This window comes from Aegilops tauschii, chromosome 7, assembly GCF_002575655.3.
Source record: "Aegilops tauschii subsp. strangulata cultivar AL8/78 chromosome 7, Aet v6.0, whole genome shotgun sequence".
Lineage (NCBI taxonomy): Eukaryota > Viridiplantae > Streptophyta > Magnoliopsida > Poales > Poaceae > Aegilops > Aegilops tauschii.
This window is the reverse complement of record NC_053041.3, coordinates 271,327,498-271,399,586: the sequence shown is the minus strand read 5'-3', so window position 1 is coordinate 271,399,586 and position 72,089 is coordinate 271,327,498. Positions and strand designations below refer to the sequence as shown.

At 45.6% G+C, this 72,089-nt stretch overlaps 1 protein-coding gene and 1 pseudogene across 2 annotated transcripts; one reads left to right on the top strand and one right to left on the bottom strand.

The window, feature by feature from the left end:
* Positions 1–29,833: 29,833 nt before the first annotated feature.
* LOC109784455 (5-epiaristolochene 1,3-dihydroxylase) lies at positions 29,834–35,119 on the bottom strand. 2 transcript variants are annotated; one of them, XM_045231762.2, is made up of 4 exons: positions 34,979–35,119; positions 34,618–34,746; positions 33,513–34,524; positions 29,834–30,714 (listed from the first exon to the last, which is right to left on the bottom strand). In XM_045231762.2, exons 3-4 carry the CDS (start codon positions 34,413–34,415, stop codon positions 30,082–30,084), a joined length of 1,536 nt encoding a protein of 511 aa, XP_045087697.1. In that variant the 5' UTR covers positions 34,416–34,524; positions 34,618–34,746; positions 34,979–35,119; the 3' UTR covers positions 29,834–30,081. The 2 variants fall into 2 exon arrangements, with proteins under 2 accessions (XP_045087697.1, XP_073359031.1); XM_073502930.1 differs by having other exon boundaries at positions 33,513–34,746.
* Positions 35,120–40,372: 5,253 nt separating this feature from the next.
* LOC109784457 (uncharacterized) lies at positions 40,373–42,683 on the top strand (annotated as a pseudogene).
* Positions 42,684–72,089: the final 29,406 nt, after the last annotated feature.

Below are 72,089 nucleotides of genomic sequence, written 5' to 3'. Positions count from 1 at the left end.
ACCGATCTTGACTAGTACGTCTCACGTGATGATCGGACACGGCCTAGTTAAACTCGGATCATGTTTCACTTAGATGACTAGAGGGATGTCTATCTGAGTGGGAGTTCATTAAATAATTTGATTATATGAACTTAATATCATGAACTTAGTCTAAAATCTTTACACTATGTCTTGTAGATCAAATGGCCAACGTAGTCCTCAATTTCAACGCGTTCCTAGAGAAAACCAAGCTGAAAGATGATGGCAGCAACTATACGGACTGGGTCCGGAACCTAAGGATCATCCTCATAGTAGCCAAGAAAGATTATGTCTTAGAAGCACCGCTAGGTGATGCACCAATCCCAGAGAACCAAGACGTTATGAACGCTTGGCAGCAGCGTGCTGATGATTACTCCCTCGTTCAGTGCGGCATGCTTTACAGCTTAGAACCGGGTCTCCAAAAGCGTTTTGAGAAACATGGAGCATATGAGATGTTCGAGGAGCTGAAATTAGTTTTCCAAGCTCATGCCCGGGTCGAGAGATATGATGTCTCCGACAAGTTCTTCAGCTGTAAAATGGAGGAGAACATTTCTGTTAGTGAGCAGATACTCAGAATGTCTGGGTTGCACAACCGCTTGTCTCAGCTGGGAGTTAATCTCCCGGATGACGCGGTCATTGACAGAATCCTCCAGTCGCTTCCACCAAGCTACAAGAGCTTTGTGATGAACTACAATATGCAGGGGATGGAAAAGACCATTCCTGAGGTATATTCAATGCTGAAATCAGCGGAAGGGGAGATCAGAAAAGAACATCAAGTGTTGATGGTGAATAAAACCACTAAGTTCAAGAAGGGCAAGGGTAAGAAGAACTTCAAGAAGGACGGCAAGGGAGTTGCCGCGCCCGGTAAACCAGTTACTGGGAAGAAGTCAAAGAATGGACCCAAGCCCGAGACTGAGTGCTTTTATTGCAAGGGAAGTGGTCACTGGAAGCGGAACTGCCCCAAATACTTAGCGGACAAGAAGAAGGCCGGCAACACCAAAGGTATATGTGATATACATGTAATTGATGTGTACCTTACCAGTACTCGTAGTAGCTCCTGGGTATTTGATACCGGTGCGGTTGCTCATATTTGTAACTCAAAACAGGAACTACGGAATAAACGGAGTCTGGCGAAGGACGAGGTGACGATGCGCGTCAGGAATGGTTCCAAGGTCGATGTGATCGCCGTCGGCATGCTACCTCTGCATCTACCCACGGGATTAGTTTTAAACCTCAATAATTGTTATTTAGTGCCAGCTTTGAGCATGAACATTGTATCTGGATCTCGTTTAATTCGAGATGGCTACTCATTTAAATCCGAGAATAATGGTTGTTCTATTTATTTGAGAGATATGTTTTATGGTCATGCCCCGCTGGTCAATGGTTTATTTTTGATGAATCTCGAACGTGATGTTACACATGTTCATAGTGTGAATACCAAAAGATGTAAAGTTGATAACGATAGTCCCACATACTTGTGGCACTGCCGCCTTGGTCACATTGGTGTCAAGCGCATGAAGAAGCTCCATGCAGATGGACTTTTGGAGTCTCTTGATTACGAATCATTTGACACGTGCGAACCATGCCTCATGGGTAAGATGACCAAGACTCCGTTCTCCGGAACAATGGAGCGAGCAACCAACTTATTGGAAATCATACATACTGATGTGTGCGGTCCAATGAGTGTTGAGGCTCGCGGAGGATATCGTTATGTTCTCACTCTCACTGATGATTTAAGTAGATATGGGTATGTCTACCTAATGAAACACAAGTCTGAAACCTTTGAAAAGTTCAAGGAATTTCAGAGTGAAGTTGAGAATCAACGTGACAGAAAAATAAAATTCTTACGATCAGATCGTGGTGGAGAATATTTAAGTCACGAGTTTGGTGCACACTTAAGGAAATGTGGAATAGTTTCACAACTCACGCCGCCTGGAACACCTCAGAGAAATGGTGTGTCCGAACGTCGTAATCGCACTCTATTGGATATGGTGCGATCTATGATGTCTCTTACCGATTTACCGCTCTCATTTTGGGGCTATGCTTTAGAGACTGCCGCATTCACTTTAAATAGGGCTCCGTCGAAATCCGTTGAGATGACACCGTATGAATTATGGTTTGGGAAGAAACCTAAGCTGTCGTTTCTAAAAGTTTGGGGATGCGATGCTTATGTCAAGAAACTTCAACCTGAAAAGCTCGAACCCAAGTCGGAAAAATGCATCTTCATAGGATACCCTAAGGAAACTATTGGGTATACCTTCTACCTCAGATCCGAAGGCAAGATCTTCGTTGCCAAGAACGGGTCCTTTCTGGAGAAGGAGTTTCTCTCGAAAGAATTGAGTGGGAGGAAAGTGGAACTTGATGAGGTGATAGTCACCCCTTCCGAACCGGAAAGTAGCGCAGCGCAGAAAGATGTTCATGTGGTGCCTACACCGACTGGGGAGGAAGTTAATGATGATGATCATGAAGCTTCAGATCAAGTTGCCACTGAACTTCGTAGGTCCACAAGGACACGTTCCGCACCAGAGTGGTACGGCAACCCTGTCCTGGAAATCATGTTGTTAGACAATGGTGAACCTTCGAACTATGAAGAAGCGATGGCGGGCCCGGATTCCGACAAATGGCTAGAAGCCATGAAATCCGAGATAGGATCCATGTATGAAAAGGAAGTATGGACTTTGACTGACTTGCCCGATGATCGGCGAGCCATAGAAAACAAATGGATCTTTAAGAAGAAGACGGACGCGGATGGTAATGTGACCATCTACAAAGCTCGACTTGTCGCTAAGGGTTATCGACAAGTTCAAGGGGTTGACTACGATGAGACTTTCTCACCCGTAGCGAAGCTGAAGTCCATCCGAATCATGTTAGCAATTGCCGCATACTATGATTATGAGATATGGCAGATGGACGTCAAAACGGCATTCCTTAATGGCTTCCTTAAGGAAGAGTTGTATATGATGCAGCCGGAAGGTTTTGTCGATCCTAAGAATGCTAACAAAGTATGCAAGCTCCAGCGCTCAATCTATGGGCTGGTGCAAGCATCTCGGAGTTGGAACATTCGCTTTGATGACATGATCAAAGCGTTTGGGTTTACACAGACTTATGGAGAAGCCTGTGTTTACAAGAAAGTGAGTGGGAGCTCTGTAGCATTTCTCATATTATATGTGGATGGCATATTATTGATGGGAAATGATATAGAATTCTTGGAAAGTATAAAGGCCTATTTGAATAAGTGTTTTTCAATGAAGGACCTTGGAGAAGCTGCTTATATATTAGGCATCAAGATCTATAGAGATAGATCAAGACGCCTCATTGGTCTTTCACAGAGTACATACCTTGACAAGATATTGAAGAAGTTCAATATGGATCAGTCCAAGAAGGGGTTCTTGCCTGTATTGCAAGGTGTGCAATTGAGCACGGCTCAATGCCCGACCACGGCAGAAGATATAGAAAAGATGAGTATCATCCCCTATGCCTCGGCCATAGGGTCTATTATGTATGCCATGCTGTGTACCAGACCTGATGTAAACCTTGTCGTAAGTGTGGTAGGAAGGTACCAAAGTAATCCCGGCATGGAACACTGGACAGCGGTCAAGAATATCCTGAAGTACCTGAAAAGGACTAAGGATATGTTTCTCGTTTATGGAGGTGACGAAGAGCTCGTCGTAAAGGGTTACGTCGACGCTAGCTTCGACACAGATCTGGATGACTCGAAGTCATAGACCGGATACGTGTATATTTTGAATGGAGGAGCAGTAAGCTGGTGCAGTTGCAAGCAAAGCGTCGTGGCGGGATCTACATGTGAAGCGGAGTACATGGCAGCCTCGGAGGTAGCACAGGAAGCAGTCTGGATGAAGGAGTTCATTACCGACCTAGGGGTGATTCCCAATGCGTCGGGCCCGATGACTCTCTTCTGTGACAACACTGGAGCTATTGCACTTGCGAAGGAGCCCAGGTTTCACAGGAAGACCAGGCATATCAAGCGTTGCTTCAACTCCATTCGTGAAAGTGTTCAAAATGGAGACATAGATATTTGTAAAGTACATACGGACCTGAATGTAGCAGATCCATTGACTAAACCTCTCCCTAGAGCAAAACATGATCAACACCAGGTCGCAATGGGTGTTCGATTCATCACAATGTAACTAGATTATTGACTCTAGTGCAAGTGGGAGACTGTTGGAAATATGCCCTAGAGGCAATAATAAATGGTTATTATTATATTTCTTTGTTCATGGTAATTGTCTATTGTTCATGCTATAATTGTATTGTCCGGAAATCGTAATACATGTGTGAATACATAGACCACAACGTGTCCCTAGTAAGCCTCTAGTTGACTAGCTCGTTGATCAACAGATAGTCATGGTTTCCTGACTATGGACATGGGATGTCGTTGATAATGGGATCACATCATTAGGAGAATGATGTGATGGACAAGACCCAATCCTAAGCATAGCATAAAAGATCGTGTAGTTTCGTTTGCTAGAGCTTTTCCAATGTCAAGATCTTTTCCTTAGACCATGAGATCGTGCAACTCCCGGATACCGTAGGAGTGCTTTGGGTGTGCCAAACGTCACAACGTAACTGGGTGACTATAAAGGTGCACTAAGGGTATCTCCGAAAGTGTCTGTTGGGTTGGCACGGATCGAGACTGGGATTTGTCAATCCGTATGACGGATAGGTATCTCTGGGCCCACTCAGTAATGCATCATCATATTGAGCTCTATGTGACTAAGGCGTTAGTCACGGGATCATGCATTGCGGTACGAGTAAAGAGACTTGCCGGTAACGAGATTGAACAAGGTATTGGGATACCGACGATCGAATCTCGGGCAAGTAACATACCGATTGACAAAGGGAATTGCATACGGGATTGATTGAATCCTCGACACCGTGGTTCATCCGATGAGATCATCGTGGAACATGTGGGAGCCAACATGGGTATCCAGATCCCGATGTTGGTCATTGACCGGAGAGGCGTCTCGGTCATGTCTGCATGTCTCCCGAACCCGTAGGGTCTACACACTTAAGGTTCGGTGACGCTAGGGTTGTAGAGATATGTGTATGCGGAAACCCGAAAGTTGTTCGGAGTCCCGGATGAGATCCCGGACGTCACGAGGAGTTCCGGAATGGTCCGGAGGTAAAGAATTATATATAGGAAGTCAAGTTTCGGCCACCGGGAAAGTTTCGGGGGTTACCGGTATTGTACCGGGACCACCGGAAGGGTCCCGGGGGTCCATCGGGTGGGGCCACCTATCCCGGAGGGCCCCGTGGGCTGAAGTGGGAAGGGAACCAGCCCCTAGTGGGCTGGGCGCCCCCCATGGGCCTCCCCCCATGCGCCTAGGGTTGGGAACCCTAGGGTGGGGGGGCTTCCCACTTGCCTTGGGGGGCAAGGCAACCCCTTCCCCCCTTTGGCCGCCGCCCCCCCTTGAGATCCCATCTCCAGGGCCGGCGCCCCCCCAGGGGGCCTATATAAAGGGGGAGGGGAGGGAGGGCAGCAACCTACAGCCTTGGGCGCCTCCCTCTCCCCCTGAAACACCTCTCTCTCTCGTATATGCTCGGCGAAGCCCTGCCGGCATCCCGCTACATCCACCACCACGCCGTCGTGCTGCTGGATCTCCATCAACCTCTCCTTCCCCCTTGCTGGATCAAGAAGGAGGAGACGTCGCTGCACCGTACGTGTGTTGAACGCGGAGGTGCCGTCCGTTCGGCACTCGGTCATCGGTGATTTGGATCACGGCGAGTACGACTCCGTCATCCATGTTCATTGGAACGCTTCCGCTCGCGATCTACAAGGGTATGTAGATGCACTCCTTTCCCCTCATTGCTAGTATACTCTATAGATGCATCTTGGTGAGCGTAGGAAAATTTTAAAATTATGCTACGATTCCCAACATGGACAGCGGTCAAGAACATCCTGAAATAACTGAAAAGGACTAAGGATATGTTTTTCGTTTATGGAGGTGACAAAGAGCTCATCGTAAATGGTTACGTCGATGCAAGCTTTGACACTGATCCGGACGATTCTAAATCGTAAACCGGATACGTGTTTACATTGAACGGTGGAGCTGTCAGTTGGTGCAGTTCTAAACAAAGCGTCGTGGCGAGATCTACGTGTGAAGCGGAGTACATAGCTGCTTCGGAAGCAGCAAATGAAGGAGTCTGGATGAAGGAGTTCATATCCGATCTAGGTGTCATACCTAGTCCATCGGGTCCAATGAAAATCTTTTGTGACAATACTGGTGCAATTGCCTTAGCAAAGGAATCCATATTTCACAAGAGAACCAAACACATCAAGAGACGCTTCAATTCCATCCGGGATTTAGTCCAGGTGGGAGACATAGAAATTTGCAAGATACATACGGATCTGAATATTGCAGACCCGTTGACTAAGCCTCTTCCACGAGCAAAACATGATCAGCACCAATGCTCCATGGGTGTAAGAATCATTACTGTGTAATCTAGATTATTGACTCTAGTGCAAGTGGGAGACTGAAGGAAATATGCCCTAGAGGCAATAATAAAGTTATTATTTATTTCCTTATATCATGATAAATGTTTATTATTCATGCTAGAATTGTATTAACCGGAAACATAATACTTGTGTGAATACATAGACAAACAAAGTGTCACTAGTATGCCTCTACTTGACTAGCTCGTTGATCAAAGATGGTTATGTTTCCTAGCCATTGACATGAGTTGTCATTTGATTAACGGGATCACATCATTAGGAGAATGATGTGATTGACTTGACCCATTTCGTTAGCTTAGCACTCGATCGTTTAGTATGTTGCTATTGCTTTCTTCATGACTTATACGTGTTCCTATGACTATGAGATTATGCAACTCCCGTTTACCGGAGGAACATTTTGTGTGCTACCAAGCGTCACAACGTAACTGGGTGATTATAAAGGTGCTCTACAGGTGTCTCCGAAGGTACTTGCTGGGTTGGCGTATTTCGAGATTAGGATTTGTCACTCCGATTGTCGAAGAGGTATCTCTGGGCCCTCTCGGTAATGCACATCACTTAAGCCTTGCAAGCATTGCAACTAATGAGTTTGTTGCGAGATGGTGTATTACGGAACGAGTAAAGAGACTTGCCGGAAACTAGATTGAACTAGGTATTGGGATACTGACGATTGAATCTCGGGCAAGTAACATACCGATGACAAAGGGAACAACGTATGTTGTTATGCGGTCTGACCGATAAAGATCTTCGTAGAATATGTGGGAGCCAATATGAGCATCCAGGTTCCGCTATTGGTTATTGACCGGAGACGTGTCTCGGTCATGTCTACATAGTTCTCGAACCCGTAGGGTCCGCACGCTTAACGTTTCGATGACAGTTATATTATGAGTTTATATGTTTTGATGTACCGAAGGTTGTTCGGAGTCCCGGATGTGATCACGGACATGACGAGGAGTCTCGAAATGGTCGAGACATAAAGATTGATATATTGGAAGCCTATGTTTGGATATCGGAAGTGTTCCTGGTGAAATCGGGATTTTACCGGAGTACCGGGAGGTTACCGGACCCCCCCCCCCGGCAACATAATGGGCCTTAGTGGGCCTAGGTGGAAGAGAGGAGAGGCGGCTAGGGCTGGGCCGCGCGCCCCTCCCCCTAGTCCGAATAGGACAAGGAGAAGGGGGCGGCGCCCCCCTTCCTTCTTCTCCCTCTCCTCTTTCCCCCCTCCCAAGTCCTAATCCAACTAGGAAAAGGGGGGGAGTCCTACTCTCATTGATCTCTTAGCCGTGTGCGGTGCCCCCCTCCACCATATTACACCTCGATAATATTGTAGCGGTGCTTAGGCAAAGCCCTGCGTCGGTAGAACATCATCATCGTCACCACGCCGTCGTGCTGACGAAACTCTCCCTCAACACTCGGCTGGATCGGAGTTCAAGGGACGTCATCGAGCTGAACGTGTGCTGAACTCGGAGGTGCCGTACGTTCGGTACTTGATCGGTCGGATCGTGAAGACGTACGACTACATCAACCGCATTGTGTTAACGCTTCCGCTTTCGGTCTATGAGGGTACGTGGACAACACTCTCCCCTCTCGTTGCTATGCATCACCATGATCTTGTGTGTGCGTAGGAATTTTTTTGAAATTACTACGTTCCCCAACAGCGTTCGTGCCACGGTTCAGCGGAGATGGCGGTGAGGGCATGGTGCGTCGACGGAGGAGAGACGGGGTAGAGGTCGCCGTCGTCATCACATCGGAGGATCACCCTCTTCGTTCTTCGATCCTTGACAGAGAAGCCAATGTCGTCAAATTCAACATTAACGGGATTATCACGGGCTAGTTTCTTGATGGAAAGAAGATTTTTGACTAGGATTGGAGAAATAAGAACGTTTGTGAGAGAGAGAGAGGAGAGCCAGAGGTAGGAAGAATGGTGTGTCCTTTGTGCGTGATCGCAAACGAGGTACCATTGCCAACTACTATACGGGTAGAAGTACAGGGTTGGGCGGAGGACAACATACCGGACGAGGACGCCATGTGTGATGAAGCACCCGTATCCAGGTACCAGGTCGGGTTGGGCGGTTGCTGCTGTTGCACCCCGAGGTTGTTCAAGGCCTGCACCAGACCGGCCTGATCCCAGGCAGGTTGTCCAGAGGGCGCCGCACCGGCGGGTGGCGCGCCGTAGAGAGGATGGGGTGGTACAGCTCCGGGCGTCCAGACGACGGGCGGGGCGTCGTAGGGGATCGGGTGTGGTGCAGCAGATGGCGTAGCAGTGTAGTGCGACGCGATCCCGACGAATGGCGCAGTACAGCCGGGCCGCGGACCGAGCACGCCGGCCCGGGCGCATGCGGGCGCCACGGCATGGGCCAGGCATGCACCATGCCAGTCCAGGGCGCGGGCGCAGGAGCAGTTGGTGCAGGGGGACAGGACGAGGACGCACCGCTGTGATCGACGGCCTTACCTTTCCCCTTGTTGCGGCCGCCACCAGAGCGACGGTTGCCGCCACCTTGGTGGCCACCACCCGAGGATGCCCCGCTGGAGTTGGAGCTGGGGGGCGCGGGCGGCGTACAGAGCCATCTCCGTGGAGGGCTCGGGCGCCAGCCGGCTCTCCTCAAGCAGCAGAAACGCGCGGCAACGGAGGAAGGTGGGAAACGGCGTCTGCATAGTGAGGATCGGGATGGCATAGCACTGGCAAGGGTGAAGGCCTCGGAACATGTTAAGAACTTGATCACGATCGGTCACGTGCTCACCGAGGTCTGCGAGGCGATCCGCGCACTCCTTGAGGCGCGAGAAGTAGGAGATGACCGATCCCGAGCCATGCTCGATGCGGCGGAACTCGGTGGCGAGGAAGACAGCCTGGTGCTCGCGGTTTTCAAGAAACAGCGAGGTGATCGACTCCCAGAGCTGCGCGACCGTGGCACCGCGCTAGTGGATCAGCCCGAAGATCTCAGGGCTCACACGGGTGTAGAGCCAGGAGACGACGTAGGCGTCATCTTGCGCCCAGACCGGATTGGTGGGGCGCGGCGGGCCGGTGAGGTGAGAAGTGACGCCGCTCTTCTGGAAGGTGACCTCAAACAGGGTCCTCCACTGCGAGAAGTTGGGTGGGTTCAGGGAGAGGATGATGGGTACGTGCTGGTTGATATAGATCGCAGCCAGGGGGGAAGTGGGCGGCGACAAGGCCGCAACCGGGGCCGCGGCAGGCGCGGCAAGAGCGCCGACGCGACTGGCAGCGGCAAGGGCAGCAGGAGTCAGGAGCGGAGACCGCCCGGACGAGGGAGTGGCCACGACGTCAAAGGTGCCGGAGAGGCCATGGCCAAAACGAGGAGGGGGTGGTGGTGGGGGAGGCGGCGGCGGAGTAGCCATCGCCGGAGAGGAGCTAAAGGGGCAGCGGAAGGCGGTTTACAGGCGCGGGACGGTGCCGGCGTCTGATACCATGTGGATTGAAGAGAAGTGAATGGAATGCATCTTGCGGTAATCTCTGTATTACACTCATGTATATAGTACAACGGGGGGCGCCGTAGCGCAGTTTACAGGAGTGACGTGCGCTGGGAGGTGGTGATCGTGCAGCTGTACGTGGGCACGACGAGGGCACACAGGAGACCAACTATTTCTGCTAACACCCGCGTCCTGCAGCCTAAGTGCAAGACGCACTAACCAACCGGGGCTGACAACACGTTGGGATAATCCATTTCCAATTCTTCTTTAATATTGGATTTTTTATTTTTTATTCGTTTGTGAGTTTTCCTGAACTGGTTTTTGTTCTTTTCTTTCTTCCTTTTTATGTTTCTTTTCTTTCATATTTTTTCCTTTTTTCTTTACTTTTTTTCAAAATGCAATTTTCCTAATTCGATGAACTTTTTTCAAATAGATGCAAATTGTCTAAAAATCAATGAATATTTTTTCAAAATTTGTGGAAAACTTTCAAATCGATAAACTTTTTTTCAAAATCATTGATTTTTTTTAAATGGTGATTTTTTTTCAAATCCAGTGTACTTTTTTTAAGAACCCATGAACCTTTTTCAGCTATGAATTTTTTCAAATTCGACGAACCTTTTCCAATTTTGATGATCTTTTTTCAAAAAGGATGAACCTTTTTAAAAATTTATGACTTTTTTTCATACTTGATGAACTTTTTCAAAATTGCTGATCATTTTTTTATAAATTCATGAACTTTTTTTAAAAATGTTTTCCCACTTGGTTTCAAATAACACAAAAATTTAAGCGATATAGTAAATGACTGAGTAATTCGCGTTAGTTCTAAAGCAATTCGCGTTGATATCAGTGACTAGCATTTAGAAGCTCTAGTGGTTAGCTAAGCAATTTCAGAGAAGAGATGTAGTCGTGCGAGTTCGATCCTACATATGGTCATATTTTTCGCGTGGTTTTATCGCGCTATAATTCAGTGGCACGTTGATGAGTCGGCCCACCAGGAGTTGCAGTGGGCGCCAGTTGGCTTTTGCGGCACTGAACGCGCCAAATAGCGAAATTATTAATTAAGGAGTACTCGTGGTAAAGAACACTCCACTTTCCCAGGTCGTGACAAGTGGCGCACATACAGCGCGCCAATTGTCGCAACCTGTGAGTTTTCTTTTTTTGTAGATCCGTTTATTTAAAACGTTTTATCTCTTAAATCGTGCGTCCACATTTCGAACCGTTTTCGTCATTGGATTCTTCGCGTTGAGATCTTCAAAACTAGATCCCATATTGATAGGTTTTGACGAACTTTTTTTTCACAAAAAAATCCGAACAAAAAAAACCGGGCGAAAAAACCGAACCGGGAGCACGGTATTTTCCCTTTTCAAAAGAGGCACGCCCGTGCCTCTCGCAAAATCACAACCGTGCCTCTCGTGGAAGCAAAACCGTGACTCTCGTGAAAGGGAAAAAAACAGAAAACGCGTTTTTTTTCCGTTTCCGAGAGGCACGGCCGTGACTCTCGCGAAAGCACAACCGTGCCTCTCGCGAAATCAAAACCGCGACTCTCGCGAAAGGAAAAAAAACAGAAAACGCATATTTTTTCCCTTTCCGAAAGGCACGGCCGTGACTCTCGCGAAAGCACAACCGTGCCTCTCGCGGAAGCAAAACCGTGACTCTCGCGAAAGCACAACCGTGCCTCTCACGGAAGCAAAACCATGACTCTCGCGAAAGAAAAAAAAATAGAAAACGCGTTTTATTTTTCCCTTTCCGAGAGGCACGGCCGTGACTCTCACGAAAGCACAACCATGCCTCTCGCGGAAATAAACCATGACTCTCGCGAAAGAAAAAAAAAACGTTTTTTTTCGTTTCCGAAAGGCACGGCTGTGAGTCTCGGTAAAGCACAACCGTGCCTCTCGCGGAAGAAACCGTGACTTTCGCGAAAGGGAAAAAAAGAAAACACGTTTTTTTGCGTAAATTTTTTTTGATTTTTTTATCAAAAAGCTAAAAAAGACCGGAGGAAAACCAAAACGTCAAAAAACCCCAAAAAACCGTTTAAAAAGCTGAAAACGCGCGCGGAAAAATAATAAAAAAATAAAATCTGGAGGAAGCGTCTAGAGCGCGACACATGGCGAATGGCTGAGAGCACGCCAAGTGGCGCTGATTGTTATGAGGCTTCCGAAGGAGCGCTCGTTAACTAGTTGCTCTCATCAAATAGGAGCACTGATCTCGCTTACTATATTACTCGGAGCTCTCACCTAAAGGATTTCCCTGCGTGCTATATTACTAGACCAGCCCATTCGTTCGCTCCCTTGTGGTCGCTTTGCTTCCGATTTCTTTCGCTTTTCTGTTTTCAATCATTTTTTCTTTGATTTTCTTTATTTATTCATCGGTTTCGTTTGAGTATTTCCTGCGGTATACTTCAGTCCTCTTTCATTTTTTCTTAGTTTTCTTTCTATCTTTTCAATGGTTATTTTATTTATTGTATTTTCTTTTTACATTTTTTGTTTTCTTTGGAGGTTTTAAACTCAAGTTTGCATTTTTGTATAGATTTCTATACAAGTTTAATATTTTAATATATAAGATTATACATGTTTAACATTTTCAAAATAAATATTAATATTTTAAAAAATACATGTTTTGATGTCTATCTTTTTCATACACATTATACGTTTTTTATATACATAATAAACATTTACTATACATGTTTAACATTTTTCTAAATATCATTTTTTTGACTGAACACTGTAGGGAAAGCCCCCATAGCCTTTTATTGAAATATAAACAGAATTACAAGGGTTACAAGGGCTACCAGTGGTAACCAAAGAAAGGAGTATCTAATAATGTACAACTAGAAAAAGGAAAGAAAAATACATCTATGGAGGGAGAAAGGAGACCCATCTAACCAAGTCCTCCTTAAATCTCACCTTGATCCTATGTGATAGTAAAAGCATATCATTTACAAAAGCCCCTCTTCATCTGTTGAAACTGGGTCTTTCCTGCCTAAAGACTTTCCCATTCCTGATGATCCAGATATTCCAGCAAGCAGTGAAGACCACCTCAGCAAAGAAAGGGTGTGCAAAGTTTCTCTTAGCATTGAGGACAATCTGACCCATGTCATTACCAGCCTCCGAGTCAATCTGTAATAAATTCCAAACCCTCTGGCTGAAGTTGCAATTAAAGAAGAGATGATCCCTATCTTCCCTGGTGTGTGTGGGGCAGAGCACACAGTTAACTCCATCATCAATATGCCAATGCCTTCTTTCAACCATATCCTTGGTGTTTAGTCGATCCATGATGAGCATCTAGGCAAAGACCTTGATCTTCATGGTGCAGCAGCTCTTCCAAATCCAAGTCAAAAGAGGGTTGAATGTATGGTTAATGAACCTGGATACATAGAACTGCTTAGGAGTATAGGGTTTGTCAGATCCATGCCAAGACCAAACATCCCTCAGCTCAGGGTTCCTCTCATGACTCTTAGCAGAGTTTGCAGAATCTGAAGCTCATTGTGAGCCTGCTCAGAAAGGGGCAAATGAAACCAAGACAGCGGGTTTGGGGCAGAGAAGCCATCCCTCACTAAGACCAGAGCATCTTTGACATAAGAGAACAACCTTGGGAACCTATGCTGCAAAGGCAAAACAGAATTACCAAGCTGCCATTTATCCTGCCACAAAAGTGCAGTATCACCCTCATTGACCTTAACCCAAGTGGCTTCTCTGAATTGATCCAGTAGTTTAAGGATATCCTTCCACCAAAAGGACCCACATGGAGAGGTTCCTTGAGGAACTAGCTCATGATAATAAGAATCCCAAATGAGTTGGACCCATGGGATATCAGCTCTGTTGAGGAACTTGTTGACATGTTTCAGTAACAGAGCCACATTTTGAAAACCAAGATCAAGAATGCCAAGCCCTCCTTTGTTCTTGGGCCTACAAATCAGATCCGAAGCAGCCAGAGAGGGAGCAGGTTCTTGCCTGTTTTTCCTCCACAAGCACTGCCTTTGAATTCTCTACAGCTGCTTAAAAATACCAGGGGCAATAAACAAACTGCAAAGGAAGAAGATTGGCAATGAGGATAAAGCAGAATTAAGGTATTGCAGTCTGCCACCCTGAGCTAGAAAAGATGAACTAGCAGACATTCTCCTCTCCATGGAAGTTACCAGAGACAGCAAATCAGACATTGTAGGTCTGGTAGTTCCTACAGGTAAACCCAGGTAAGTGAAGGCATCTTTCCCACTTGACAACCAAAAATGGAGGCTAATCTCTGAGTTTCCTCCTGGGAAACATTGATTGGGACCATAGAAGATTTTTGGTAGTTAACATCCAGCCCAGTTGACTGAGAAAAAACAATCAACATTTTCTTAAGAGCCAACAGTTGTTTTTCATCAGCAGGGACAACAATCAGGGTGTCATTAGCATATTGCATAATTGGGTAGTCCTTGTCATGACAAGGAATTGGAAGCTGAAGCTCTCCTCTGAGATGCATATCATTAACCACAGATTGCAAAAGATCAGCAACAAGAACAAAAAGGAGAGGTGAGACAGGATCTCCTTGCCTGACACCTTTTTTACAGACGAAATTCTTGCCAGGCACACCATTCAGCAAAACAGAAGAAGTCCCAGATGTCAAGAGTGCTTTCACCCAGCTAATCCATTTGGCATTGAATCCTTTGTGCTTCATAATCTGAAAGATAGCTTCATGCTCAATGGAGTCAAAAGCCTTCTCAAAATCAAGCTTGAGAATCAAAATGGGCCTTTTAGACTGATGACATTGGTGCAAATACTCTAAAGTCCATCCAATACAATCTTGAATGGCCCTGGACTTAATAAAACCATATTGATTTTTATGAATGCACATCATTATCAATTCTTGAAATCTATTAGCAGCCATTTTGGACAGGAACTTCACACCCATACTAGTCAAAGAAATTGGCCTGTAATCCCCAACCACTTAAGGTGAGAGCTTCTTAGGAATGACAGTGATGAATGACCCATTAATATTTTCCAAATTAACTGTACCATCATAAAAGTCCTGAGCCAAGGCATAGAATTCATGTTTTCCAAATATCATTAACATTTTTCAGAACATATTTCTCATGTCTACTTTTTTCATACACCTTGTACACTTTTATATACATCAGACTATTTTGTTATGCACATTTAATATTTTTCAAGTGCATGATTAACATTTTCCATATACATGTTTTAATATATAATTATCTTCATACACATTATATATTTTTCGTATACATTGAGTTTTTTTATATACGTCTAACTTTTTTTAATAAATGATTAACATTATTTTTCAAATTACACGTTTTAATGTCTATCTTTTTCATACGCATTGTATATTTTTATATATATCCAAAAAAATTATACACTTTTTAGTCTCAGTGGTAGATTCAAACATCAACACATATATCCTCACCCCACGTACGCAGGCACGCACGCCCTACCATCTATGAGCATCTCCGAGATATTAAGTCAGCACAACATGTTTAGATTGCCGAAGTCACCACAGACGCCTTGTAGTCGACGGGAACGTCTCCTACCTCTGAAAGACCATCGCCAAAAAGTATGAAGTAAATCTAGGAAAATGTGAGCACCAATACCAAGTCTACGAGTTGAACTCCGTTGGGCTAGTTCCACCACAATGAACCTAACCATCTGAGCTAAGCTCAGTGCACCTTGGGATTATCTTTTTGAGAGTTGATGTAGTAGTTCTCTTGGGAGTTATTTTCCTTGGAGAGGTTGTATGCGTCGAAGATTGACCATCTTTGTCAGAAATTACCAAAGCAAGCAAGCTACAATTTATCAGTTCAACTTTAGGTGAGAATACAAATAGTGAAAAAGTGAAATATTGCAAATAAGCAAGTTATCAATTCACCTTCTCATGACTGGCCTAGGACTATTTTCCAAGCTTGGTGGAATGGTTGTGAACATTCTCCTGGGATTTGTTGGGGTGACAATTGTAGGAGCATCATTTGTTTGATCATCACATACATCGATCAAGGTAGCCTTCACCTTCTTTCTACTCCTTCCTGGCATGCATCACATGCATACATTGTCTGTTGGGGAACGTAGCAGAAATTCAAAATTTTCTACGCATCACCAAGATCAATCTATGGAGTTTACTAGCAACGAGAGGGAAGGAGTGCATCTATATACCCTTGTAGATCGCGAGCGGAAGCGTTCAAGAGAACGGGGTTGATGGAGTCGTACTCGTCGTGATCCAAATCACCGATGATCCTAGCGCCGAACGGACGGCCCCTCCGCGTTCAACACACGTACGGAGCAGCGACGTCTCCTCCTTCTTGATCCAGCAAGGGGGGAGGAGAGGTTGATGGAGATCCAGCAGCACGACGGCGTGGTGGTGGAAGTAGCGGGATTCCAACAGGGCTTCGCCAAGCGCTGCGGGAGGAGGGAGATGTGTCACGGGAGGGAGAGGGAGGCGCCAGGGCTTAGGTTTTGCTGCCCTCCCTCCCCCCCACTATATATAGGGCCAAGGGAGAGGGGGCGCAGCCTTGGCCCTTCCTCCAAGGAAGGGTGCGGCCAGGGAGGAGTCCATCCTCCCCAAGGCACCTAGGAGGTGCCTTCCCCCTTTAGGACTCTCCATTTATCTTATCTCTTGGCGCATGGGCCTCTTGGGGCTGGTTCCCTTGGCCCATATAGGCCAAGGCGCACACCCCACAGCCCATGTGCCCCCCGGGGCATGTGGACCCCTTGGTGGACCCCCGGACCCCTTTCGGCACTCCCGGTACAATACCGATAATGCGCGAAACTTTTCCGGCGACCAAAATAAGACTTCCCATATATAAATCTTTACCTCCGGACCATTCCGGAACTCCTCGCGACGTCCGGGATCTCATCCGGGACTCCGAACAACTTTCGGGTTACCGCATACTAATATCTCTACAACCCTAGCGTCACCGAACCTTAAGTGTGTAGACCCTACGGGTTCGGGGACCATGCAGACATGACCGAGACGTTCTCCGGCCAATAACAAACAGCAGGATCTGGATACCCATGTTGGCTCCCACATGCTCCTCGATGATCTCATCGGATGAACCACGATGTCAAGGATTCAATCAATCCCGTATACAATTCCCTTTGTCAATCGGTATGTTACTTGCCCGATATTCAATCGTCGGTATCCCGATACCTTGTTCAATCTCGTTACCGGCAAGTCTCTTTACTCGTTCTGTAACACATCATCCCGTGATCAACTCCTTGGTCACATTGTGCACATTATGATGATGTCCTACTGAGTGGGCCCAGAGATACCTCTCCGTTTACACGGAGTGACAAATCCCAGTCTCGATTCGTGCCAACCCAACAGACACTTTCGGAGATACCTGTAGTGCACCTTTATAGCCACCCAGTTACGTTGTGACGTTTGGTACACCCAAAGCATTCCTACGGTATCCGGGAGTTGCACAATCTCATGGTCTAAGGAAATGATACTTGACATTAGAAAAGCTCTTAGCAAACGAACTACACGATCTTGTGCTAGGCTTAGGATTGGGTCTTGTCCATCACATCATTCTCCTAATGATGTGATCCCGTTATCAACGACATCCAATGTCCATGGTCAGGAAACCGTAACCATCTATTGATCAACGAGCTAGTCAACTAGAGGCTTACTAGGGACATTGTGTTGTCTATGTATCCACACATGTATCTGAGTTTCCTATCAATACAATTCTAGCATGGATAATAAACGATTATCATGAACAAGGAAATATAATAATAACCAATTTATTATTGCCTCTAGGGCATATTTCCAACAGTCTCCCACTTGCACTAGAGTCAATAATCTAGTTCACATCACCATGTGATTAACACTCACAGGTCACATCACCATGTGACCAACATCCAAAGAGTTTACTAGAGTCAACAATCTAGTTCACATCACTATGTGATTAACACTCAATGAGTTCTGGTTTGATCATGTTATGCTTGTGAGAGAGGTTATTAGTCAACGGGTCTGAACCTTTCAGATCCGTGTGTGCTTTACGAATATCTATGTCATCTTATGGATGCTACCACGCGCTACTTGGAGCCATTTCAAATGACTGCTCTACTATACGAATCCCGTTTACTACTCAGAGTCATCCGGATTAGTGTCAAAGTTCGCATCGACGTAACCCTTTATGACGAACTCCTTTTCACCTCCATAATCGAGAAAATTCCTTAGTCCACTAGATACTAAGGATAAGTTTGACCGCTGTCATGCGATCCATTCCCGGATCACTATTGTACCCCTTGACCAACTCATGGCAAGGCACACTTCATGTGTGGTACACAGCATAGCATACTGTAGAGCCTACGTCTAAAGCATAGGGGACGACCTTCGTCCTTTCTCTCTCTTCTGCTGTGGTCAGGTCTTGAGTCTTACTCAATACTCACACCTTGTAACACAGCCAAGAACTCCTTCTTTGCTGATCTATTTTGAACTCTTTCAAAATCATGTCAAGGTGTGCGTTCTTTGAAAGTATCATCAGGCGTCTTGATCTATCTCTATAGATCTTGATGCCCAATATGTAAGCAGCTTTATCCAGGTCTTCCTTTGAAAAACTCCTTTCAAACAACCCTTTATGCTTTCCAGAAATTTTACATCATTTCGGATCAACAATATGTCATTCACATATACTTATCAGAAATGTTGTAGCGCTCCCACTCACTTTATTGTAAATAAAAGTTTCTAACAAACTTTGTATAAACCCAAAAACTTTGATCATCTCATCAAAGCGTTCATTCCAACTCCGAGATGCTTACTCCAATCCTTAGAAGGATTGCTGGAGCTTTGCATACTTGTTAGCATCTTTTAGGATTGACAAAACCTTCTGGTTGTATCACATACAACCTTTCCTCAAGAAAATCGTCGAGGAAACAATGTTTTGACATCCTATCTGCAATAAACAATTCCAACAGACTCTTAGCATCGCTACGAGTGAGAAAGTCTCATCGCAGTCAACTCCTTGAACTTGCCGGAAAACATCATAACGACAAGTCGAGCTTTCTTAATGGTGACACTTACCATTATTGTCTGTCTTCCTTTTAAAATCCATCTGCACCCAACAGCCTTACGACCATCAAGTAGTTCTTCCAAAGTCTATACTTTGTTTTATACATGGATCCTCTCTCGGATTTTATGGCCTCGAGCCATTCGTCGGAATCCGGGCCCACCATCGCTTCTCCATAGCTCGTAGGTTCATTGTTGTCAAGCAACATGACTTCCAAGACAGGATTACGTACCACTCTGAAGTAGTACGCATCCTTGTCGACCTACGAGGTTTGGTAGTGACTTGATCCGAAGTTTCATGATCACTATCATAAGCTTCCACTTCAATTGGTGTAGGTGCCACAGGAACAACTTCCCGTGCCCTGCTACACACTAGTTGAAGTGACGGTTCAATAACCTCATCAAGTCTCCACCATCCTCCCACTTAATTCTTTCGAGAGAAACTTTTCCTCGAGAAAGGACCTGTTTCTAGAAACAATCACCTTGCTTCCGGATCTGAAATAGGAGGTATACCCAACTGTTTTGGGTATTCTATGAAGATGCATTTATCCGCTTTGGGTTCGAGCTTATCAGCCTGAAACATTTTCACATAAGCGTCGCAGCCCCAAACTTTTAAGAAACGATAGCTTAGGTTTCTCGAAACGGTGTCGTCTCAACGGAATTGTGTGGTGCCCCTTTTAAAGTGAATGCGGTTGTCTCTAATGCCTAACCCATAAACGATAGTGGTAATTCGATAAGAGACATCATGGTATGCACCATATCCAATAGGGTGTAGTTATGATGTTCGGACACACCATCACACTGTGGTGTTCCAGGCGGTATTAATTGTGAAACACTTTCCACAATGTCTTAATTGTGTGCCAAACTCGTAACTCAGATACTCATCTCTATGATCATATCACAGACATTTTATCCTCTTGTCACGACGATCTTCAACTTCACTCTGAAATTACTTAAACCTTTCAATAATTCAGACTTGTGTTTCATCAAGTAAATACACTCAGCATCTACTCAAATCCTCTGTGAAGTAAGAACATAACGATATCCACTGCATGCCTCAGCACTCATTAGACTGCACACATCAAAATGTATTACTTCCAACAAGTTGCTTTCTTGTTCCATCTAACTGAAAACGAGGCCTTTCAGTCATCTTGCCCATGTGGTATGATTTGCATGTCTCAAGTGATTCAAAATCAAGTGAGTCCAAACGATCCATCTGTATGGACTTTCTTCATGCATATATACTAATAGACATGGTTCGCATGTCTCAATCTTTTCAAAAACGAGTGAGTCCAAATATCCATCAACATGGAGCTTCTTCATGCGTTTTATACCAATATGACTCAAGTGGCAGTGCCACAAGTATGTGGTACTATCATTACTATCTCATATCTTTTGGCATGAACATGTGTATCACTACGATCGAGATTCAACAAACCATTCATTTTAAGTGCAAGACCATTGAAGGTATTATTCAAATAGACAGAGTAACCATTATTCTCTTTAAATGAATAACCGTATTGCGATAAACATAATCCAATCATGTCTATGCTTAACGCAAACACCAAATAACAATTATTTAGGTTTAATACCAATCCCGATGGTAGAGGGAGCGTACGATGTTTGATTACATCAACCTTGGAAACACTTCCAACACATATCGTCATCTCACCTTTAGCTAGTCTCCGTTTATTCCGTAGCCTTTTATTTCGAGTTACCAACACTTAGCGACTGAACCGGTATCTAATACCCTGGTGCTACTAGGAGTACTAGTAAAGTACACATTAATATAATGTATATCCAATATACTTCTGTCGACCTTGCCTGCCTTCTCATCTACTAAGTATCTAGGGTAGTTCTGCTTCAGTGGCCGTTCCCCTCATTACAGAAGCACTTAGTCTCGGGTTTGGGTTCAACCTTGGGTTTCTTCACTAGAGCAGCAACTGATTTGCTGTTTCATGAAGTATCCCTTCTTTCCCTTGCCCTTCTTGAAACTAGTGGTTTTACTAACCATCAATAATTGATGCTCCTACTTGATATCTACTTTCACGGTGTCAAACATCGCGAGTTGCTCAAGGATCATCATGTCTATCCCTGATATGTTATAGTTCATCATGAAGCTCTAATAGCTTGGTGTCAATGACTATGGAGAACCATCACTATCTCATCTGGAAGATTAACTCCCACTCGATTCAAGCGATTGTAGTACTCAGACAATCTGAGCACATGCTCAACGGCTGAGCTTTTCTCCCTTAGTTTGCAGGCTTAAGAAACTTGTCAGAGGTCTCATACCTCTTGACGTGGGCACGAGCCTAAAATCCCAATTTCAGCTCTTGGAACATCTCATATGTTCCGCGACGTTTCAAAATGTCTTCGGTGCCTCAATTCTAAACCGTTCAACATTACGCACTGAACTATCACGTAGTCATCAAAACGTGTATGTCAGATGTTCGCAACATCCAAAAACGACGCTCGAGGTTCAGCACACCGAGCGGTGCATTAAGGACATAAGCCTTCTGTGCAGCAATGAGGACAATCCTCAGATTACGGACCCAGTCCGCATAATTGCTACTATCAACTTTCAACTAAATTTTCTCTAGGAACATATCTTAAACAGTAGAACTAAAGCGTAAGCTACGACATAATTTGCAAAGACCTTTTGACTATGTTCATGATAATTAAGTTCATCTAATTATTTAATGAACTCCCACTCAGATAGACATCCCTCTAGTCATCTAAGTGATACATGATCCGAGTCAACTAGGCCGTGTCCGATCATCACGTGAGACGGACTAGTCATCATCGGTGAACATCTCCATGTTGATCGTATCTACTATACGACTCATGTTCGACCTTTCGGTCTCTTGTGTTCCGAGGCCATGTATGTACATGCTAGGCTCGTCAACACCCGTTGTATTCGAATGTTAGAATCTATCACACCCGATCATCACGTGGTGCTTCGAAACAATGAATCTTCGCAACGGTACACAGTTAGGGGGAACACGTCTCTTGAAATTTTAGTGAGGGATCATCTTATTTACGCTACCGTCGTTCTAAGCAAATAAGATGTAAACATGATAAACATCACATGCAAATCATAAAGTGACGTGATATGGCCAATATCATCTTGCGCCTTTTGATCTCCATCTTCGAGGCGCGGCATGATCACCTTCGTCACCGGCATGACACCATGATCTCCATCATTATGTCTTCATGAAGTTGTCTCGCCAACTATTACTTCTACTACTATGGCTAACGGTTAGCAATAAAGTAAAGTAATTACATGGTGTTTTCATTGACACGCAGGTCATTCAATAAATTACGACAACTCCTATGGCTCCTGCCGGTTGTCATACTCATCGACACGCAAGTCGTGATTCCTATTACAAGAACATGATCAATCTCATACATCACATATATCATTCATCACATCCTTTTGGCCATATCACATCACATAGCATACCCTGCAAAAACAAGTTAGACGTCCTCTAATTGTTGTTGCATGTTTTACGTGGCTGCTATGGGATTCTAGAAAGAACGTTTCTTACCTACGCAAAAGCCACAACGTGATATGCCAATTTCTATTTACCCTTCATAAGGACCCTTTTCATCGAATCCGATCCGACTAAAGTGGGAGAGACAGACACCCGCTAGCCACCTTATGCAACTAGTGCATGTCAGTCTGTGGAACCTGTCTCACGTAAGTGTACGTGTAAGGTCGGTCCGGGCCGCTTCATCCCACGATGCCGCCGAATCAAGATAAGACTAGTAACGGCAAGTAAATTGACAAAATTGACGCCCATAACTACTTTGTGTTCTACTCGTGCATAGAAACTACGCATAGACCTAGCTCTGATACCACTGTTGGGGAACGTAGCAGAAATTCAAAATTTTCTACGCATCACCAAGATCAATCTATGGAGTTTACTAGCAACGAGAGGGAAGGAGTGCATCTACATACCCTTGTAGATCGCGAGCGGAAGCGTTCAAGAGAACGGGGTTGATGGAGTCGTACTCGTCGTGATCCAAATCACCGATGATCCTAGCGCCGAACGGACGGCCCCTCCGCGTTCAACACACGTACGGAGCAGCGACGTCTCCTACTTCTTGATCCAGTAAGGGGGGGGGAGGTTGATGGAGATCCAGCAGCACGACGGCGTGGTGGTGGAAGTAGCGGGATTCTAACAGGGCTTCGCCAAGCGCTGCGGGAGGAGGGAGATGTGTCACGGGAGGGAGAGGGAGGCGCCAGGGCTTAGGTTTTGCTGCCCTCCCTCCCCCCCACTATATATAGGGCCAAGGGAGAGGGGGGGCGCAGCCTTGGCCCTTCCTCCAAGGAAGGGTGCGGCCAGGGAGGAGTCCATCCTCCCCAAGGCACCTAGGAGGTGCCTTCCCCCTTTAGGACTCTCCATTTATCTTATCTCTTGGCGCATGGGCCTCTTGGGGCTGGTTCCCTTGGCCCATATAGGCCAAGGCGCACACCCCACAGCCCATGTGGCCCCCCCGGGGCATGTGGACCCCTTGGTGGACCCCCCGGACCCCTTTCGGCACTCCCGGTACAATACCGATAATGCGCGAAACTTTTCCGGCGACCAAAATAAGACTTCCCATATATAAATCTTTACCTCCGGACCATTCCGGAACTCCTCGTGACGTCCGGGATCTCATCCAAGACTCCGAACAACTTTCGGGTTACCGCATACTAATATCTCTACAACCCTAGCGTCACCGAACCTTAAGTGTGTAGACCCTACGGGTTCGGGAACCATGCAGACATGACCGAGACGTTCTCCGGCCAATAACCAACAGCGGGATCTGGATACCCATGTTGGCTCCCACATTCTCCTCGATGATCTCATCGGATGAACCACGATGTCAAGGATTCAATCAATCCCGTATACAATTCCCTTTGTCAATCGGTATGTTACTTGCCCGAGATTCGATCGTCGGTATCCCGATACCTTGTTCAATCTCGTTACCGGCAAGTCTCTTTACTCGTTCCGTAACACATCATCCCGTGATCAACTCCTTGGTCACATTGTGCACATTATGATGATGTCCTACCGAGTGGGCCCAGAGATACCTCTCCATTTACGCGGAGTGACAAATCCCAGTCTCGATTCGTGCCAACCCAACAGACACTTTCGGAGATACCTGTAGTGCACCTTTATAGCCACCCAGTTACGTTGTGACGTTTGGTACACCCAAAGCATTCCTACGGTATCCGGGAGTTGCACAATCTCATGGTCTAAGGAAATGATACTTGACATTAGAAAAGCTCTTAGCAAACGAACTACACAATCTTGTGCTAGGCTTAGGATTGGGTCTTGTCCATCACATCATTCTCCTAATGATGTGATCCCGTTATCAACGACATCCAATGTCCATGGTCAGGAAACCGTAACCATCTATTGATCAACGAGCTAGTCAACTAGAGGCTTACTAGGGACATTGTGTTGTCTATGTATCCACACATGTATCTGAGTTTCCTATCAATACAATTCTAGCATGGATAATAAACGATTATCATGAACAAGGAAATATAATAATAACCAATTTATTATTGCCTCTAGGGCATATTTCCAACATTGTCAAGTGTAAGTTAATTCATAGAATATCAATTGACAAAGAAGAAGACATGTTACCCTTTTTGGGTGTCATTCAGTGGGCACTTTGCTTGCCTATGTCCCAACTCATAGCACATTTTGCATCTATTTTTGCTACCTAGTTGTTTTTCTTATCTTTTTTCATTCTCTTTGACCTAGTACCACCTTTCAATCAACTTTTCATCTATTCACTCTAGGCTTCTCGGAACCCCTCTTGAATGTAGGTGCAAACAGCTTGAAGTCAAGGTCAACTTTTAGCCATTGAGACTCATTTGTGATGGGTTCTACAGCAGGCTTTGTAAGTAGCCCTAAATCTGTCTACAGAGAGATACTCATGCACATGGTTGTCCAACTTCAAGTTCCTCCTTTCCATTAAAAAAACTAGCGCATACTCACATGGTTGTCATGTGTGTTGCCAGTCAAGACAAGCTAAGCCATGTTCCTCAAGTTTGACGACATGCCTAAGATTCTTTGTCTAGAGGCAGAACAAAGATGAAGCATTTTATAAATTGCAATGTAATGATGGGGCATATTGACCCTGCAGACTAAACCTAGGGCAAATGGTCATTTTGCCCTGCAACCACTCTCTCGTCATTAGCAGCCTAGTTAAAAAATGTCAAGTTCAGGAAAAAAATTAAGATTTGATTTTTAGTAGTACATTCGCCTATTTTAGAAAAAGTTCATGAATTTTAAAAAAGTTTGCGAATGCGAAAATATTCTTTAATTTAAAACAATCATAAATTTAAATAAAATCATGAACTCAAAAATGTTTAAAAATTAAAAAAAATCATGATTGCCACCTCGCCAAAGTAATAATATGGAGCACAAACAAAGAAGTGGTTGTGCTTTTTATGCTACACTATCCGAAGATTATGAAGAAGATTATTGTAAGAAGCTCGAGATCTCCTGACTAGAAAAGGAAGCACCAACCAACGACGTCCAACTATCATCTTGTAATTTCAGAAACTAAAATTTAGCTACCATTGTGGTTAGTATATCGTGCGATGTGTTTCTATAGATATTGGTCAAATTGAGTCAGTTCAATTTGGTGTCAGCCAGATCCTATACATGCCATGTAGTGGGCTTGTTGTTGAGCAAGATTGTGATACCGATTGGTTGTAGAACAATCCCACTTACCAACGACAAATGAGAGATGTTTGAGACGTATTTGACATGTCATTAACTGAAGTCATGCACAGACAAACAAGCTTTCTGCCCGGAAGTTTGGAAGTATCTCAGGGAGCTCTATTGAAATGGAAGGTATCCTGGCCATAACATTATTGACTAATTGTAGCAAATTTTATGATTCTTTTCCCTTTGTGTTTGTCTATAAGGTATTCCTAACTATGTATCAATGTCAGATGCTTCTTCGGAGCAGAAAACAACATCATATGAGAGAACAATATGCAAGAATGGGAGCGAAAGATAAATAAATGCTACTACAAAGGAAACATGCGTAGAATACGACATAATGTACCATCATCCAACCAATCTACCGTGACTAATGTGGTAGGTGCATCCACACTCCCTTCACCAAGTACACACACCATACATGTTATCCCATCAGGACAATATAACCCTACAAGTACTTCTTTTATTTACCCTATGAAACACACATTTTATTCAAACTCATGCATTTGAACAAAATACCTCATGGGATGGTTTTGATTTAGATCAATACAATGGTGCTGGAGATGGAGATGTAGGTGGAATATTAGAGCCAATCGACCCACCTGCTGAAATGGAGAGTATATTGTATTTCACTATTCATGTGCCATTACACCATAGTAGCATAATAAAGCCAACATCCATTCAGCTCATTCCATGTTAGTTTCTCTACTAGGATGTTTCCACACCAAACAGAATGGGCAAACAATGGATGACGACGACGACGATGAGGAATGCAAGATATTTTCTGGATAATGTGATCTATACCATGATATCATGCAGACTATGAATTTCTTTGACCCTAATATTATTTCAGGTAATGAGTTTGAATCACACAAAGCGACAACTCATGGTTTTCATACTTTCGAGACTCATGATCCTTATGACCACGTCTATAGAAATCTACCCTCGGATACGATAGAGGATCTATAGTTGGTAAGCTCCGCCGCTAATCATTTCTTTCATGCTTCCACTACTTCTTTTTTACCTTATTTTACACCATGTAATTTGTTTTGATGTTGTGATGCACACTACATTTGTTTTCCATCATTTTCCATGTTGACTCTGTTGAGACCTATTCTTGGAGCATTCATTTTATCGAGATTCTATAGCTAAGTTGGAACTGTTATAAGTATGAGATTTAGGACTTACTTAAGTTGATCAGAGTGTGATTACTGGTTTCATCTGTTCTTTTTTCCATTATAAAAGTGATTGTGGCCTGCAAGACTCACAAGCATTGAATATATAAATCAACTACATTTCTTGTTGGTCTACTTGATGCTTTTTATGCCTCTGATTCTTGTAGACACGGTTCAAAACCGTGACTTATATCAGGTCAAATATGGTGTACGAGGTGACTCCGGGCCAGGCTGCAATTTGGTTGGCATGATCAACCACAAAATCTTAGGCATCTAGCATCTCTATGGTCGACTGGTTTATGTGCGAGCCCATGTTCTAATAAAATGCATCAGGTCCTCGTGCTCCTCCAGGTTTGCCACCTCATTCTGTAGTCTTAAGTTCCTCAGAGCAATGATAGTATAAAGGAGAAGGCATGAGTGAGTTCAAGAGAAAGTGCATGAAGAAGCATATGAAATCTTTTGGAGTTGCTACCTACTCTTTTGTTGTAATTCTGGCTTACATTTTAGGTCACTACTAGTTCATATCAAAATGTGTGGTCTTGGTCACTCGACTTCGTCTGTACCATGGAATGTTACTATCAGTTATTTTTAGCAGGTCAACAACAAGTTCAGTCTTGCTTTCCCTTTTCTAAGGAAAATATGCCATTCTTTGGAAGACTGTGAAGAAAGTGCAAGCATGTTGACATTCTATCAAAGTATGAGTAATAGCTCATGTTATATTTTGTTTTCCAAAAATATATATAATAATTTGTAGATACCTGAAGTTTCTGCGTTCTAAGTTATAACATTTTGCAATAAAACCTTATATGAGTTGTTGTTAATTGTTACTTCCTCAATTTCACAGTTTTTTTCTTTCTTATGAAGAATTGAAAGAAGTATTGGAAGCACATGGCAAAGTTTCCCAACTTGACTCTTAAAAAAATGGAGAAAATTGGGGCCTAATCTTAGATGTTTCTTATGTACGAAAATGGACCATGGTTCATAAATTCACCAAAAATCTCCAAATAGCAGTGTTGTGATTAAAGTAAGATAAAGATGTATGTGAAAAAGTTAAATACTCATGAAAGAAAAATTTATAAACTAAATATATTACATAGGCATTACGTCAATAAATCATGTGACTTGGCTCATATTTCTATATATTTTTCCTTGTCCAAAAACTTCACCCATATTTCTATATAATTTTTTCCTATGATGGAGATGTTGTTTTTCCTAAAACAAAGACATTGAAAAACATATACTAACATTGGATACGATCCGCACCAAGAAGGCAACGATCTACACAACACTGACGATGGCTTTGTTCGGGAAACTTGGGAGGCAATGTATGAGGCTTTTCTCCGGCAACACGATAGGATGTGAGGGTCAAATCAGGGAATCTCGAAAAACGCACCATTAGTGAATGTGCGGAACCTGCTCATTAGTCTCGTCAACCCTAGCACTCATGACATGCCTACTTGATTGTGGAAACTGGCTGTGCTATTGTTTTCCGAAACTTAATCTCAAGAACCAGAGCGGATCGATCATAAGAAACATCTCTCAAGATGTCCCACGTATCCTTGACCAACTCCGAGGTTTCAAGCTGACTAAAATTACAAGTTTACTCATAGTGGGGAGCATCAATAGGGTGGCTCATTAGTTGGCTAGTTTTGGTAGGCAGATGGCGTGTGTGGGGTGTCTTCACAATGGTGTGCCGGACAATCTCACACGTGATTGCAAGCAACATTGTGTGACTTGATTTAATATACCTCACTTTAAAAGTAAAACAAACTATGATGAGTAACAATTTCACATGGATGATTTCACATATCACGATTACCAAGTCACATATCACACTTAATTAAATGCTAAGAAATATGAAATGATAGTCAACACATGGTGTGGTATATGATACACGTAATATATTTGTATCTTGTGATCACATTTATGGTAGCCACATGTAGTCAACATTTTCATGATCTTCCTCTCTATAGAAACTAGATGATGCCCCTTGTATTGCCGCAGGAATCATGTTAAAAAATTCCATAAAAATAGGTACTTACAATGAACTAAAATAAATACAAAAATTGTAAGAGTATTCTCAGTTTACACTGAAAGATAATAAACCTATGAAATATGTGACAAAAGTATGTATGAAAAAACTTTTGAATTGAACTTAACATGACACCATCTTTTAGCAAAAATAATATAGCATGACCTATATATTTTTGCTCCAAGAACCCAACACATGTACCGTCAATGACATCCAAAATTTAACTTGTGACTGACGTGCATGATCCCCCCCCCCCCCACACACACAAAAATGGGACATGCATGACTTTATGAGGCGACTATTTTTGCATCGAAGGATTAATGCAAATTAGTAAATTACCAGTACATACATGACTTGCTGATGTCAGACAATTTCAGTCGGCGGCTATCAATAATTGAGGTTATGTGAAACCACGCATGTGCATAGAAATCTAGTACTAGTGGGGGCTAGCTATTTAGATATAAAAGATGGATTTCTCTTATTTGATTAAGAGCGCAATAAGGGCTTATTATTTTTCCTAGATATTCCCTGCTAACATGTGAACAAATCCGCAGCATTTCAAGGGCATTTTAATATTTGCATACATAACCATAACTGCTAAAATAAACTTATAACTTACTCGTGGTAGGTAGTCCACGATGGACTACCAAAGGCTTCTTTTCAAAGTCAGAGATCAATCAGGCGCCCCTCAATTAAAACAATTACAATGTAATAAAGCATGACAATCTTAGATCTAAGGATCTCACACATAATATATGTAAGGCCAAAAAATAGGGAGATGATTTCTACCGCTCTCGGGGCATACAATCCATCAAAAAAGTTCTTCACAATTTGTTCACACGCTTTGTTGGAGATATATATATATATATATATACTACTCATGGGCTAACGACTTAGTAAATGTGACCATAAATCAAAGACGTTTTCGTCCAGTAAAAAAATGCACACATATATGCTTTGGTAAACAAATTGGATGTGTCAGACCAAATAAAAGACCATGTTACTTCCTTATGCATATTGCATCATTCATATGTTCACAAACACAAAACTAATACAATTAAGATATCTATGCCTTGTAGTACAAAGTAATGTAATTTGTGAAAAGTAGTACAGTCCCAACGAGCTTTTCTTATTCTAGTGTGCAAATATGCAATGTAATAAATTCATACGCTAAGAGGAATATATCTGAACATACATCACAAGATAGATACCATGTTGTTTGCATCACTTCGACAGTATATCTTTGACGCCCACCCGTGTAATAGCTCTGAGCTGCAGGTCATATCTTCGTCTTATTGTCAACCCAAATTTCTCAGACATGTCAAATGAAGTCAGACAAGCCCCTTCAGGAAGCATCCAATTGAAGTGATACAACATGTTTGCCAATGTGATGTGCACTGTCGACATGCCAAAAAACATCCCAGGGCACTGCCGTCGCCCAGCCCCAAAGGGAATAAATTCAAAATACGTCACATTGTAATCCATATTGTTGTTCTCAAATCTCTCGGGCTTAAACTCTTCAGGATTTTCCCAATATCTTGAATCTCTGGAAATTGCGAAGACATTAACTAATACATTGGTGCCTTTAAGCATGTCATAACCCATAATTGTGCAATCATCTCTAGCCATGCGAGGGACTAGAGGAATGGGTGGATGCAACCTCAGAACCTCCTTGATGACCATCCTCATGTAGGGGAGTTTAGCAATGTCACAGTTGGTAATGATAACTCGGTCTTCACCAAGCACCTCTCGGACCTCTAGTTGTGCTTTAGTCATGGCTTCGGGATTGTTCACGAGTTCCGACATAGCCCACTCCAAAACGGTTGCGGTGGTATCCGTGCCACCAGCAAACATGTCCTAAAATGATGATCATGACATGCACAATTATAAATTATACATATTGAAGTGGAATTTAAAGCCAATAGCGCCCACATATGTTATATTATTAATACTATGTTTTATAGTATATTTGCCAAGGGCCAAGGCAAGGATAACTTCCACATAACTTGTTTAAGAGCTAGGTATGTATTCCTTTCTATATATTTATGTGTCGTGTTGGATCATGATTTATATTGACTTTCATGTTGTAGGGCGCGCAGTGCTTGTGCTCATTGAACCAAACATGCACGTGTTACCAAAATACTGCGGCATTTTGCTTCATGCCTTAAAACTCCACACTCATGGCCAACCACGTCTCACAGAACAATTTATCCTCCTTCATCGAGTATGTTGTCATCGTGTTTGTTTCAAAGTAAACAATGATAAAAAATGGCAATGGCATTTGGCCGGACACTTGTCAGGCATGGTGTCCTCCCTGGATGGCGTCGGCAGGGAGCGGAGAATACCTGGATTGAGGCCGGATCCAGGGTGGACTGACATCATAGTCCAAAGAGAGCGGCGCAGTCGACGACGGAGGTCCGGCAAGGTCTGGGCGGAGGCCCGGGTGGTACATCGGTGGCAGCGTCCTCCAAGGATGCGAATACAGAGCACAGGGGGAGGTGCAGAGTGGGAGGGAGGGGTGGCTCCGGGTGGGGTATTTTGGTGGGCCTAGGGTGTCGGAGTGAGACGTCCAGACTCCCCCAAACCTCTCCCAGGTTTGGTTCCGGTTTGTGGGATTTTGGACATCCATAATGGGTTTGGAAAATTTTGATGACCACCGCTGGATAATGAAAATATTGGGTCTGGAAAATTTTGGTGACCACCGCTGGATAACGAAAGTATTTGAACTGTCCAGTTCAAACATTTGAGGTGAACTGATGATCAACGTCGAAGTTGCCCTAAGGGAAGACCAAAGAAAGGAATAGACGGCATAACCTTATCTTTATGTATTTTTAGTGATCTAAACGCTTTTATATTTATTTACAAAGGAAGTATATAATAGAAAAATAAACAAAAATGAAGAAAGTTATATGTTGGTCTAGAGATGGTCAGTAAATCGGCAATCTAACACTTCTGTGTTTCCTTGGAGTTTCAAGAGCATATTTTCATTTCTGTTGTATTGTATTAATTGTGTTTTAGTTGAGTGCGGCCGTCCTGGACGCAGCGGCATCTGGACGCAGATATCCAGCTACCTGCTGCGTCGAGGTGATGCGTGCATGGAATAAGTGGAAAAGTCAGGACGAATGCATACATGACCATATACACCCCAATACCGTGGCCACGTGTGCTTTGTCGCTCGCACGGTGCGGTACGCATCTGACGCAAAGGACCAACCGTGCAGAGCGCGGTGACATTTTTTACCACATGGGACCCGGCTACCCTTTTCGGGCAGAGTGTCCTGGACCACGCAGGCTTGGTTGCGTGTGCCTGCGACCCACCTCTCCCACTCGACAGACCAAGAACGAGGCGCTCGAGTTCCATCTGAATCTACTCATGGCGATTCTCGGGGCGACGACGCCGGCGTTGGGCGATAGGTTAGTAAAACTCTACGGCTCTGTTCTTGCCGGTTGACCGCGCTGGTCTGTGCTATCTCCCTTCCTCCATGGCCCCGTCGCCTTTTGCGGACCGATTTTTGCAAATCGGCCGGCACGGGGAGCACTCCAGATGTGGTCGGGGGTGCACGCGCGGGGTGCGGCGTCGAGCCGCCGGTCCCTGAAGCGCAGGTGTTGGGGGCACACTGGCGCCAGATGTGGAGTCATCGGGGGCGTCCTGCACGCCATTGAGCTCTGGCGGCGGCGCTTGGCCATCGGCGGACGCAGGTGTTGGCGCACATTCGTGGGGCGTGCCGGCGCTGAGCCGCGGCTACCTGCAACGGTGGTGTCGCTAGGCGCAAGAAAACAAGTCGCTTTAACCTGGTTCTGTGGTTCTGTCTTCTGTATCTCCGGTTTTAGTCATCTGTCTTGTGTCTTTGTATCCCTATTTGATCCTGAAGGCCTGTATTTGCACTGGTCTATTTGCTTTCGATTGGGATTCGAAAGACTTATGTTCTGGTTCATTAATAAAAGCCATTTTTTTCTGCGAATTATGTTTGTATTTCCTTGGTAGTTTGAGCTTACCAGACTAGATGGGAGTGTTACGGGTGGAGTTTTTCATCCAATAATTGAATTACTAGATGCTAACTGCTAGCCTTCTCCATTCCAAGTCGTGGTGTCATTATCAGCAAAAGAATCGCTTTGTGGCAGTGATTTTTTTTATTTTTTGCGAAGGGCTGTGAAATTTATTAACGGCTGGACATGGGGATGAAACTGACGATGGCCGTGCTCCGCACGTACCATGGCCATGCTGCGCAGAACAGTGTGTCAGTAAGTACTGTCAGCCCGGTCCCTTCCTAAATACGCATATACGTTGCAAAACGGCATCCGCCGCACGACTATACTCTAGAAAGCATGCCAGCTTGGTGCGAATCCCGATGATCCTCGCGCCGTTGATGCCGCGCGTGCAGCTGCCGCTGCGTGCAGCGCTGCACTTCTCGTTATTGGTACTACTATATAATAGGGGGAAAATAGATACGATACTAAATCTTAACCAAATCTTAACCAATCAGTGATGGGGCCCGCCTCACTTAACCAAATCTTAACCAATCAACTCTAACCAGCCCGTTAATCCCCCGTAATCTGTCCGTGAGTCTAGCATTGCCGAGAAACTTCCTATATAAGAAAGTAAAAACCATAAGTGAGTTTATGGGTGTAGCATTACTCAGAAAGTAAAGTACTTACAAACATGACGGCGCCTATAATCTCTGTGGTTAGAGGGAATTCCAACGAGTCCTCGGCCTGCAGCCTGAGCAGCACTTCCAGCAGGTCCTCATCGTCGGTGCTGCAGGAGCCATCGCCGGCAGCTCGTGCGGCCTTGCGCTCGTCGAGGATGTCAGCGATGATGCTCTGCATACGGCCGTAGCTCCTCCTCATACGCCTCTCGACGCTGCTAAGCCACCGCACCAGCCGCGACGAGGGGAAGATGTCGACGAGGCAGAAGCCGGTCACGAGCTCCATGGCCTCGCCCAACTCGCGGATGTACTCGTCCCGCTGCGCGACCTTCCCGCCGAAAACCGCCCGCGAAACGACGTCGTTGCTAAGCATCGCCACCTTCTCGCTGACGTTAACCGTAGCGCCGGCGCCGCCGACGGCCGAGGCGCTGACGATGGAGCGAAGGAGGCTGCCGACCTCCTCAGTCCTGATGCGCTCCATGCGCCTCGCCTGCTTGGAGCCGAGGATCTCCATGACGCACACCTTGCGCATCTGGCGCCACGCGGCGCCGTAGGGGGCAAAGGCGATGTCCTTGCCGCCACTGCCGAAGATGTTCTGCGTCACAGTGCGAGGCCGGTCCGCGAACGTAAGGTCGTTGGTCTTCAAGACCAGCGCCGCCACCTCGGCGCTGGAGACCACCATGGTGGCGACTTCGCCTAGCCTGAGGTGCATCAGCGGCCCGTGCCGGCGAGACAGTTCTGCAATGGTGCGGTGCGGGAAGGCGCCAACGACGTGAAGGAGGCTGCCGACGATGGGGAGAGTCCATGGCCCTGGAGGCAGCTTCTTATTGGGGTTGCGACGGGAGAGCTCGAGAAACCAAATTGCCAGTAGCGTGGATCCGGCTATGAAACACAAGCTTAACCACCCCTCCATGGCAGGCAGCTTGTTGGCTTGCAGCTTGCAGAGACGTGATATGTTTATATGTACTGTATGTACTAGTAGTAAGTGACGGCCTCGAAGTTTGGTTGGGATATATGCAACTCTGGAGCATGCATCATATCGTCAAGCCAAACTAGTAAAATATGATAGCTGTTGAGTAGAAACAAATACAGTAGGGATGGACTTTGATGGTCACCTCTGTCGTGGTCCGTGGGAATTAAAAGGGAATATATATGATATAACGTCCGGCTATATATAGCCTGGCATCAGCTGCTTTGATGCAAAATAATCACCCCCGTGCAGAGACAGTGAGGGAGGAAGATCGCTGGAGAAAACAAAAGACAATCATGCAAGACAATGGCGATCATAGCCAGTACTTGGTTCAATAATCATCAATCAAGTGTATACAATTAAATGCCTGCTACTACTTTGCTCTCCCAAGCTGCAGCATGAGAATGGTATGGTATAGCCGTATAGGCATTTCATCAATGGTTCAACTGTTGTCATGCATGAATGAACTATATAAAGCAGAGTGGCCAATCACAATCAGAACAAACCTTTGAGGCCCTGTGTGGCTCGGTTAATTAAGGAGCACCCGCGGAGGCCTGAGCGCTACATCCGTATGCGGATGAATCTTTCTCCAACTATGGAGGGCACATAGATGATGGAAAGTGACCAAGGACGCGAAGAGCACCCCGTCATTTGAGATGGGTGGGGCTGGGCCTAGCAAAATATAGAGCCGGCCAGCCTGTCGCCTGCGCTTCCTTTTTCAATCTACTCTAATTGCTCTGAGGATGGGAAGCAAATCAGTAGGGACTAGGCACTAGGGTTGGTAAAGATGCAAGGGAATGGGTACGGTACGGTATGGGTAGGGGTGGTCACTACGAGCACAACAATACATACCCATGTTTTTCAATGCCACAAAATCCTACCTATACCCTGCCCATCTAGGGTAAAATCATGCACATGCCCATACTCTACCCATCAGCGAGATCAACATAATAATGAAGGGGGGTGGCGTAGTTGCCTCGCCGGCGATGGCCTCGGTGTTCACACAAACACAACGAAAAACTTGTTTGAATATGGTTAATCCTAAGGCATCTCTCTCCCTCTCTCCTCCCTCTCCCTCTCTCTCTCTCTCTCACTCACTCTCACGATGAGAAATCTGTTGTTTTCCCCTGCGACATTTTTCAGAGGTATGCATGTGTAGTTATCGATGTTTTCTTTTCCCTATATGGTTATACTGGGGTGTTTATTTGCAATCCGGATCGCCGCCGGTATGAAAGAAAAACGGATCTTGCGTTATAAATTATAAGTTTGCTTCCAAAACAATATTTTAAAAATATTTAACAGGTAAAATTAACATCATATTTAGATTCCACACATTTTTCTAATAAAATTTCATATATAATATGTTAAAATCGAAGTTACGGTTTAAGAGATACAGATAATTTAGTAAATCATTTGTTTGACTTAAATATATTCTAAAATAATATTTAAAAATACTTAACAGGTAAAAAAAATCTCATATTCATATTCTACATATTTTTCTAATCAAATTTCATATATAACATGTTTAAATCGGAGTTATAGTTTAAAAGATATGGATGATTTTAAAAAAGTATTTGTGTGACTTAAATATGATCCGCGGATGAATTACCTAAAACATCAGGGGGGCTTTCAAAAAATGTAAAATAACGGTTCGGATGTGACTTAAATCCGGCCGACGGGTTGATTTCAGGAAAACACAGGGATTTTTGTGTAAAATACGAAAAAACGATTCATTTTAACTTAAAGCAGGACTGCGGGTTGAATTCTCTGAAATAGAGGGACTTTTCTGAAAAATGCCATGACAGACGACCAGAAACCCGATTTGCTTTATTATTAGGTAAAGATAAAGATATGGCCACCTATAAGATAGTCGGATAAGGTTTCATGCATATCCAAGAGCACAAAATTGTGGAATCTCATACATTTTTCGCTCGCTGCGAAGAATAGTTTCATGCATATCATGAATCACACATAGTGGGGGATTGGCGGCGACCGCATGGGCCGGCCCATCTACACACTAGTGATACAACGGGTTTCTTCATCTTCTCTAAGTGTATTTCTTCTTATTGGTTTTTGGTGTTTTTTCCATTCTTTTGTTGTCCTGTTTTTTCTTTATTTATTTTATTATTTAAAATTCATGAAAATATTAAAATTTGTGAATATTTTTTTATCTGTGAACTATTTTAAGGTTTTATCTTAAACCTTTATTTATTTTTTTAAACATTTTTTTAAATTTGTAAGCATTTTAGAAATCATGGATATTTTATAGTCTATGATTATTTTTCAAATTTCATGAAGATTTTTTTAACTCGTGAATATTTTTTCGAAGTCCACAAACATTTGTATAACACATGAGCACTTTATTGAATATACTAAAATAATGATACACTTTTAACTAGTTTTTGACAAGATTTTGTAAATAACGTTAAAAAGGGCAAAAAAACGAGCAACCGACTTTTTCACCTTTTTTCCTTCAAAGCAAAGAACGGATGAGTAAACCGCGGCCAAGTGAACACCATCCATAGTAAACTACTAGTTTTTCATCGTGAAGGATAGGAGGACCCCAAAATTGTACTAATGCTCAACCACCTAGTTAGGTGGGGTTCCCGCTTCCCTAAAAAGGATAGGTTCCCTCACTGTCCATGGGCAAAAAAATCTATCCATGACCCACCCATGCAAACGGAATATGCATGCTCATGGATAAATTGCCATCCTTAATAAGATACAGCGGCCGGAGACATCACAAGAGTAATGATTTGTACCGAAATAGCAAAACTGAATTGATATGTTCATATATATATGCATGTTTCAAACACATAACAGAAAACCACAAGAAAAAACTTAATACGAGGCTAATTAGATGAGTCCGATGAATAATGCTCATGCTATATCATATTTTCTGTTTTTTGTCGGACTTGAAAGCGGGTTGAATGCGGTGCAGATACAGATTGGAATACCAGATTATGGCGGATTTGAACGTGGTATGGTAACAGGCGAGACTCTGACCTGGGAGTGTAACATATGCATATATACATGCTCTCAACTAAAATCATATATAAACAATGAACGATTATTGGTACTTATAAACTTTAAGCACACATAGAACCTTAAAAGGACCAAAATAATCTAAACTAACAACTAGCAAGCATGTCTGATAAGAAAAACAACATTCACATACTGCTAGTTAATACTTAAAGTTTTATCAATAAATTGGATAATCATATTTAAAACATCAGATTATCCGGCTAAAATGGATTATCTTACATAATTGTATATTACCACTCCATCGGTTTCTTCCTACTTCACATATTAGCTTTGTTGTAAGTCAAACTTTTATGAAATCTTACCAAATTATAGTATATACTAAGAAAATCGACATCTAAAATAATAAATAAAAGAATATGCAATGTATATTCCATGGTGAATCTAATAATATTGATTTGATATTGTCAATGTCGATCTTTTTACAATAAACTTGGTCAAACTTCAGAAATTTTGACTTAAAACAAAACTAATATGCGAAATAAAAACAAACATACGAAGTAGTACCTTATCTATACCATATCATATCAATCTAAGTCAGATTCGGACTGGATTGTGGATGGATGTCATAATCTCTTAACATTTTGTACTTTGGGATTCAAAAATAGTTTTGCTCATAAGTTATCCTAACCACTTTCACCCTTAGCATAAGAAGCTAAGGTTTTGAGCAGAAGTTGGAGATCGCCGCCATTGCAGCCGGTTGGCAGGCCGACATGCAGACGGAGGCCAGCGTTGCGAACACGCCAATGGAAGAGGCGGTCGACATGAGCCGGTGCCTTCGTCCTCGTTGGCCCATGCCGGCATCACCATGGGCGGGGGTTCTGCGCACTACACTGAGATGGTGTTGGAAGAGCGGTTGGCCGTGTTCCGACAGATGCAGGTGGACCAGGAGTACAACCTCCGCCTCCTCAACGAGCAAAGTAGCACTGCTGCCACGGCCGTCGCGCCAGACGTGGACGTGCCTGAGCAGGAGGCGCTTATCGACTCCTGTCGCACGCCCGCGACATCCGCCATGACCGCTGGCGTTATCGCTTCGGAGTTGGAAACCGCCTCCATCAGGCGGAGATTGACGATGCGGGTGACGAAATGTATGGCAAGAGTGAGCACAAGGACGAGGACGCCATCACCACCATGGTCGCACCCCGCTGTCACGACCATGAAGCCAGCATGTCCGCGGGCACCAGCGGCAGCTAGGAAGGGTAGAGTATGTGATGCCGCCGGTGCATGGGTCCCAGGAAGGCCACCACTCCTCCCCTCCCGTTGAAGTTAAGCTTGGTGGGCTCATCACTGTTGACTGATTAGCTGCAAGCAGGATGCGGAGGCGGAGTTTGATTTTTCGGGGCTCATGGCCGGGCGGACATGGGGAATGGGCGTCGGCGGTTATTTTAGGCTACGTTTAGAGTCCGGCCTAGTTCAAGTATGTCGAAATCATCCGGTTTTATGTAAAAGTTATCCAAATATGAATGAATATCGTCCAGCTGTTCAAATGTGCATTGTTCAATTTCATTAGATTTCGACAGAAATGCAACTGGACGCATGTGGCTAGCTTTGGAAGTCCGGCTGTGCATCAGTGTCCGTGGACTGGTCCCTCGGTCCGCGGACGGAAAAGGTGTCCAGTTTGCGGGTCGGTGTTGGAGATGCCCCTAACAATATCATTTCCGTTCCCTTTAAGAAACGATATCAATTTTGTACTCCCTTCGTTTGAAATACTCCCTTGGTTTGAAATTATTCATTTGTGCAATAAGTAATTTCTGCAAGAGAGCTGCTATACTTACAATCAAATTATGTATGATTTCTGTACGACAAGACTCATCGGTGTGGTGGGCTCAAATCTCGGAAAACGGGCCTGTCTCTTGTGGTACGTTAATCTTACGAAATTGATTATACGTAAGGCAGTTTCGTTTCTGCAACAAGTAATTCGGGAGGGAGAAGTAGTATGTAGGGCAATGCGTTTAGTCTTGAAAGAGTGTAAAAGTTGTACCCCCTACGTAAAGAAATATAAAAGCGTTATGAAGTATATTCTTTACATTAAGTTCATGACGTCATGTCTTATTGATAGGTAGTAGATGTAAAATTGGGTAATTGAAGTGCGGTAATGTTGTTTCTGGGAGGTGGATCGATCGAGGTCTGAGGAGCCCATGCTTTGGCACGTGACTCCTTTGTACGTATATATTCCGATTCCGGTGGAATGTTATGGGCACCGAAGACCGAACAAACATTAACAGGTTCTGGGCCGGGGACCGAATGGGCGCGGGAGGTCTATCGACCTGGAGCATTTTAGCTTTTGTGTACTGCAGGACGAATATGCCATACCGCGCGGTGCCTGGATTGCCGCCATAGGAGGTCCAGGTCCAGGTCGCCTCAGCCTTCAGACGCGCGGGGCTGTACGTGTCGCCCCATGTTTAGGTCTTGCGAACTAGGAAGGGGCTTCTTCACAAGATTGGTGGTAGGGGAGCCGTGGTGCGAACCTCGCCTTAGAGCATTTTCAGCCGCGTCCCCAACAGGTTTCCTAGAGCGCTTTTTTAGCACCGGCAACGAAGAATCGATCCAGTCGTGCTTCCAGGTCTTTATTTGTCACCGGTTTGGGCTGAAATAACAGCCGGCGAACTCGAACCGAACCCTGTGGGCGCCGGCCGAAGTGAAAAGGCGCGTGGACCCACTCTGTTGACGACAGACAGGCCTTTTCCTGTCGTTTTCTCATTGCTTCCCCCTTCTGCTCTCCCATTCTCCTCCCAGTCCCCGCCATCCGGCCGTCATCCCGCCATCCGGTCGCCATCCCGCGGAAGAAGTATTCGGCCCCTCGCTCTGCTGCCGCTGCCGATTCCACCCAGTCGAAAAAGTGGAAGCCGAGGGCGCCGATGGCAAAACCACCGGGCGTGTCCAACGCCGAGTGGAGGGCGGCGGTTCAGCGCCGGGAGGCTGTCACCACAGACCAGCGGAACAGGCTCAACGCCAAGAAGGCCAGGGACGCGGGCGCGTTGGCGGCAGCGGCGGCGGCTGCGGAGCAGGCAGAGACGTCTCGCACGGGGATGATGAATCCACCCTGCCCGCAAGCTACGTGGAGCCAACAGAGTGTCGCGTCGCCAGCCAACTTCTCGTCGCCGCCGCCCTGGGGGTATGCACCCTCGCCTGGCTACTCCGACGGCGACGCGCACGGTGGATTCAACCCCAACATCACCTTCCTACATGGTGCTCCACCACGTGCCTCACCCTCTGGCCTGAACACCGACTAGCGCACTTCCTCGCCCGCGTTCGCCGACCTCCACACCCAGTACAACTACCCGCCGCCGGCGTACTCAGCATCGCCGACGTCGCCTCTGCGCCGAGACGCCCTACCCTTCTCACAAGCCTCGGAGCCACATTTCGGGAACCCCGATGCGACCGCCACCGACATGGACGAGATCATCACGAGCAGCTCGGTCGCCGCCGCCTCCTACCCCGGGTCCACGCGCAAGACGACACAATGGAAACCGTCGTTGACATGGACGACGAGCTCGACGGCTCCGAGGAGGGGGAGGAGGAGGAAGGGGAGGAGATGGAGCTAGCGCCGGCGAGGAAAGGGACAAAGAAGAAGCGGGGGGCAATGCCAGGCCGGACGAGCCGCGTAACAAGTGGACGTCCGAAGAAGACGAGTGCCTCGCCGAAGCATGGAAGACCGTCAGCATTGACCCGATAACCGGCGCGAACCAAAACGCCGACACGTACTGGAGACGGATCAAGTCGACATTCGATGAGCGCAAGCTGGTCGACCCCTACTTCGCCACCACCCACATGCAGCGCGGCGAAAAGGCCATATCGAACCATTGGGCAATCATCCAGGCAGCCTGCAACAAATGACATGGGATCGTCGAGCAGATCGTGGCTCGCCCGAAAAGCAGCGCCAGCGTCGAGGGTCAGGTATGTCCAGCCGCCGGCTCACTTCTTTCGCCGTGTACGTCGTCGGCACTTGTTCTTCGGTTGCGCAGATGGTTCGAATGTTCAACATGTACTGCCAGGAAAACAGCGACCAAGAGTTCAAGTTCCTTTACGTGTTCTCCCGGATCGAGTCGTGCTAGAAGTGGAGCGAGGTCCGGCTCACCCTCGCCAAGGCCAAGGAGACGTACAAGCCGGGCGCGCCCGCCCCGGGGACGGCGGATGGGCGCCCTGATGGCAACAAAAGAGCCAACACCGTGAAGGACGCGACACCGGCTGTCGAGCGGCTGCAATCATCGATCGAGCAGTGCATCACCGACGCCAAGAACAACGCCGCACGGAGGAAGGAGAAATCCGACGCGCGGTGGTCGGCGTTGATGACGACCAGCGCCGTCAAGCTCGACCTACTCCGGACCAACGTCGCCGCGAAGAAGAGGAACACCGACCTGGCGTTCCTGATGGGGGCGGACATGTCGATGATGGACGAGCAGGTCAAGGCGTGGTACTTGGCGGAGCGCGGCCTCATCTTGAACCAGATGCCTTCAACCACCGCGCCTACGCCCACGCCGACCCCAACGCCGATGCCCAGCCCGAGCGATGAAGTCACACCGACGTCGAGCACAGAAGCCATGCCGACGCCGACCAGCTCGAGCACTGAAGCCACGCCGACGCCGAGCACGCCGATGGCAGCCAGTCCCACGCCGGAGGAGCCCGTCGTTTGATGCATTCCTTTGTCTACGCGTCCTTCCTTCTGAACGCCAAACTTTCGTGTATGTTTGATCGCCAAACTGTGGCATGGTGATCGCCATTGTGACAGATCGCCGATGATCTCCGAACGGTGTTTTTTTGGCAGCGGGAAAGACAATTTTGAATTTATGTGCATCTTGGGGCCGAAACCTGGGGGTGCGGCTGGGAACTGGATCGCCCCCAAGGCGAAAAAACCGCTGGCACATAGGCCACAATGCAATTGCCGGGTGCACTAGGGGGCCGAACGAGTGGAGATGCTCTTATACAGATGATGTCCCACTCTTTATGGCTATGTAACTAAGAGGCTTTGGAGAGGTCACGAGCCTATGCACAAATTTCTATGAGAGCTCGATGGTTCTCATTCGATGCAACAATATTCACCTTGACCACATCTTGCCAAGTTTGCCGGCTTCCAACGCTTTTTTCTCAATGCGCTACTTGGGGATCCCTTTATCCATTTGGTGTCTAAAAAGATGGATCTTCAATACCTTGTGGATAAGTTTGCCGGAAAGCTTGTCGTTTGGGAGGGTCAAAACATAACATTCATTGGTCGCACGGCCCTGGTCAAGTCTGTGCTCACCTTCCAAGCTATCTACTTCATCATGTTGTTCATAGTGCCATCTGGTATTCTGCAGTACATTAGTAAAATTGAACGGGCTTTTATTTGGTCTGCATCGGAGAACACAACTGGGGCCAAATGCAAGATTATTTAGGAAACGGTGTGTAGGCCAACTAAGTATGGTGGGCTTGGTGTGCTCAATACCAACGCGTGCTCTTAGGCTTCGTTGGCCTTGGTTTGAGTACAAAGAGCCCAACAAGTTGTGCGTGTGTAGGGGAAACTCATGCGACGAGGAAGACCTCAAATTTTTCTTATGCCTCTGTTGGGGAACGTAGTAATTTAAAAAAAAATCCTACGCACACGCAAGATCATGGTGATGCATAGCAACGAGAGGGGAGAGTGTTGTCTACGTACCCTCGTAGACCGAAAGCGGAAGCGTTAGCACAACGCGGTTGATGTAGTCGTACGTCTTCATGATCCGACCGATCAAGTACCGAACGCACAACACCTCCGAGTTCAGCACAAATTCAGCCCGATGACGTCCCTCGAACTCCGATCCAGCCGAGTGTTGAGGGAGAGTTTCGTCAGCACGACGGCGTGGTGACGACGATGATGTTCTACCGACGGAGGGCTTCGCCTAAGCACCTCTACAGTATTATCGAGGTGGACTATGGTGGAGGGGGGCACTACACACGGCTAAAAGATCAAGAGATCAATTGTTGTGTCTCGAGGGTGCCCCTGCCCCCGTATATAAAGGAGCAAGGGGGGAGAGGCGGCCGGCCAGGAGGGCCGCGCCAGGAGGAGTCCTACTCCCACCGGGAGTAGGACTCCCTCCCTTTTCCTTGTTGGATTAGGAGAGGAGAGGGAAGGAGAGAGAGGGGGAAAGGAAGGGGGGCGCCGCCCCCCTCCTTGTCCAATTCGGACTTTGGGGGGGAGGGGCGCGCGGCTGCCCCTTGGCCGCCTCTCCTCTTCCACCAATTGGGCCCATGAGGCCCAATAACCTCCGGCGGGTTCCGGTAACCCCCCGGTACTCCGGTATATATCCGATAACCCCCGGAACCATTCCGGTGTCCGAATATAGTCGTCCAATATATCAATCTTCATGTCTCGACCATTTCGAGACTCCTCGTCATGTCCGTGATCACATCCGGGACTCCTAACAACCTTCGGTACATCAAAACATATAAACTCATAATATAACTGTCATCGAAACTTTAAGCGTGCGGACCCTACGGGTTCGAGAACTATGTAGACATGACCGAGACACGTTTCCGGTCAATAACCAATAGCGGAACCTGGATGCTCATATTGGCTCCCACATATTCTACGAAGATCTTTATCGGTCAGACCGCATAACAACATACGTTGTTCCCTTTGTCATCGGTATGTTACTTGCCCGAGATTCGATCGTCGGTATCTCAATACCTAGTTCAGTCTCGTTACCGGAAAGTCTCTTTACTCGTTCTGTAATACATCATCCCGCAACTAACTCATTAGTTGCAATGCTTGCAAGGCTTAAGTGATGTGCATTACCGAGTGGGCCCAGAGATACCCCTCCGACAATCGGAGTGACAAATCCTAATCTCGAAATACGCCAACCCAACAAGTACCTTCGGAGACACCTGTAGAGCACCTTTATAATCACCCAGTTACGTTGTGACGTTTGGTAGCACACAAAGTGTTCCTCCGGTAAACGGGAGTTGCATAATCTCATAGTCATTGGAACATGTATAAGTCATGAAGAAAGCAATAGCAGAATACTAAACGACCGCGTGCTAAGCTAACGGAATGGGTCAAGTCAATCACATCATTCTCCTAATGATGTTATCCCGTTAATCAAATGACAACTCATGTCAATGGCTAGGAAACATAACCATCTTTGATCAACGAGCCAGTCAAGTAGAGGCATACTAGTGACACTCTGTTTGTCTATGTATTCACACAAGTATTATGTTTCCGGTTAATACAATTCTAGCATGAATAATAAACATTTATCATGATATAAGGAAATAAATAATAACTTTATTATTGCCTCTAGGGCATATTTCCTTGAGCCTCCACCACCATCACTGCTGGGGACGGTGCTAGAATATTGTTTTGGAGCTCCCCTTGGCTGCTTGGTCTTGGTCGGAAACCCAGGAACATTGCGCTGCTTATCTACGAGGCATCCTTAAGAAAGAACTGAATAGTCAGAGAGGCTCTATCCGAAAATGCTTGACTGCGAAAATCAAGCCACCAGTCACTGTGTCCATACAGCACGTTATCGAATATTGATGGACATGTTTATTTGTGTGATGAGGCTGCTAGAATTGCTAAAACTGTCAGAAATGAATGAGATAAGTTAGATAAAAATAAGAAAGTTGTTGGCAATTACTGTTATTTCTGTTAAGATTGGAGATCATTGCTATCATGGTGTATGTGATATGGGTGCTAGTATAAGTGTATTTCTTTCTCTCTATCAAGAAGTTATGCATGACATTTCACCTCTAGAACTAGAAGAGATTGATGTTACTATTAAGCTTGCAAATAGGGATATCATTTCACCGCTTGGGATTGTGAGAGATGTTGAAGTCTTGTGTGGTAAGATCAAATACCCTACTTATTTTCTAGTACTTGGATTTCAACAAGATAATTTTTGTCCCATAATGTTTGGTAGGATGTATCACGGACGTAATGCCTATATGAAATTATACCATGAATGATCATATTCATAAATATAAGTATTGCAATTTAATCGCTGCGCAACTGTAATTTGTTCGCCAAATCACACTTGTCTGCTTGGATAGATGCCACTAGTGGCCCCAGGGGATTATCTTCCTTTACTGTAAACATCATGAGAAATACTTTACATTGTTGTATCGTACTATTTGTTTTACCTATCTATCAATTCCTATCATACCATGTAATCTAATCTGGTAACTAGTAGGAGAAGAAGCTTGGCAACCTTCTTGAAGTGTTGGGGCAAGTATGTATTATGTTTTGCGTGTAGGTGCCCGCAAGAGCTCCTTCTGAATCGATAAACCTTTTTTCTCTACTAAGTGAAATACCTATTGCTAGGTTACTTCACCCATATACTTTGGGGTTTCCCAACCACTCTGACGAGAGAGCAAGCAGGGCCCTCACCGCTGCGTCCATGCTCCTCGTGATGCGCGCAGTGGAGGAACAGGGCCCCGCCGTTGATGCTCCGGCCGCGCTCGACACACCTTGCCCTAGAGCAAGGGGAGACAATGCTCATACGGGGGTAAAAAAACCTACCGGACACGACCCCCGTCGTCATAGCCGATGGGGTTCTCTCCCAAATGATTACCTCTGGAGCAAGAGTCAGACCGCATTGACCGGTGGGTCAATGGCCGCTGCCCACGGCCTGCTGCAGATGGGGGACTATGCCCGAATTGGCGACATCAGGTTAATGCTGGATCTGGCAAGTCCGACCACCCACTGGTCTTGGATGGTGTTGCTATCGGCAAGGATGGGGGTGGGGGCGTGGCTTTGGGTCTACCATCGGAGAGCACAAAGGGGTGGCGAGAGAGAGAGAGAGAGGGGTGTGGTTTGAATGAGAGGGGGGAGTAATGAGTGGCCCCACAGTCTCCCACGATACCCATCACGTACTGGTGAGGGGCACATGTGGCTCACGTGAGCCTGGCTCACAAAAAACAGTCGATTCGACCATTCCCCCTCAGCCAGGCTCGGGATTGCTTTAAGTTCTGTGCGGGCCGAGAAACAAATGCAACCAGCCAACCAAACACCTAATTTTTGCACTATGTGGGTTCGGTTGGGCTGGGTGCGGCCGGGCACGGCTATGTGACGCTCCGAGTGGTTCTTGTCACATCATCGGGTGCAGAGAGCCACTGTTGGCTGGCACAGTGACCGCGCCTTCTTACGTCACTTGTGGTTTTGTTTTATCTTCATTTTTTTTTCATTTTTTGATTTAATTTTTACTTTTTTCTGAAATATTCTATATATGTCATGCATATTTATGTATCACATAAAATACTCTACATTTTTTTTGAAAAATAAACATGTATATAAAAGTATTAGTCATGAGTATGAAAAATATTTGTGACATTCAAAAAAGTCCACGTGTTTTAAAAAATATGGGTCATTTTCAATAATGTTTATATAATATACAAAAAAATATCCATGTAATTCAAAAAATGATTCGGACAGTCAATATAATATATGTTACATTAAAGAAAATGTTCATGATTTTTAGAAAAAATAAAAAATTCTCAAAATAATTGTATACAATGTAAAAAAAACATGTTTTCATAATGTAAGGAATGTTTTCGTACCATTAAAAAATGTACGTGGCATTTTAAAGAAAAACTCCGGTGATTGAAAAAACTATTCATGACATTTGAAAAAAGGGTACACAATGTAAAACAAATGTTCCTGTATGTTAAAAAAACCATTCCCATTAGAAAATGTGCATGTCATTTTAAAGAAATATTCATGGAGTTTAAAATGCTTATACAATGTAAAGCAAATGGGTCGTGTTGAGTATTGTCCTCGGGCGTGTAATCATGTTGCTCACTGGTTAGCAGTTAAGGGTGCAGGGGAAACAAGGCTTGCTAGCTAGGTAGGGCTCCTGCGCCGCTGGTCACTCCGGCCACGGCGGCCACCCTCGCGGCCGTTGGTCACTCCGGCCGCTCAACCTGCGCCGTTGGTCACTCCGGCCGCGGCGGCTACCCTCGCAGCCGTTGGTCACTCTGGCCGCGGCGGCCTCCCTCGCAGCCGCCGCTGCCCAACCTTGCGCCGCTGGTTTTCTTGCCGGCAGTGGCCTCCTTGCATTGGCGGTCTTCTTGGTCATCGCCGCACCACTCCCTACGACACTACTTCGTCAGACAGGCCGTGCCCGTAGCTCTGGTCCATGCGACAGCTGCACGTTGGCCCTCGCCGGTAAGGTCCACAAGACTACAGGTTGGTTTCTTCTTTAGAGTGAGCTTTGTGCTGCAACCCGATCCCCCTGCTTTCCTCGCCCTTTGTTGCACCCCTCGCCTGGCTTCCTGTCGTTCAGCTCGCTTCCTTAGCTCTAGCCCTAGTTTCCCTCCCAGCTTCATTTCCTGGCTTGGTCTATGGATGGTTCCGAGTTCGAAGATGCTATGTTGGCCAAGTATGGGTGTGGTACGGTTGAGGTTGTCGCCGGACGCTGCCGGCATGCCGGCGTGCTCGCTACAGTCCTCACCGACGGCGTGCTGCTCTCTCCTAAGGCTTTCGCTTTGCTCTTGGTCAGTTGGTTTGGGGGATGGGCCAACGGCTATCGCGTTCAAACGCGCCAACGTGGCACCTTCCTCTTCCAGGTCCCACATGAGTACATCGCCAAGGAGATCGTGCTCCGCGAAACCTGGAGCTCTGGCTTCCTTTCTGTTAGTATGTCGCTTTTCGCCCTGGAGCCTTCTGCATGTCGTGGTGTCTTGTCTAGCCGCCTTGGCGCGCGCGGCCGGACCTGGCAGGCTAACGCTCTCTTGCCTTCTATCCTTGGGTCACGCCCCTTGTGCTCGTCTCATCTGTGCCAGGTTGGCAGTCAATCGATAGCGCACGCCCCGCATGGCCAGATTTCTGGGGATCCCGCCGTCGCTTTGCACGGGTAGTGCCCTCGCGCATGCAGCTGCGTGCTAATACGTCTCCAACGTATCTATAATTTTTGATTGTTCCATGCTATTATATTATCTGTTTTGGATGTTTAATGGGCTCTAATATGCTCTTTTATATTATTTTTGGGACTAACCTATTAACCGGAGGCCCAGTGCCAGTTTCTGTTTTTTTTTGCCTATTTCAGTGTTTTGCAGAAAAGGAATACCAAACGGAATGAAACCTTCGCGATGATCTTTCTTGGAACGAAAGCAATTCAGAAGACTTGGAGTTGAAGTCTGGAACTCCGCGAGGCGGCCACGAGGCAGGAGGGCGCGCCCAGGGGTGTAGGCCCGCCCCCACCCTCGTGGGCCCCACGGAGCTCCATCGACATACTTCTTTCGCCTATATATACTCTTATACCCTAAAAACATCAGGGGGAGCCATGAAACCACTTTTCCACCGCCGCAACCTTCTGTACCCATGAGATCCCATCTTGGGGCCTTTTCCGGCGCTCTGCCGGAAGGGGAATCGATCACGGAGGGCTTCTACATCAACACCATAGCCTCTCCGATGATGTGTGAGTAGTTTACCACAGACCTTCGGGTCCATAGTTATTAGCTAGATGGCTTCTTCTCTCTCTTTGGTTCTCAATACAAAGTTCTCCTCGATGTTCTTGGAGATCTATTCGATGTAATACTCTTTTGCGGTGTGTTTGCCGAGATCCGATGAATTGTGGATTTATGATCAAGTTTATCTATGAATAATATTTGGTTCTTCTCTGAATTCTTATATGCATGATTTGATATCTTTGCAAGTCTCTTCGAATTATCGGTTTAGTTTGGCCTACTAGATTGATCTTTCTTGCAATGGGAGAAGTGCTTAGCTTTGGGTTCAATCTTGCGGTGTCCTTTCCCAGTGACAGTAGGGGCAGCAAGGCACGTATTGTATTGTTGCCATCGAGGATAAAAATATGGGGTTTATATCATATTGCTTGAGTTTATCCCTCTACATCATGTCATCTTGCTTAATGCGTTACTCTGTTCTTATGAACTTAATACTCTAGATGCATGCTGGATAGCGGTCGATGTGTGGAGTAATAGTAGTAGATGCAGAATCGTTTCGGTCTACTTGACACGGACGTGATGCCTATATTCATGATCATTGCCCAGTTATTCTCATAACTGTGCGCTTTTCTATCAATTGCTCGGCAGTAATTTGTTCACCCACTGTAATACATGCTATCTTGAGAGAAGCCACTAGTGAAACCTATGCCCCCAGGGGTCTATTTTACATCATATAAGTTTCTGATCTACAATTCTAGTTTCCTATTTATTTTATTTTGCAAATCTTTACTTTCCAATCTATACAACAAAAATACCAAAAATATTTATCTTACTATCTTTATTAGATCTCACTTTTGCTAGTGACCGTGAAGGGATTGACAACCCCTTTATCGCATTGGTTGCAAGGTTCTTGATTGTTTGTGCAGGTACTAGGTGACTTGCGTGTTATCTCCTACTGGATTGATACCTTGGTTCTCAAAAACTGAGGGAAATACTTACGCTACTTTGTTGTGTCACCCTTTCCTCTTTAAGAGAAAACCAACACATGCTCAAGAGGTAGCACGCGCCTGCATGCAATCAATTGCATCCTAGCCCTTTCTCCCCTAATCCTGGCCTTTTGCTGGAACCACCTCCTGGTGGCCAACCCGCTGCTGTTCAATGCTCGAATTCCTCCGTGGCTGTTGGCAATGCTTCGGCTGCCGCCCCCGGCTCCCCTTCCTCTCCTCTAACTGCGCCTGGCGTCCCCGGCTACAGAGAGGTGTTGCTATCTAACACGGATTCACTGTATCCACCTCCTGCAACCTTGGCTACTGCACCAAATCGCCTTTTTCGTTTTGCAAGGCCTAAAGACATGTCCCGACGCTGTAATCGAGTTAGTTTTGTTAGGGCTTGATCCCTAGTATCCACTATGTTATGAGATTGATGTTGCTATGACTTTGCCATGCTTAATGCTTGTCACTTTCGGCCCGGGTGCCATGATTTCAGATCTGAACCGTTTATTTTATCACCATTATATCCATGTTCTAGATCCGATCTTGCAAGTTATAGTCACCTACTACGTGTTACGATCTGGCTACCCCGGAGTGACAATAGTCGGGACCACTCCCGGTGATGATCGTAGTTTGAGGAGTTCATGTATTCACCGTGTGTTAATGCTTTGTTTCGGTTCTCTATTAAAAGGAGGCCTTAATATCCCTTAGTTTCCAATAGGACCCCGCTGCCACGGGAGGGTAGGACAAAAGATGTCATGTAAGTTCTTTCCATAAGCACGTATGACTATATATTTACGGAATACATGCCTACATTATATTTATGAACTGGAGCTAGTGCCGTGTTGCCCTAGGTTATGACTGTCACATGATGAATATCATCCAACAAATTACCGATCCAATGCCTATGAATTTATCTTATATTGTTTCTGCTAAGTTAATACTGTTATTGTTACTGTTGCACTTGCTACAAAATCACTGCTATCACTGTTATTTTTACTATTGCTACTGCTACTATTATCAAAACTATCATACTACTTTGCTACTAATCACTTTGCTACAGATAATTAATCTCCAGGTGTGGTTGAATTGACAACTCAGCTGCTAATATTTACAAATATTCTTTGGCTCCCCTTGTGTCGAATCCATAAATTTGGGTTGAATACTCTACCCTCGAAAACTGTTGCGATCCCCTATACTTGTGGGTTATCAAGACCTATATCTGGCGCCGTTGCCGAGGAGTATAGCTATATTTGTTGAGTCACTTGGGATTATTATCAATTATTCACTATGAGGAATCTGAAGGATGCTAAGACTACTATTTTTTCCTCTAAGACGAGGGGAGGTAAGGAACTGCCATCTAGCTCTGCTTTAGATTCACCTTCTGTTATAAATAAACTTGCAACACCACCACATGCTATCAATCCTGATATGTCGCAAGTTATTGATGATGCTACTTTTGCTATGAATGATGCTTATGATGATGCTAGTACCTTGCTTGATGATAATGTGCCACTACGTGAATTTCTTGATGAACAAATTGCTAGAGTAAGACAACATGATGTTGTTGAATCTCATGATGAGCTTGAAACACCCGCTAGAACTAGCCTTCCTAGATATGAAATGCCTAAGGTACCGGAAGGTTATGTTATGAATGAGGAGACAACTAGAGATATTCTTGCTTGTAAGCATAGAGATGATCTAGAGAAATTATTATGCAAGTATAAAGAAAAATCTCTGAATGCTAGAATGCAATATGATCCTAAGTTTGCTACCTCACCTATCTTTATTGATGATAAGGATTATGAATTCTCTGTCGACCCAGAGTTAATTACTTTGGTTGAATCAGATCGTTTCCACGGTTATGAAACTGAAACTGTTGTGGCACATCTTACTAAGTTGAATGACATAGTCACCCTTTTTACTCATGATGAGAAAACTCGCTATTACTATATTCTCAAATTGTTTCCGTTCTCATTAAAGGGTGATGCTAAAGCTTGGTACAATACTCTTGCTCCTGGTTGTGTGCGTAGTCCCTAGGATATGATTTATTACTTCTCTGAAAAATATTTTCCTGCTCATAAGAAACAAGCTGCCTTGCAGGAGATATTTAATTTTGTGCAAATTGAAGAAGAGAGTCTCCCACAAGCTTGGGGGAGGCTTTTCCAATTGCTTAATGCTTTGCCTGATCATCCTCTTAAGAAAAATGAAATACTTGATATCTTCTATAATGGACTAATCGATGCTTCTAGGGACTTCCTAGATAGTTGTGCTGGTTGTTTTTCAGGGAACGAACTATTGGGCAAGCTGAAGAATTATTGAATAACATATTGAAAAATTATGATGATTGGACTCTCCCTGAACCACCTCCTAAACCCACTCCAAAGAAGAGGGGTATATTATATCTCAGTCCTGAAGATATGCAAGAGGCAAAGAAATATATGAAGGAAAAAGGTATTAAAGCTAAGGATGTCAAAAATTTACCTCCTATTGAAGAAATACATGGGCTTGATACACCACCACTGCCTAAGGTGGTAGAGGTAAGTTCTCTAATGAAATTCAATGATAATGATAATCCTCATAATATGCACCCTAGCCAATGCCTTTATGAGTTTGAGAATTATATTAGAAAGCAAGATCACTTCAATGCAAATGTTATGAAACAATTGAAATATAATTCTGATATGATTGCTCGCTTGAGTGACTTGTTATTTAGAATCTCAAATGATGTTAGAGGTGTGGGAACGCATGCTTCTATGGTAAAAACCCAGTTAAAACAAGTTGCTAAATCTCAAAGAGAATTGCTAGATGAAATGAATAATAACATACATGACTTTGCTATTAGAGTTGCAACTAGAGGAGGTAACATGACTCAGGAACCACTTCATCCTGAGGGACACCCAAAAAAATTGAACAGGATTCACAAAGGAACAACACCATTGCACCTAGTCCTTCTAAAAAGAAGAAGAAAAAGAAAAATGATAGGACTTTGCATGCCACTAGTGAACCTGAAATAGAAAAACTCGTGATAATGATAATGATAATGATGTTTCTATTTCTGATGCTGAAACTCAATCTGGTAATGAACATTCACCTAGTGATAATGAAAAATATAATGCTTATGTTCATGAAGATGCTCAACCAAATAATGAAAAAGAACCAGATAATGATGTTGAAATAGAACCAGCTGTTGATCTTGATAACCCACAACCCAAAAATACACGATATGATAAAAGAGACTTTGTTGCTAGAAAACACGGCAAAGAAAGAGAACCGTGGGTTTAAAAACCTATGCCTTTTCCACCCAAGTCAACTAAAAATAAAGATGATGAAGAATTTGAACACTTTGCTGAAATGCTGAGGCCAGTCTTTTTGCGTACTCGCTTGACTGATATCTTGAAAATGCCTCCTTATGCAAAGTACATGAAAGACATCATCACTAATAAAAGGAAAATACCGAAAGCTGAAATCTCCACCATGCTTGCTAATTATACTTTTAAAGATGGAGTACCTAAAAAACTTGGAGATCCAGGAATACTAACTATACCTTGCTTCATCAAAAGAAATTATGTGAAAACTGCTTTATGTGACTTAGGAGCTGGTGTTAGTGTTATGCCTTTGTCTTTATATAAAAGACTTGATTTGAATAAACTCACACCTACTGAAATATATTTGCAAATGGTTGACAAATCAACTGCCATACCTATCGGTATCTGTGAGGATGTGCCCGTTGTTGTTGCTAATGTTACAATTTTGACTGACTTTGTTATACTTGAGATGCCCGAGGACGACAACATGTCGATTATCCTTGGTAGACCCTTCTTGAATACTGCAGGGGCTGTTATTGATTGGAATAAAAGCAAGGTCACTTCTCATATCAATGGTAATGAGCATACGGTGCACTTTCCGAAGAAACTATTCCAAGTGAATGGTATTAATGTTATTGAAAAATCTCTGACAATCACTATTGGAAGTTTTCAACTACCTCCACCTACTGTTAAAAAGAAATATGAAATTCTTATTGCTGGGGACATTCATATCCCCGTTGAGGTAACTTAGTGATTTACGAAAGTTCTTCGGTTTCATGCTAATCGAAAGTGGTTGTTAATAAGACCTGATCAACCTTATTAATGGCTCATTTTTTAGAGGTATGAAGTTGATGAATTTAGTGAGCACTACCTTCTCTCCCTACCTTTTATTTTATGTTCTTATTAGTTAAATAAAATAAAATGCTATGTTTTGTCTGTTTTCTGAATTTCCCTGCAATAAAAAAATGACCCAAAAATAAAAGTTCTCAGAATGCTCTGAAAATTTAATACGATTTTTCTGAATATTTAAGAATTTTTGCTGCAAATAATATCAGTGGGAGGTGCACCAGGTGGGCAAAACCCACCTGGGCACGCCAGGACCCCTAGGCGCGCCCTGGTAGGTTGTGGTCCCCACGTGGGCCCCCTCACTTATCCCTTCACACCACATCATCACCTACCTCCAGAAAAAAATTCATCATTGCTCTCTCTCTCTCTCTCTCTCTCTCTCTCGTGTTCTTGCTCTCAAACCCGCGGATTTCGATCTCTTTGCTCGAAGCTCCGTTTCCGAAACTGTTTCGGGGGATTGTTGCTTGGTATGTGACTCCTCCGTTTGTCCAATTAGTTTTTGCTTTAGTAGTTTATATTTTGAATAATTAGCTACTCTTGGTACTGCTGTAGATGAGCTTGCATGTTGAATTCTTAGAGTTCTAAGTAGTTTGAATGCTTGATATGGCCTCTATATATCCCTCTGGGTAGATGCTATCAATCTTATAAAGTTTTGTTGATAAATTTTTGTCACCCAAAATTTTTCAGAAAATTGTATGCGAATATGATGAACCTTTTTGGAAGGAGTTCTTCGAGGAGGAGATCCTCGGGGGCATCTTCTAGTGACAGCTCCGCTCGTCGGTCTTGTGTTGAACCAAGTGAAAATTCCATACCAGATGCCGCCACCAAAACATGCTTGTGGCCGTCTGACGACTATATGGTGCGTGCGGGCATTAAGGAGGAATTTGAACAATATGTTCACAATGGCGGCCTCGGTCCCTACATTTCAGATAAGTGCAATCAACATCACACTCTCACTGAATCATTTGTCAAGGGATTTAAATTCCACCACCGTGAGTCTAGAGTGTCTTTTAAACTTTATGAAAATCCATTTACCATATCACTAGAGAGTTTTGCTCACCACTGCAAAATCCCATTCCGGGGTTCGCTTGACGAACCGCCAAGGCCTGAGTATCAATCATTTTTGACTAGTCTTTGGTACGGTGAGACGAGGGGAGTGATGCAAGGTAGAATAAAGAGCATTCATTTTCCCGCAATTCAGTACTTTTGCTTTATTTAATGGGAAATATATTGTAGGGAAACAAGATTGTAGTACACTTTGTGCTCCAGATTTGAGCCTCATACGCGCCGCTCTAACCGGTGATAGGAGTTATAATCTTGGAGCGATTGTCGCACGCAGGTTGCAACACAACACTAATAGTGGCTATTTCTATGGTGGAATTTATGCCACGCATTTAACAAGAGAGCTGGGTGTTTCACCATGCCTCATGACCCTATTCTACCCACGCAGTATTTAGACTTTGATGCTAGGAAACATCATAAGATCCTTAAAGGAGATATTCATAATTTCACCTATAAATTGTTGTTTAACCAAGAATCTGTGGTGTACACATATTTGCCTGCGACTGCTCTCTTTGATTATCACAGCAAGGGAAGGTATTTTGTTCTTGAGAGCGAGGCTCGAGCCCACAACGCAGCAGTTGAGGCTGCACGGCAGGCCGAGGCATCCGCACCGAGAGCCTCCGTGAGCTACCACTCCGACTACTATCCATGCTACTGAATGTTTACCAAGTTAGGCCAAAAGCCTAAGCTTGGGGGAGTACGTGTTTCTCACCGACTTTACATTCATGTTCACACATTTCAGTTGTCGGTGTTCACACTTTTTCATTGTATTATCCATGTTAAATTTATTTTCTTGCTTTCTTTTTGTGTGTTTGAATAACTTTGAGAAAATACAAAAATATTTCCTGCTTCTTTTTTATTTTGTTTCTAGAGTAGTTAGCCGTAGCACTAAAAGAAAACCCAAAAAGATTTCGTTGTTCTTCTTTTGCTTGTTGGGAGCTTTACCGTGTAAATAGTTTTTCTCGTTTTTGCTTTTCCCTTTTATTTGCTTGTTCTAGAAAATCAAAAACTCCAAAAATATTTCAGTGTGTTTCTCTGAATTTCTTTTCTTTTTATTGAGTCGTACAAAGGAGAAGACCATGATGAAAATGTTGAGTGGCTCTCATATGCATAATTGTTGATCTAACAAAGAGCCCATTTTACTTTGTCTTCTCCTGTTGAATAAAATGTTTGCAGATTCTAGCTTAGTCCATGGCACTCTTGCACTATTATTATTTTCTTATCGTTCGGTCATGCAAGTGAAAGGCAATAATGACGACATTCAATGAACTGGCCGTGGCAGAGAAAAACGGGTATGAACTCGACTTGTTCTGTTTTTGTAAATATGTTTAACCTAGTATCCATGATTCAGCCCATTATGATTAAACATGTTTGCAATGACAATTAGAGATTATAGTTTCTCATGCCATGCATAAGTAGCTAGGAGTGGATAATGATTTATCTTGGATGTCAACATTGCATTAAAATGATTGTGATGTAGTATGATGATATGGTATCCTCCTCTGAATGTTCGAGTGGCTTGACTTGGCACATGTTCATGCATGTAGTTGAATCAAAACCAACATAGCCTCTATGATATTTATGTTCATGGTGTTCATATCCTGCTCATGCTAGTGTCCAATGTTACTTATGCATAATGCATGTTCATGACCGTTGTTGCTCTCTAGCTGGCCGCTTCTTAACCTATTTGATGGCCTTCACCTGTACCAAGTGGGAATTCTGCTTGTACATCAAAAACCTTGAACCCAAGTTATTCCAGATGAGTCCACCATATCTACCTATATGCGGTATTACCCTGCCGTCCTAAGTAAATTTGCATGTGCCATCTCTAAAAACTTCAAGCAATTATCCATTTTGTGTGCCTGGATCGTTCATGGAATGACAGGGGGTAGTCGGTATCTTCATGCTAAGCGGGTTATTCTCAGGTCGAGTGTTTATTCACTCGCCATCACATGAGAAAAGGGCGGTGAGGGAGTCCTGGATTAGGGGGTCCTCGGACAGCCGGACTATATACTTTGGCCGGACTGTTGGACTATGAAAATACAAGATTGAAGACCTCGTCCCGTGTCCGGGTGGGACTCTCCTTTGCGTGGAAGGCAAGCTTGGCAATTCAGATATGTAGATCTCCTCCCTTGTAACCGACTCTGTGTAACCCTGGCCCCCTCCGATGTCTATATAAACCGGAGGGTTTAGTCCGTAGGACAACAACAATCATAATCATAGGCTAGCTTCTAGGGTTTAGCCTCTACGATCTCGTGGTAGATCAACTCTTGTAATACTCATATCATCAAGATCAATCAAGAAGGAAGTAGGGTATTACCTCCATCGAGAGGGCCCGAACATGGGTAAACATTGTGTCCCCCGCCTCCTGTTACCATCCGCCTTAGACGCACAGTTTGGGACCCCCTACCCGAGATCCGCCGTTTTTGACACCGACATTGGTGCTTTCATTGAGAGTTCCACTGTGCCATCACGATAAGGCTTGATGGCTCGTCTTATTGTCAAGGACAACATTACCTCTGGGGGAGCCTGGGCTGTAGGCCAAACTCTCCGACTAGGCGACTTCGTCATGACCGCCCGTTCGGCCGTCGCGCCGACGATGACTTCTCGGGTCATCAAAAACAGCCTCCACGTCGGCTCGGGATTCGCCGAGCAGATGGATCCAATGGAGCTCTCTTCCTTGAACGAGATCTTGGATCGCATCGCCGCCCTGGGAGTCGCTATGGACTATGATCGGATCGGGCTTAAACCCGACCAAAGGGAGATTAACTCTCCGCCGGTCACCCATCAGATAGCGGTGGTGGAGGAGCAATGTAGCGATTCTTCCTCTATTTTGAGGACAAACTATGTCCGGATTCCCGAGCTCTCCGAGCCGGATACCTGTCTACGGGAGGACATGGCCCAAGCTTCGAACCTAGAATCAGACAGCGGGCCAGGAGTATTGGGCAACATCCCGGAGCCCAAACTGCCAACCTCGGAAACTCCTCCGCCCCTGGGTCTCAGATCGGGTCAGGGTTTGGACCTAAATCTACCCACCCACCCAGACATAAGTGATCTTTCCCACATTAGACAAGAGCCCCAAGAGACATTACATCACTATTGGGCCAGATTCCTCCTTGTAATGAGCAAGGTCAAGGACTGTCGCGAGGAAGACGCAATTTCATTCTTTTGCAAAAATTGCACGGACAAGGGAATCCTCAACACCATAAGTCGTCGTGACATAGCACACTTCGCTGACTTGGCGGCCATAGTACAGAAGTACTGTGCGATGGAAAGCGCCTGGAAAACCCAAACAAAATTCTGGGATCCCCCGGCTCTCACTAGACCCCCCGTCCGAACTAAAAGGGTGTACTCTCGTAAGTCACCTGATCCAATTACAAAGAAACCAAAGCCCACTATAGGGCGTGGAACTATATTGGAGGGATGGCTCAATGGGCCATGCAAAATTCATAGTACACCAGATACCATGCCAACACACAGCCTTAGAGCATGTTGGATACTCTGGCAGGTGGCCAAGAGCGGCGAGGATCTCCTCATCAACAATACCACAGAGCACCATCCCATGGAAAATAACAGTACAGTATTGACAGTCTTCGAGACCTTCACCTCAAATAATAGGTGCAAGCGAGCACTCCGCAGCCTTGCCGAAGTCTGCCACGTTGCAGCAATAAATCCATGGAACGACATGGCTATAACCTTCAATGCCAGTGACGAACCTCAATTCCGAACAACCCGAGCACCAGCTGCTTTGGTCCTTAGTCCAATTGTGGATGGCTTCCGGCTTACTAAAGTGCTCATGGACGGTGGCAGCGGATTAAACCTCATCTATGAGGAGACTCTTAAAAAAATGGAAATAGACAAGAGCCGCATTAAGCAAAGCAGCACGACCTTCAGAGGAATCATCCCTAGTCGGGAGGCACGATGTGCGGGAAAAATCACACTAGATGTGGTATTCGGCACGCCGGAAAATAATAGGTCCGAAGAAATCACATTCCAAGTGGCCCCGTTCAGTAGCGGATACCACGCCCTTTTAGGGCGGGAGGCATTCACGATCTTCCAAGCTATACCCCATTACAGGTACATGAAGCTCAAAATGCCCGGGCCCAATGGAATCATCACTCTAGCTAGTGATCCGGACATAGCACTCCGCGCCAAAAATAAAACCGCCGCACTGGCCCTCGAGGCGTTATCCGAAGCCCTTGCGGCCGAAGAACTAACTGCGCTGTGCTCCACAGTGGACAGGGACGACGTGATACTCGACAAAAGGCCCAAGTCCACCTCTTTTAAACCAGCGGACGAAATAGTCAAATTCCAAGTCCACCCAACGGACCCTACAAAAACAGCATCCATCGGGGCACAGCTGAACCCCACAACAGACGCCGCACTGCGGGAGTTCTTGCGCGAGAATTGGGACATCTTCGCCTGGCACCCTTCAGACATGCCAGGAATCCCACGCAGGCTGGCCGAGCATAGCCTAAACATTCTAAAGGGATACAAGCCGGTCAAGCAGACCCTTCGGCGTTTCTCAGAGCCTAAGCGACAAGCCATGGGAGAGGAGCTAGCCAAGTTACTCGAGGCCGGATTCATTCGAGAAATAAAACATCCGGACTGGCTAGCAAACCTGGTAATGGTACCAAAGAAGGACAAATCCTGGCGCCTATGTGTCGATTTCAAGGACCTTAACAAGGCTTGCCCCAAGGATCCCTTCCCCCTCCCCCGCATCGATCAAATTATCGATGCTACCGCAGGTCATGACTCATTGTGTTTCCTCGATGCATACTCCGGATACCATCAAATTAAGACGGCGGAGTCCGATCAAGCCGCAACGGCATTCATCACTTCATACGGCCCCTTCTGTTTTAACACCATGCCTTTCGGGCTCAAAAACGCTGGTGCAACCTATCAACGCATGATTCAGACATGCCTGGAAACACAAATCCACAAAACAGTGGAGGCATACGTAGACGATGTGGTCATTAAAACCAGACACGTCGAATCCTTAATAGACGACTTGAGGCTCATGTTCGACAATCTCCGAACATATGACATCAAGCTCAATCCGGAAAAATGCGTTTTCAGCGTGCCCGCCGGTAAGATCTTGGGCCTCATTGTTTCCAATGGAGGAATTGAAGCAAATCCGGCCAAAATCCAAGCTCTGTCATAGTTGGCTATCCCAACAGACCTCAACCAAATCCAGAAATTAACTGGATGCGTGGCTGCCTTAAGCCGCTTTATCTCTCGATTGGGAGAAAAAGCACTACCTCTTTATCGCCTTCTTCGACGCACCGAACACTTCGAGTGGACGGATGCGGCCACGGCCGGATTGGAAGAAATAAAAGCCGTCTTGGCCAGCAACCCAATCTTGGCCGTGCCAAATATCGGCGAACCAATGCTGTTATATATAGCGGCAACACACCAAGTTGTAAGCGCAGTGCTCGTCGTCGAACGAGAGATGAACGGACATAAGTTCCCGCTTCAAAAGCCGGTATACTACGTATCTACTGTCATCACTCCATGCAAATCACGGTACCCACATTATCAAAAGATAGCATACGCGGTCTTCATGGCATCCCGGAAACTACGACACTACTTTCAAGAGTGTTCAATTACGGTGGCCTCTGAAGTACCACTCAACAACATAATAAATAACCGCGATGCCACGGGCCGGATTGCTAAATGGGCTATTGAGCTCCTCCCGTTCGACATAACGTACAAACCACGGCGAGCCATTAGGTCACAAGTACTGGCTGATTTCGTCGCCGAATGGACAGAAGCCGAACTCCCTAAAGAGTACAGCGCGTACTCCAATTGGATCATGCATTTTGACGGCTCTAAGATGCTGGCTGGTCTGGGGGCAGGCGTCGTCCTGACATCCCCCACCGGAGACACAGTCCAATACGTACTGCAAATATTATACACAGACTCCAACAATGTAGCAGAATATGAGGCCCGGTTGCATGGTCTCCGGATGGCAGTCTCCATGGGCATTCAACGCCTAGAGGTGTGTGGGGATTCGAACCTCGCAATATCTCAAATAAATGGAGACTTTGACGCTAAGGACCCAAAAATGGCGGCTTATCGCAACGCCGTCCTCAAAATGTCAGCTCGGTTCGAGGGACTCGAATTCCACCATGTGGTCCAAGAAAACAAACAAGCGGCGGATATCCCCGCCCGCATCGGCGCTAAGCGCGACCCTGTCCCACCTAATATCTTCTTGGAAAGGTTGTTTAAGCCATCAGTGGTGTGGGAGGGGGAGACCGGCAAAAACAGTCCGGATCCGGCCACAACGCCAGACCCCGAACACTCTGACGTAATCGGAGGCTCTGCCACCGAAATAACACCTTTGGCCCACGTGATTATGGCTGTCATCGCCCCGTGGGCAGAACCGTTCTTGGCTTACCTAACTAGGCAAGAACACCCTGAGAACCCAAACGAGGCACGTTGCATTGTGCGACGGTCTAAAGCCTACAAGGTACACGAGGGAGAGCTTTATAAGAAAAGCGCTACCGGAGTACTTCAAAGGTGCATCTCCGAAGATGAAGGACGACAACTTTTGGTAGAAATTCATGCTGGACTCGGCGGCCACCACACCGCAGCTCGGGCCCTTGTAAGCAAGGCCTTCCGTACAGGTTTTTACTGGCCGACGGCCCGAGCAGACGCGCAGGACCTCGTTCAACGTTGTGTCGGTTGCCAGCTTTTTGCAAACCAAAGCCATATGCCACCTACGCTCTCCAAACAATCCCCATTACTTGGCCCTTTGCGGTCTGGGGGCTTGATATGGTCGGACCCCTTAAAGGAGGAAGCCATAAGAAAAAGTACCTATTGGTCATGGTGGATAAATTCACCAAATGGATAGAAGCCAAACCAGTTAAAACGGCCGAATCCGGACCAGTGATAGACTTCCTATCCGGGGTTGTACACTGTTACGGTGTCCCCCACAGCATCATCACCGATAACGGCTCGAACTTTACAGCCGACGAGGTAAAAACTTGGTGCGGCAACATGGGCATTAATCTCGATTATGCCTCCGTCTATCACCCTCAAACTAACGGTCAAGTTGAGCGAGCAAATGGTCTTATCATGAGCGACATTAAACCCAGATTAGTGCGATCCTTGAAGGAATCAGATACGCACTAGGTCGAGGAGCTCGACTCCGTACTATGGGGGCTGCGGACCACGCCAAATCGCACTACCGCATACACACTGTTTTTTATGGTGTACAGCGCAGAGGCGGTACTGCCCTGCGACATCATTCATGACTCACCTCGAGTGCGCATGTATGAAGAGAAAGAAGCAGAGCTTGATCGGCAGGACAGTTTGGACGCCCTGGAGGAGGAGCGTGATGTGGCAAAAGCCCGCTCCGCATTCTATCAGCAACAGGCTCGACAGTATCAAAGCAGAGAAGTACGGGCCAAAACTTATAACGTTGGCGAACTCGTTCTACGCCTACCAGATAAGAAAAAGGACAAGCTCAAGCCCAAATGGGTAGGTCCCTTCGTTATTGACAAAGTTCTGACCGGTGGAGCGTACCGTCTGCGGGATGCATCAGACAATCGACTCGAGCCAAACCCATGGAACGCGGCCAGACTCCGAAGGTTCTACGCCTAGTGCCGGACTCTGTGTTCGTCTCCTTACCTCCGTCAATTTTTTATATATATCCGTTATCTTTCTTTTCTTTCATTCTTTCTTTTTCTTCACGGCCTTAAAAGGTTAAAATGTGTCTTGACTACACAATCTTGATGCGCTAGGCGTGCTCACTATACCCGGGGGCTTCTTATACAAAAGCTTAATATAACTATGTTCCGGGCTCTATGCCCCCCGCACATGTGTTACTTTTACACATGTACCTTTTCTTCGCCATTATATGCATCGATATGACTTAAGTTTTGGCCAAGCTGGGTTGCCTGGCTCTTGTGTTTATGCCCTACGTTCCCGTTAATTCGGCTAGGGCATAAGGGGAGCACCTCTGCGATTGTTACTGCCGGGTCAGCCGGATGTGTACCTCAGACTGGGTGAAGCCGAAAGCTAGCGTTCTTAAGTGAATATTCGGTCGGTGAACAAAAGATGACTTTTACTTATTGCAATACATGCCCCCAGATGTTTATATCCTGCGTCTCTTTTCGCAGTTCGGACATACACATTAATACATGCGTACCTAGGGAAAGGAACCCTTAACGGAACTATTCTCCCTGGAAGATGTTTCTTACTATCCATGTAATATAACATAGCTAGTTGGGTACTTGTCTGTTCAAGCACTTATGACCCCTACGCCTGGTTTCCATGCATACCCCGGTTTGTACATAACTGAGCGGGTATTCGGATACACTCGGACTGTCGGGTCCGGAGGTCGAAGCGAAAAGGTCCGCCATGACAAATGATTTACAATCCAGCTAGGGACAATATATGTCACTTGAAGTACAAAGTCACTTAGAGTGACTAAATTCTTCTTCTATACCATCCAACAGGCTGTCTAGCCTACAATCCTGTTGGGAATACTTTGCGGCTAATTTCACCTGGTCATACACCAAACTGACGGGGATCTCTTTCCCATCAGACCCCACAGGTCCGACCTCGGCCATGTGGTTCGGGTCAGCCTTGGTATATCGAGTCTTCACCATGGCCCAGGCTTCCCTCGCACCTTGTCGGCAGGCAGATATCTTCCATAATCGGAAGCGCCGCCGCGCTCCCTTGAGCATTTCTACAAGCTACCCCATGCCTCCTGGCAGGGAGGCGGATGGCCACAAGGCCTGGGCAATGCCCTGCATCACCTACCGAACTTGTTCGTGCAGTTGTGAGAGCTCTGGCAGAAGATCCCGCAGACCCGGGCATCTCCTCTGCGGGATGACCCGTCAGCATACCTACAAATATAACTCTGTTAGCCGGTTTCTTCGCCGAACTATATAAAAGTTCATTCAAGCACTTACTAAAAATGCCGCGTCGAAGCCTCTTATTCTCCTTTACGGAGTCAGCAAGCTGGGCCCGAACATCTTTCAGTTCAACACTCAGCCGGGTAATGGCATCTTGGAGATCTTTTTCTCCCGCCTAACCTGCGTAAGCACGCGCTCGCCAGCCTTTAGCTATCGTTGAGCATGTTGCTCATCCCCTCGCACGACCTCCGGAATCACTCCGGGATCATCTGCAGAATCTATTGTTAGATTTGCATGCGTGCAGAATACTAACTGGTATATGCCGTTCTTTTCGATAGGAACAAGTGTTACCAGATGGGTCTTCTTGGACTCCTTCATTGTGGCAACTGTGGCCCGTAGCTGGGCTTTGCACTCCTCCAGCTCTTGAGACAACTGGGTATTCTTCTCCGTAAGAACCTACGCAAATAATGATCCTTAAATCAGTTGTGCCAACTGTTTCCAGTCTCAGGGGCTACTGATATACATAATTATCAGATTTTCTTACCCGTATATCCTTTACATACTGGTCGGTGGCTCTGGCAAGACCATTTTGAGCAGCTCGGATGTACGCATCCCCTGAGTTGAAGGCATCGAATGCCTCTTCAGAGAAACCAGGGTCGCGGAGTACGGCCCGGCGACGCCTGTGATTCATGGCACTCTCCACTTCGGAATTCGTAGCGGACAGCCTATCCGCATCCTCTGTAGGAGGAACATCCGGCATTGTCCCCACGTTAGCATCTGCCTCTGAGTCCGGCTCTGGAGCCCGGCTGGTGGAGGCGTGGTCGGCAGGCGAGCGTTTTTCCTACCGGGAACCATGGACGTTATTATATTTTAAAGACGACAACCGCGGAGCAGGGTTCTTTTTCATACCTCCGCGACGGCGTCTCAGTCCCGACCGCCTTCCTTTTAAGCCTACCCGGTTTCGGTGTCCCTTGTTGGTGAGTCACTGCGGGTTCGGCATGGCGTCCCAAGGGCCTTCCCTGTAAGACACCATATGTGTGCGGTGGGTGAAGTGCAAAAAAGGGATCCTTCTCGGAAGTTCGGACTACGGTTTTACTTACATGCGATGCAAGATAATCGGCTATGATGGCCACCAAGTCACCGTCGCAGCTTAACTGATAGAATGTCCTGTCGATGAGCTCCACAAATGTGTCCGGATCTTCTTCGAGTCTGGGGTCGAGGGCCCGGTCAGGATCCTCTGGCTGTGGAGACGGGCTGTGGACCTCCCTCACAGCTTTTCGCAGTTCCTGCTATGAAATAGCAAGGTAAATATTTATGACGAAGAATGCGGGAAGGTCTGGAGTAAAAAGTAGCAGCTCACCCAGTTTGGTGGGTTGTACATGGAGAATCCATCCCATGGCTTAATGCGGATGAACTCCTCTTCCTCTCATTTATATAAATCGGACAGTATTTTCGCTAGAGCAGCGGCGGAGTCCGGACCTTTACGGCCGCAACGGGTGGCATCGTCTTCTCCATTGAAGTGCCACACGGGTTGTCCCCGATATTGAAGTGGCTGCACCCCCCGCATTATACATATTGACATAACCTCGATTATTGTCAGTCCTGATTTGGCCAGCGTTTTTATCCGGCCCATCAGGTAAAGGACCTCTTTGTTATTTTCCTCCTGGGGGCTCGAAGGGCGCCATCTGCGGCATTTCTCCAAAGGGGCGTTATTGAACTCAGGAAGGCCCATCCGAATAGGGTCCGAAAGGGGGACGTCCTCCATATAAAACCACTCCGAAGGCCAGTCTTCGGATGTATTCTTCGGAGTACCAGACAGATATCCGGTCCCGGCGATGCGCCATATTTCGGCTCCGCCCACTTGATATATTGACCCCTCCTGTGTACGGGGCACGAGGCAGAATAGCCTCTGCCATAGCTCGAAATGAGCTTCGCAGCCTAGAAATAGCTCGCAAAGGGCGACGTAGCCAGCGATATGTAATATGGAGGCGGGAGTAAAGTTATGCAGCTGGAGGCCGTAGAACTCCAGGAGCCCGCGGAGGAACGGATGGATTGGAAATCCAAGTCCCCTTAATAAGTAAGGGACAAGGCATACCCGCTCCCCCATGGATGGGTTGGGAAAGCTCTTCGCTTGCTCCCCGCCATTGTAAGTGGCTAGTCCGGCTCGGACGGGGACCATATACGCAGGAGGGAGAAACCCATGGGTCTGTAACTCTACTAATTGGCTGTGGGGGACGGAACACTTCTTCCAATTTCCTGGCTTAGGGCTACGGGAGCGAGAGGAGGAGCTGCGATGGCCGACCATGATGGGATGGACTTTTTCGGGTGTGCTCCGATGGATACTCGCTGTGGGAGGATGGTGTGATCTGGATCTGAGGATCCCCGGCTCTTTAAATAGACAATTTACTTACATGGTTAGGGTGGCAAGTGTAAAAATGCCCCGACTTCTCGCATTCGCTCGACACGTGGAAGATAGCCATTATTAGGCGCAGAAGCCAAGGAGTGCAACATTCATGGGAAGCCGGACACTACTCGACAGGTACTCGGAATTGGGAGAAGAACCCGCCTTGCAATGCCGAAGACAATCTGCGCGCCGGACTCATCATCATTGAAGTCTGGTTCAGGGGCTACTGAGGGAGTCCTGGATTAGGGGGTCCTCGGACAGCCGGACTATATACTTTGGCCGGATTGTTGGACTATGAAGATACAAGATTGAAGACTTCGTCCCGTGTCCGGGTGGGACTCTCCTTTGCGTGGAAGGCAAGCTTGGCAATTCAGATATGTAGATCTCCTCCCTTGTAACCAACTCTGTGTAACCCTAGCCCCTCCGGTGTCTATATAAACCGGAGGGTTTAGTCCGTAGGACAACAACAATCATAATCATAGGCTAGCTTCTAGGGTTTAGCCTCTACGATCTCGTGGTAGATCAACTCTTGTAATACTCATATCATCAAGATCAATCAAGCAGGAAGTAGGGTATTACCTCCATCGAGAGGGCCCGAACCTGGGTAAACATTGTGTCCCCCGCCTCCTGTTACCATCCGCCTTAGACGCACAGTTCGGGACCCCTACCCGAGATCCGCCGGTTTTGACACCGACAGGCGGTAATAGGGATGCCCAGTCCCAAACTGCAAAAAGAGTTGATCTCTCAAATAATCAAACAAAAACTCCCAATGGAGTCATAACCTTTACTTTATCGCTTGGGAATCACCACTAGCGTGTTTAGCATGGAAGATATTGATAATTGATAGTTGTGAAGTAAATGAGAAGGGTGCATGTCTCAAAATATCATTTACCTCTGTTTTAAAACTTGAGCTCTGGCACCTCTGCAAATCACTGCTTCCCTTTGCGAAGGGACTATCTATTTACTTTTATGTTGTGTCATCACCTTCTAAAATAAGCGCCTGAACCTGAGAGCACTGCTGTCATGCTGATGCATTGTGTGTAGCTAATGTTGGGTGCATCATGATTGGATCGTTTCTACAATGAATTACAATGTTTAGTCGCTGCTCGGACTTTGGTGGTCTACATTTATGTTTTGTGGTCTCACAAAGGGCTAGCGAGATACCACTATTGTCATATTATATCATGGTTGTTTTGATAACATGTTGCCGTTTGAGATACCTTATTATTGCTCGCTAGCTGATTATGTCATTGATATGAGCTAATATAATTTTTAAGAGTTATTAGCGACATGGTTAGTTATAATATTGGCTGAAAACATGGGTGTTGTTTAAGCTTATTTATGCAAACAAGAGCAAAAGAGTTCGTAAAAGTTTTTCTTTTTCACTTTCAGTTTATCAACTGAATTGCTTGAGGACAAGCAAAGGTTTAAGCTTGGGGGAGTTGATACGTCTCCAACGTATCTACTTTTTCTAACGCTTTTCCTCTTGTTTTGGACTCTAATTTGCATGATTTGAATGAAACTAACCCCGGACTGACGATGTTTTTAGCAGAACTACCACGGTATTGTTTTTGTGCAGAAATAAAGGTTCTCTGAATGGAACGAAACTTTGCGAGGAATTTTTATACAATAAAAGAGAATTTCTGAAGCCAAGAGCCACCTGATGGGGGCACCTGGGTGGGCACAACCCACCAGGGCGCGCCTGCCCCCAGGCGCGCCCAGGTGGGTTGTCCCCACCTGGTAGCCCCACTGACCCTGAAACCGATGCTATAAAATCACATCTTTCAAGAAAAAATCGGGGAGAAAGAATTATCACGTTCCACGAGACGGAGCCGCCGTCACCTCCTGTTTCTCATCGGGAGGCCAGATCTGGAGTCCGTTTGGGGCTCCGGAGAGGGGGATCTTCGTTCTTCGTCATCACCAACCCTTCTCCATTACCAATTCCATGATGCTCCCCACCAGGAGTGAGTAGTTCCTTCGTAGGCTCGCTGGTCGGTGAGGAGTTGGATGAGATTCATCATGTAATCAAGTTAGTTTTGTTAGGGCTTGATCGCTAGTATCCACTATGTTCTGAGATTGATGTTGCTATGACTTTGCCATGCTTAATGCTTGTCACTTTGGGCTCGGGTGCCATGATTTTAGATCTGAGCCATTATGTTATCACCATTATATCCATGTTCTAGATCCGATCTTGCAAGTTATAGTCACCTACTACGTGTTATGATCCGGTAACCCCGGAGTGACAATAGTTGGGACCACTCCCGGTGATGACCGTAGTTTGAGGAGTTCATGTATTCACCGTGTGTTAATGCTTTGTCCCGGTTCTCTATTAAAAGGAGGCCTTAATATCCCTTAGTTTCCAATAGGACCCCGCTGCCACGGGATGGTAGGACAAAAGATGTCATGCAAGTTCTTTCCATAAGCACGTATGACTATATATTTACGGAATACATGCCTACATTATATTTATGAACTAGAGCTAGTGTCGTATTGCCCTAGGTTATGACTGTCACATGATGAATATAATCCAACAAATTACCGATCCAATGCCTACGAATTTATCTTATATTGTTTCTGCTAAGTTAATACTGCTATTGTTACTGTTGCACTTGCCACAAAATCACTGCTATCATTGTTATCATTACTATTGCTACTACTACTATTATCAAAACTATCATACTACTTTGCTACTGATCACTTTGCTGCAGATAATTAATCTCTAGGTGTGGTTGAATTGACAACTCAGCTGCTAATACTTACAAATATTCTTTGGCTCCCCTTGTGTCGAATCTATAAATTTGGGTTGAATACTCCACCCTTGAAAACTGTTGCGATCCCCTATACTTGTGGGTTATCACTGTTTTCTGCTTGTTTTTTACATAGCAGGAAATCAATACCAAACGGAGACCAAACACAGCGAAACTTTTTGTAGATTTTTTCTGGACCAGAAGACACAAGATGGTTCGAAGAAGTGCCAGAGGGGTGCCCCGAGGAGGCACAACCCACGAGGGCGCGCCTGGGGGCCCAGGCGCACCCAGGTGGGTTATGCCCACCTCGGTGGCCTCCCGTACCGCCTCTTTGCTCTATAAATACCCCAATATTCCAGAAACCCTAGGGGAGTCGACGAAAATCAATTCCAGCCGCCGCAAGTTCCAGAAACCACAGATCCAATATAGACACCATCACGGAGGGGTTCATCATCCTCATTGGTGCCTCTCTGATGATGCGTGAGTAGTTCATTGTAGACCTACAGGTCCGTAGTTAGTAGCTAGATGGCTTCCTCTCTCTCATTTGATTCTCAATACAATGGTGTCTTGGAGATCTATTTGATGTAACTCTTTTTGCGGTGTGTTTGATGGGATCCGATGAACTTTGAGTTTATGATCAGATCTATGTTTTTATCTATGAAAGTTATTTGAGTCTTTTGATCTCTTATATGTATGATTACTTATAGCCTCGTATTTCTTTTCCGATATTTGGGTTTTGTTTGGCCAACTCGATCTATTTATCTTGCTGTGGGAAGAGGTACTTTCTGATGGGTTCGATCTTATGGTGCTTGATCCTAGTGACAGAAGGGGAACCGACACGTATGTATCGTTGCCATTAAGGATAACAAGATGGGGTCTATTTCTACATAAATAGATCTTGTCTACATCATGTCATCGTTCTTATTGCATTACTCCGTTTTTTCATGAAATTAATGAAGGAAATATGCCCTAGAGGCAATAATAAAGTTGTTATTTATATTTCCTTATATCATGATAAATGTTTATTATTCATGCTAGAATTGTATTAACCGGAAACTTAGTACATGTGTGAATACATAGGCAAACAGAGTGTCACTAGTATGCCTCTACTTGACTAGCTCGTTATTCAAAGATGGTTAAGTTTCCTGGCCATAGACATGAGTTGACATTTGATTAACGGGATCACATCATTAGAGAATGATGTGATTGACAAGACCCATCCGTTAGCTTAGCACGATGATCGTTTAGTTTGTTGCTATTGCTTTCTTCATGACTTATACATGTTCCTATGACTATGAGGTTATGCAACTCCCGAATACCGGATGAACACTTAGTGTGCTATCAAACGTCACAACGTAACTGGGTTATTATAAAGATGCTCTACAGGTGTCTCCGATGGTGTTTGTTGAGTTGGCATAGATCGAGATTAGGATTTGTCACTCTGATTGTCGGAGAGGTATCTCTGGGCCCTCTCGGTAATGCACATCACTATAAGCCTTGCAATCAATGTGACTAATGAGTTAGTTGCGGGATGATGCATTACGGAACGAGTAAAGAGACTTGCCGGTAACAAGATTGAACTAGGTATTGAGATACCGACGATCGAATCTCGGGCAAGTAACATACCAATGACAAAGGGAACAACGTATGTTGTTATGCAGTTTGACCGATAAAGATCTTCGTAGAATATGTGGGAGCCAATATGAGCATCCAGGTTCCGCTATTGGTTATTGACTAGAGATGAGTCTCGGTCATGTCTACATAGTTCTCGAACCCGTATGGTCTGCACGCTTAAAGTTCGATGACGATCGGTATTATGAGTTTATGTTTTTGATGTACTAAAGGTTGTTCGGAGTCCCGGATGTGATCACGGACATGATGAGGAGTCTCCAAATGGTCGAGACATAAAGATTGATATATTGGACGATGTTATTCGGACACCGGATGAGTTCCGGGGGTCATCGGATAAATATTGAAGTGCCGGAAGGGTTATCGGAACCACCAGAGAAGTAATGGGCCTTATTGGGCCTAGGGGAGAGAGAGGGGCAGCCAAGGGCTGGCCGCACGCCCCCCATGGTCCTAGTCCGAATTGGACTAGGGGGAGGGGCGGCGCCCCCTCCTTCCTTCTCTTTCCCCTCTCCTTCCTTCTTCTCCTATTAGGACTAGGAAAGGGGGGATCCAACTCCTACTTGGAGTAGGATTGCCCCCTTGGGCGCGCCCTATGAGGGCCGGCCGGCCTCCCCCTTGCTCCTTTATATACGGGCGAGGGGGCACCCCATAGACACACAAGTTAACAGTTGTTTTAGCCGTGTGCGGTGCCCCCTCCACAGATTTCCACCTTGGTCATATCGTTGCAGTGCTTAGGCGAAGCCCTGCGTCGTTAACATCATCATCACCATCACCACGCCGTCGTGCTGACGAAACTCTTCCTCGGCCTCAGTTGGATCAAGAGTACAAGGGACGTCACCGAGCTAAACGTGTGCAGATCACGGAGGTGCCATGCGTTTGGTGCTTGATCGGTTGGATCGCGAAGACGTTCGACTACATCAACCGTGTTACTTAACGCTTCCGCTTTCGGTCTACGAGGGTACGTGGACACACTCTCCCCGCTCGTTGCTATGCATCTCCTAGATAGATCTTGCGTGATCGTAGGAATTTTTTTGAAATACCGCGTTCCCCAACAGTGGCATCCGAGCCAGGCCTATGCGTAGATGTTATATGCACGAGTAGAACACAAAGAGTCGTGGGCGATAATAGTCATACTGCTTACCAGCATGTCGTACTTTGATTCGGCGGGATTGTTGGATGAAGCGGCTCAGACCGACATTACGCGTATGCTTACGCGAGACTAGTTCTACCGACGTGCTTCGCACACAGGTGGCTAGTGAGTGTCTTTTTCTCCAACTTTAGTTGAATCAAGTGTGACTACGCCCGGTCCTTGTTGAAGGTTAAAACAACACACTTGATGAAAAATCGTTGTGGTTTTGATGCGTATGT

Coding starts and splice junctions, on each gene's coding strand:
- LOC109784455 (XM_073502930.1), bottom strand. CDS start 34,415: ATGGAGGGGTGGTTAAGCTTGTGTTTCATAGCCGGATCCACGCTACTG. Junction 30,715..33,512: donor TTATAGGCGCCGTCATGTTT/GTAAGTACTTTA, acceptor TCATCATTTTAG/GACATGTTTGCTGGTGGCAC.